This window comes from Dasypus novemcinctus, chromosome 5 (genome assembly GCF_030445035.2).
Source record: "Dasypus novemcinctus isolate mDasNov1 chromosome 5, mDasNov1.1.hap2, whole genome shotgun sequence".
Classification (NCBI taxonomy): Eukaryota; Metazoa; Chordata; class Mammalia; order Cingulata; family Dasypodidae; genus Dasypus; species Dasypus novemcinctus.
In genome coordinates, this window is record NC_080677.1 from 12,424,011 (window position 1) to 12,496,099 (window position 72,089).

General features: G+C 38.3%; 1 protein-coding gene and 1 non-coding gene across 5 annotated transcripts; one reads left to right on the forward strand and one right to left on the reverse strand.

Annotated features, from left to right (window-relative positions):
* Positions 1–782: 782 nt before the first annotated feature.
* LOC101444383 (zinc finger protein 596-like) lies at positions 783–60,178 on the forward strand. Of its 4 annotated transcripts, XM_058296718.2 has the most exons (7): positions 990–1,120; positions 32,759–33,058; positions 45,505–45,590; positions 47,737–47,863; positions 49,609–49,704; positions 50,248–50,330; positions 50,781–60,178. In XM_058296718.2, exons 3-7 carry the CDS (start codon positions 45,579–45,581, stop codon positions 51,648–51,650), a joined length of 1,188 nt encoding a protein of 395 aa, XP_058152701.1. In that variant the 5' UTR covers positions 990–1,120; positions 32,759–33,058; positions 45,505–45,578; the 3' UTR covers positions 51,651–60,178. The 4 variants fall into 4 exon arrangements, with proteins under 4 accessions (XP_004456727.2, XP_004456729.2, XP_058152703.1 ...); XM_004456670.4 differs by lacking the exon at positions 32,759–33,058 and having other exon boundaries at positions 783–1,120; XM_058296720.2 differs by lacking the exon at positions 49,609–49,704 and having other exon boundaries at positions 983–1,120.
* LOC111763722 (U6 spliceosomal RNA) lies at positions 29,544–29,650 on the reverse strand. The gene has a single exon (XR_002796535.1). It is a non-coding gene; the product is annotated as a U6 spliceosomal RNA (small nuclear RNA).
* Positions 60,179–72,089: the final 11,911 nt, after the last annotated feature.

Sequence of the window (72,089 nt, forward strand, 5' to 3'; positions counted from 1 at the left end):
TCTATGTGTTAATGGTTTTTATGATAGAAATTCTGATGGTAAATTTCAATCTGGTTATGTGGTTATCACTCACTATGAACTGATTGAATGAGATAGCCTTCCATAATTTTCTTCTGCCCAAAAGGATGACCTTTATGCTTGGACCTGAGCCTGCTTATTACCTGAAGAAAACTCTGTTAATATCTATATTGATTAACAGACATGTTTTTGGTATAACCCATGATTTTAGCCTGCTCTAGAAACAAAGAGGGTTCCTCACATCTTCTGGTGCTGCAATTAAAAACGGACAAGTAATAATCTCCTTTCTGCTATTTTAGTCCATCTGTGGTTGCCATCATTAAGACAGAGGCTCACAGAACAAGAACTGAGCTTAAATGTTAAAAAAAAAAATTCCCTTGCAGATTTTCATGCAAAATCATAAATTATTAAATTAGTGAGAATATAGACTTAAAATATAGCTCTCTAAATTAACTGAAGAAAGTGGCCTTCCCTGGCCCAAAATTTCACCTTTTGCCCTGATGTTCACTCATAACACTCCCTTCGGAAAACACAAATTCTCCACAATAGGAAATTTGTACTGGCAGACCTGTTTTCTGAGAATAAAATTGGCAGTTGATCACTTACTGTCACTCCATGACATGACCCAATTTGCAAATCCTTTACACATTAGGCTAAAGATTATCTCCAACAAGTAAAGGACACCTTTCCTGACTCGCGTGACAGACACCTCATAATTATAATCTGGAACTGCCTTTACCCTCCATTACAGATAGAATATCCATATTCAGAACAGATTCAGAGCAGAATCCTCGTAAATATGATGAGACAGGCTGCCTTGAAACAAGAAAAGAACGACGGGAAGGCTTGTCAAACTTCGTTTGTGTTGTAGCCTTCCCGAAGAGACCTTCGGAAAAAAGAAAAAAAGAGCTTGGGCACCAGAGGAACGAGCGAGCGACTAAAGCCCTTGGCGGCTTGTGACGTCATCAGCACGGCGCCGGAAGACGGCAGCTGAGAAAACCTAGAGATGGGCGAATGCGGGACGACGTCTGCTTGCTGAGAATTCTGGAGTAGTCCAGACTGCAGGAGGACTCCAAAGCTGAACTGGGGAGAGAAAGATCAGGTAGGAAGCTCCCGTCGGCAGCGGCCGCCCTCCCCCTCCCCGGGGTCCGAGGCCGCGCAGCCCGGGGCCCTCGCAGCGCAGACTTCAGGGAACCACCAAGTGAGCTCGATCCCGCTCGTACAGGCCAGGACCCGAGTCCGCGGGTTCCACGGCGGAACAAGCCACGGAGGAGCGCCGGGAACCAGGCTGGGGCGGGGCGGGAGAGACCGCGCAGGAAGGCTGAGCATCCTAGAACTGAAAAGTGGAAGAAAAATGGGGCACTGAGTGAGGGAGAGAATTTAAAAGAATCGGAGCCGCTGGGAGAAAATTCTGCACAAAAACAAACAGCACATCTAGATGCCCAGAGAAGGAAGAGAGGAAAGGAACCTGGCAGTTATGACCGGTTCTTTGGGGTTTCAGATTCTGTGTGATAAGCACTTACAAGGGACAGGAACTTAGTTAAGCTTCAGTTTGCTGATGCAGGGCTTAATATGACAGACTCCACTGGCCTACTTAATTTATGTGACAGGTCCCTTTATAGTGATCTGGCTCTCAGCCACTGAGAGTCGTGATCAGATTTAAGATGTTGGGCACCTTTTTCAGTTGCCTAAGGTCTGGGGTAATATTTGCAGGTTGTTTTCATGTTGGGTCATAGGTGGTCATGATGGTGTCAGTTTTTCTTTAATTATCATTCTTGCATCATTCCAAACATTGAAAAAAAAATCGTTGGTTCACAAGAGGCTGGTGACACACTTTCAAATATCTTGAGTGAAAACTGCACCAGGGTGTCTATAAGGAGACTGTGAGTGATGACATGCCAAAATGTTCATATCTGAGTATGCTCCCAAGCCCTCGTGCCCCTGATTTAAACCACCCGAAATCAAAGTGATCAAACCAGGGCCCTGAGGAAGGCCTTAGCTGCTTAAGTCACTTGTTTAATTATTTCATGCAATTGTGTCTCCATTTCCCCAGAAGAGTTTACCCCAGTACAACAGATGGTGTTGGTAATGGCAAAAATGCCCCCTTGTTCAGCTAATGAGCAATCCAGTGCAGCAATACTAAACAAGTTTAGCTAATGAATCTAATCACTTGCTGTGCACCTATAGTTGTACGAGTAGATTCAGTAATTTCTCCTATTGTGATTGATAGATTTCTAATCATGTTTTCATTTGTGTTAACACCAAGCCAAGGTAGCAACAATGTACCAAAAGAGACAAATCCAGACCCACAAACTCCCTAGAAAATCCTCTTTTGCCTGAAAATGTAAATGAGGGAAGTATTACAGTGAAAAGTTTCAAACTGATTATAAACTCCTAAGGGTCCAGTGAGGAGTCTAAGTCAACATTGCCCAGATATCTCCAGCTCTGAAGGCAATTTAGTACCCAAGCACATACCTAATGAAAACCTCAACAAATAAAAATATAGCCTGGCAGACAAATGTAACGCCAGCCAAGGTGATATTGTTTATATCATTTGTCTTTAGTCACCAAGGGTCTGTGGTATTGGGAGTACAAAAAAGGAGGTGGCCAAAATTTATTTGTGTTGTGAATCTCTTGCAGAGCCAGGGTCTTAAATCTAAAAGTGGATATGCCTGGTCATGGTAACTTGTAGTTTGTGGACCCATGTGGACTATCAGGGTAAGGTCTGCAAGCTCTGCTGTGATATCTGCCTTGTGCTCTAGAGCAGTTCTGTCTACCGTGAAGTTACAGCTCTAAGACATTTTAGAGCAAGGTAAAGAGGATCTTGGGTCTAATAGTCACAGTTGATAGAAACCAGTGTATAGTTTGATCCAAGGAGACTGAAACCTTTGGAAGAAGAAAGATATTTGGTGTGGGTAGAACAATGAGGCCCTCTGCATTGTTCAGAGATCAGTGTTTGTGGTGGCAAAACCACCATTCTGAGGTTACCTCCCTTTGAAATGTCCTGGGGGAAGCAGGCAGTAGAATTGCCTTTCCAGGCTAGTACAAGGAGAAAGTATAAGAAGATATAGAGGACAGTATGCATTATAAGTACTAGTCAGATAAAGTCTCTGCGAGGATCTGATCTATGTTTTGGGAAGGAGTTGTCTACCTCATAATATTGTCTACCTTACTTCCTGGCTAGCTTGATTTTTAAGTCTCCAGAGTTAGAACAAGTCCAAGGCTGGTGGAGCCCTTTTTAATTTTTAGTTTTAAATAAAGAAAAAAAAAGATATTTAGATTACATAAATGTTACATGAAAAATATAGGGGATTCCCATATGCCCTGCTCCCCACACCGCCCACATTTTACCCACATTAACAACTTCCTTCATTAATATGGTATAGTCATTGCAATTGATGAGCACATTTGGGAGCATTGCCACTAAGTATGGACTATAGTCTACATTGTAGTTTACACTCTCTCCCACACAATTTCTGTAGGTTATGGCAAGATTTATAATGGCCTGCATCTGTCATTGCAGTGTCATTCATGACAATTCCCAAGTTTGGTGCCTTTTTTTAGTTGAAAGATGTTAGCCCATGGTTCAACACTGTTATTTAGTTGCAGAGTCAAAACAAAGGAGCACTTGGTAGGGTCTTTATTTTTTTGCAGTAGAGTTTTTTTTCCTTAATTTTTAAAGAAGGTTTAGATTATGTAAATGTTACATTGAAAACATAGGGGATTCCCATAAACCCCACCACTTCTCTCCCACACTTCCACCATTAACATCGTCTTTCATTAATGTGGTATATTTGTTACAATTGATGAACACATATTGAAACATTGTTAATAAGCATGTTCTGTAGTTTACATTATGTTTCATACTTTGTACCACACAATTTTATAGGTTTTTTTTTCTTTATTTTTAAAGAAGTTTTAGATTATATAAATGTTGCATCAAAAATATAGGGGATTCCCTGAGCCTCCTCTTGACATAGAGGTGCAATGGACACAACCAATCCGATGTCCACATAGAAGAGGTGGCATTGGATTGGGAAAAGTGGACATGGTGGCTGATGGGTATGGGGAAAGGCAGGAAGAGATGAGAGGTGGAGGCGTCTTTGGGACATGGAGCTGCCCTGGATGGTGCTTCAGAGGCAATCACCGGACATTGTAAATCCTCACAGGGCCCACTGGATGGAATGGAGGAGAGTATGGGCCATGATGTGGACCATTGACTATGAGGTGCAGAGGTGCCCAAAGATGTACTTACCAAATCCAATGGATGTGTCATGATGATGGGAACGAGTGTTGCTGGGGGGGGGGGGAGAGGTGGGGTGGGGGGGTGGGGTTGAATGGGACCTCACATATATATTTTTAATGTAATATTATTACAAAATCAATAAAAAAAAAATATAGGGGATTCCCATATGCCCCACCCCTTCATTCTCCCACAATTTCCCCCATTAACAACAGCTTTCATTAGTGTGGTACATTTGTTATAATTGATGAATACATATTGAAGCATTGCTTCTAACCATGGTGTATAGTTTACATTGTGGTATACACTTTGCACCGCACAATTTTATAGGATTTGATAAAATGTATAATGACCTGTATCCATCATTGCAATATCATGCAGAATATTTCAAATGTCCCCAAAATGCCCTGTTAGACCTCTTCTTTCCTCTCCCACCTCTTATAACCTCTGGTGACAACTGTCTTTGTATCAATGTTACAAGTTCTTCCTTTACTAGAATAGTAATAAATCTACTTTAGTCCATAGTTGCATTTCCCCTTATGTTTGTTGATTCTTCAGTCTCGAGAATTTTGGGATGGTACTGTCCACTCTGCTTTTGATTGAGAGGTAGCTTATATGCCATGGGGCTGATGCATGGAAATGTCTTGTTTGCAGTTTTAGATATTTTTTTTTTGGTAGGGCCTTGTCCATCATCATCCTTTTGTTTGTTGTCCTAGGTAAGTCCAGTGAGCTGGAGAATAGGTGTTGACTGCAACTCTCTTGAGATTCAGTCCTCAACCAACATAAATAGCCAGATTTAAGTCTGTGGGACATATAGTTAATGTGTATATTGCCAATTATAAGTTCTAATAAAAGGGGCAGAAGAACCATGTGTAGGAAAATTATAAATAAGTTTAACTCTTATACACTGGGGAGATAGGTTATAATATATTCCAAGTTAAGGCCCACCAATGGGTTACCAATTTCCTGGGGATGTCTGCCCTTCCTAAAGTATCTAGATGTTTCTAGAGCCCTCAGGAGCACTCTTGCTTGAAGACTGTTTACTGTGGCAGTCAGTGAGATCCTTCTGAGATGAGCATATGTGTTACCTCTGGTATAACCTCCTGACTCACTTTGAAATCTCTTAGCCATAAAAACTCATTTGTATTTAATATTCCCCCTTTTGGTCAAGGTCTATGTCCAAATGCATCACTAGTTGGTGCTTGGTAATAATTGGTAGGATCCTCTTTTATGAGGTTCTATAACTGTCTTTCATTGGTGTCATTTCCAGTAGACCCAGTCTCCTGATTCCACTTTCTAATTAATGAAGTGTCTGTCATCTGTGTCAGGAAAGGTGTCCTCTACTGTTGGAGTTACTCTTTAGCATAATGTATGAAGTATTTGGAAATTAGGTCATGTCATGTTGTGACAGTTAGTGATCAGCTATCAGTTTTATTCTCAGAACATAAGTATGGCAGTAATAATTTCATATGGCAAACATATGTTTCCCCAAGGGATTGTTAAAATTATCTGGGCAAAAATAAAATTTTGGGCTGGGGAAGGCCAGTTTCTTCAGATAATTTAGGCAGGAATATTTTAAGTCTGTATTCTGAACTGGTTTAGTATTTGTTGAGTTCTCATGAAAATCTGTGAGGGCATCTTTTTTCTTTAAATATTCAGTCTCAGTTCTTTTGATGTGAGCCTCTGTCTTAATGATTACAACCATAGATTGAGCAAAATGGCAAAAAGGAGATTATTTGTCCATTGCTAATTGCCCACTCTGTTTCTAATTGAGAGGTAGCTTAGATCCCATGGGGCAGGTGGATGGAACTATCTTGCTTGCAGTTGCAGACAATCTCTGTTCCTCGGGATGGGCATTGTCCATTATCATCTCCTTGTTTGTTGTCCTTGGTGAATACAATGAACTGGAGAGTAGGTGTGCAGCTTTGCTGTAGTTCAGGTCTTAACTGGCACATGGACGGACCCAAGATTCAAATCTCTAGGACATGTATATATTAAATATAGTGTAAATTATAGGTTTAAATAAAAGGCAGAAAAGCCATGTGTAGAGAACCTTTAATAAGTCTAACTTTGTTAAACTGTGGAGGATAAATTCCAAAGTAAGGCCTACTGACAGGGTACTGAATTCCTGATCTTTTTACCCTGCTTTTAGTTTCTAGAGCCCTCAGGAACCCCACTATTTGAGGTGTTTACTGTGGCAGTCAATGAAATCCTGCTGAGACCTGCATAAGTATAACCTCTGAAATGACCTCATGACTCACTTTGAAATCTCTTAGCCATAAAACCTCATTTGTATTTACCATTTCCCCCTTTTGGTCAAGGTGTTTTTCCAGATGCATTGCTAGTTGGTGCCTGGTAATAATCCCTTGGTGCCAGGGAGGATCACCCCTGGGAGTCATGTCCCACATCGGCGGGGAAGGTAGTGTGTTACCGCCTCTCTCCACCCCTCCTCCCCTTTCAGCCCCCGCCGCCCTTCCCGCCAGTCCCGCCCATATTGCCAACCTACAATCTGCCCTCTTCCCCAGTAACTGCTTACCTCAGGTCTATCCATCAGCTTCAGCCTGTCCACAGCCGCCCCTTAGCCAACCCTCCCTTCATCATGCCCCTCCCTCTACCCAACCCTATATAGCTAAGTGTACTTCCGTAATAAAGCAGACCTGTTCTTGCGCTCAAGCGGTCTCCATGGTTTTTCCCCAACCGCGCGTCCCCCACGCCTGGAGAACCGGTACTCCCTCTCGGGGCACCCCCCGCCGGCTGATCGGCAGGAGCAAGCCCCCCCGACTCTTGGGCCTGAGCGAGGATGAAACCCTCTCGCCCAGCTACAGTAGTGCATTTATTGGCTTAAGAAAAGCCACATTTCAGCAACAAGGATGTTTCCAGGAGGTAACTCTTTGGCAGTGTATAATACTAGGCTGTTTCATTGTCATAAGAAAATGTTCATAAGTACAAACATCAATATCAAGGGCCTGGTGTAATAGTCTGTCTTCCTTCACTAGCCATTGCCCTTGTACTTGGAGGATTCTTGATGTCCTGTTAGAAAATGTAGCAGAGCTCCCCAAGATGGGACTTCAGTATTCTTTTGGTCATTGTGTGGCTTTCCACTGAATGAGACAAAGCCCCATGAACCCTTGAACATATTCATATCTTTACAGGCATGCCTCAGGTGAACCCCTTTCCATGGATTCCCCCACCACTGAAACTGTGCACCAGTGATCCTCCCTGCCACTGTGGTGACCCTTCTGTGATCCAAAACCTCTCCAAAAATGAGGCCAAAAAATAACCAAATATAACAGATAAGAAAACAAAATAGCTTAATAAAATACCAAAAAATTTTTAAAAATTTGAAATAAAAATACAATTTTCTTCATTCTGTCTTTGATCACTATAAGCTTTGTTACCTTTTTCTTCCATATATTCCCCTAGTGTCTTATTTTTTTCATTTAATCTTCAAAGAAGCTTTAGGATACAAAAAAGTCACATAGAGAATATAGGGGATTCCCATATACCAAACCCCCCCCCCCCCCCCGTTCCCCTCTCTTGCTCTTGCTTATTAATAACAGTTTACATGCAGATGGTACAGGTTACATTTGATATACAAATATTGAAGCATTGCTACTAACCATGGTCAATGGTTTACATTAAGGGTTACATTTTGGATTGTACACTTTTATAGGTTTTGACAAAATTTGAAGTGACCTGTTTCTTTATTGCAAGATTATGCTGAACAATTCAAATGCCCTAAAAATGACCTATGTTCCATCTGTTCTATTCTTCCCTCCCCCTCTCCTCTTGGAACCTATGGTAGCCACTAAGTTTCAATTTCTGAAGAGTAATTCATAGTTACTTGCAGTAATACTGAATGTTTGACATATTGGGGTGTGTGTGTGTGTGTGTGTGTGTGTGTGTGTGTGTGTGTACTGCCTGTGTTCTCAAGGAATTCTTGTCCCTCTAATTGAGAACATAGCAGGACTCACCAGGATGGGAGTTTGATATTTTCTTGTTTATTCTGTGGGTCTCCACCCACTGATGGAACATACTGAGACAAGATAAACACTTACATATTGCATAGAAGTCTGTACCAGTTGTACCCTGTTCCATATATCCCACCTCATGCAAAACTGTACACCAGTAACCCTCCCCTGCCACATTTGCCAAAAGAACATTCCCAACATTGTGTTTTTAACCAGAGACCTGAAAATCCCCAGAGTTCACCTGCTCATTCCCTGACCCTTCCATCCATGGAACTGGGGGGAGGTTTTAACATTTTGTTAAATAGGATCACGGGTTACTGTGAAACAATATTTATTCCCTACTTAACCAGAGTGACAATACAATATTTTAAAGCTAAAGAGGGGAGGTAGCTTGATTGTTAAATATGCATAATTATTTCAAAAGTGAGAATACTTGTTTTCTAAAACAAAGGATGATAAGATCAATATAATGCACAGATTATTTTGATAAGTTACAGAATGTTTGCCTTTTAAGCAAGTCACTCAGATGGTTAAAGAAAACCTTTTATAACATTATTAAAAGCAGAGCAATAATCCAAGAAAACTGTCATTTTAACAGAGAAAACCAAATTCTAGTTTTGTATGAAGATAATGCCTGAGAAGAAAACTCTCAAATATCATATAAACCCATCAGATCTTAGCCAGCCTTGACCATGATGAATAAAATCCCTTTTCTGCAAACTTACAGCTTTGTCTATCCATTCACAATTGTCTGACATTGTGTGACAACCAGTTATTTTACTTTAAGACAAAACAACTTTGCTTTACGTTAACAAAACTCATGTTGTATACCTTACATTTTTAAGTTATGAAAAAGATCTTGGAAACTTTCCTCAAGTTAACATCCTTCAAAACGCAATTCTTTAAATATGAATGTACTCTCACCCCCCATCGCTTTTTTTTGCTTGCTGTCTGCTCTCTGTGTCCATTTGCTGTGCATTCTTCTGTGTCTGTATTTTATTATTTTTAATTTATTTTCCCCTCCCTCTCTTGTGGTTTGCTTGCTGTCTGTTCTCTGTGTCCATTCGCTGCACACTCTTCTGTGTTTTTGTTTGTCTCCCCCTTCTTTGCCTCACCTTGCTGAGTCAGCTCTCTACGGTGCGTGGGCGAGCCTGCCTTCACAAAGAGGCCCTGGGACGCATGAATCCAAGGCCTCCCATATGGTAGACGGGAGCCCAACTGATTAAGCCACAGCTGCTTCCCTGAATGTACTTTTTTTCATCATTTTAAAGCTCTAGTAGATATAATGCTAGGTTATTTCATCAGTAAATCTGTATATATTTAGGAAGAACACACCTAAGTGAATGAAATTATATGCTTATATTGTACTTTTGTTGATAATTCCAAAGACATACCTATTTTTATTTGACTAAATTATTAAATTAGTCCTATTTGCCAAAGGCATTCTGAGTAATGTGAATTTTAATTTTCTTCAAAACGTGTGGATTTAGTTCTATGAATATGCTTTTTTCTTATTGGAAATATTAGATTTTTGTTTCCTTGATTTCTGGAATGTTAGGAGTATTAATTTATATGTAAGTGCTTATTTCTTTTTTCTATTTTTAAAATTCTTTTTAAAAATGCTTAGATTACCTACATGTTACATAAAAGATATAGGGAAGTCCCATATGCTCCACTTCCTACCCTTCCCACATTTTCCCACATTAACAACATCCTTCAACAGTGTGGCACATTTGTTACAATTGATGAACACATTTGGAGCATATGGGTGTGCAGTTATGTCTTTGACTTTAGCTATTTTTTCTTGTAAGAATTTAGGGTTAAGATTTCTCTTTCTGGCGGCAGACTTGGCCCAGTGGTTAGGACGTCCATCTACCACATGGGAGGTCTGCGGTTCAAACCCCAGGCCTCCTTGACCTGTGTGCAGCTGGCCCATGCTCAGTGCTGATGCGTGCAAGGAGTGCCCTGCCACGCAGGGGTGTCCCATGTGTAAGAAAGCCCCATGCTTAAGGAGTACGCCCCGTAAGGAGAGCTGCCTAACACGAAAGAAAGCGCAGCCTGCCCAGGAATGGCGCCGCCCACACGGAGAGCTGACACAACAAGATGACGCAACAACAACAAAAAAGAAACACAGATTCCTGTGCTGCTGACAACAACAGAAGCGGACAAAGAGGAAGATGCAGCAAATAGACACAGAGAACAGACAACCGGGGTGGGGAAGAAGGGGAGAAAAATAAATAAATCTTAAAAAAAAAGATTTCTCCTTCAGGACTGCCTTTGCTGCATCCAATACTTTTTTTGTTAAAGATTTTTTTTTTAAATTTCTGCCCCCCTCCCTGTTATCCCTGTTGTCTGCTCTCTGCATCCATTCACTGCGTGCTCTTCTGTGTCTACTTGTATTCACAGGTTCCTGGCTGCTCTAGGAACTGATCCTGGAACCCTCTGGAGTGGGAGAGAGGTTATTACTCTCTTGTGCCTCCTCGCCTCCCTGTTCTGCTACATCTTCTCATTCTCTCTCCTCTGTGTCTCTTGCTGTGTCATCTAGCTGCGCCAACTCTCCGTGTTGGCTGGCGTTGCTGCGAGGTGGCTTTCCTGTGTGGGGTGGTATTTCCTGCGCGGGCCTACGTTCCCGTGTGGGCTGGCAGGCCACGTGGGCTAGCTCTCCGAGTGGGCCAGCTTGCCCTCACCAAGAATCCTGGGCATCTAACCCTCGGCCTCCCATATGGTAGATGGGAGCCCAGCTGGTTCAGCCACATCTGTTTCCCCAATACTTTTTGATATGTTGTGTTCTCATTTTTCTCATCTCTCGGTATTTACTGATTTTCCTTGAAAGTTCTTCTTTGGCCATCAGATAGTTTAGTAGTATATTATTTAACTTTCATGTGTTTGTGGATTTTCCAATTCTGCTCCTGTTACTGATTTCTGGCTTCCTTCCATTGTGACAGAGAGAATGCTTTGAATAGTTTCAATTTTTTAAAATTCATTGAAACCTGTTTTGTGACCCCAACATGTGATCTCTCCTAGAAAATGATTCATGTGCTCTTGAGAAGAATGAATATCCTAGTCTTTTGGAGTGCAATGTTCTGTATATGTCTGTTAAGCCTAGTTCATTTATCATATTATTAAAGTTTTCTGTTTCCTTATTGGTCTTTTGTCTAGATGTTCTATCTATTGATGATGGTGGTGTATTGCAGTCTTCAACTATTATTGCAGAAGTTTCTATTTTCATTCAGTTTTGCCAGTGTGTCCCTCATGTATTTTGGGGTATTGTGGTTAGGTGCATAATATTTAAGATTGTTATTTCTTCTTGATTAATTGCCCCTGTTATTAATATATAGTGTCAGTCTTTGAATCTTATAACAACTTTTGACTTCAAGTATATTTTGTCCTATACTCATATACCTGACCCCTGAGTATATTTTGGTTATTATTTGCATTGAATATCTTTTTCCAACCTTTTGATTTCAACCTATTTGTCTTTGTGTCTAAATTGAGTCACCTGTAAACAATATATACCTGGATCATGCTTTTTTTGTTTTTAATCCATTCTGGCATTGTGTGTTTTGATTGGTGAGTTTAACTGATGAACATTCAATATTACTCCTGTAAAGGCTGTCCTTATTTCAGCCATTTTTCCTTTTTTTTTTTAATGGCATTTTTTTTTTGTCTCTTCCTTCATTTGACTGATACCTTTCTCATTTCTGTTTCTATTTTTAAAATTCTTTTTTATTCTTACCCTGGGGTTTGTATTGTAACCTACAGATATAGCCTACTAATTTGAAAAGATGCCAACTAAGCCTCAAGAGTACATATATTCTCTGAAACTTCATTTCTTCACACTACTCTAAGCCACTCTCTCCGTCTTTTCCTTTTCAGAACTCCCTTTAGTAATTTTCATATGGCAGTCCTGTTGTTGATAAATTGTTTGTTTATCTGTGAATATTTTAAACTCTTCCTCATTTTTGAATGATAGTTTTACCTGATAAAGAGTTTTTGAATGGATGTTTTACTCTTTTAGTACCTTAAATATAGCCTACCAGTGCCTTCTCACCTCCATGGTTTCTGATGTGCAATTGGCATTTACTGCTTTTGAGGATCCCCTGCTTTTCTCTTGCTGCTTTCAGAATTCTCTTTATCTTTATCTTTGACATTCTAATGAGGATGTGTCTCAGAGTAAGTCAGTTAGGGTATATTCTGTTTGGAGTACTTTGTGATTCTTGGACATTTATTTTATGTCTTTCATAAGATTTGGGGAAATTTTGACCATTATTTTCTCAGATATTCTTTCTGCACCTTTTCCTTTCTCTTCTCCTTCTGGGAAACTCATTAGGTGTATGTTTGTATACTTATTGCTGTCACATCCCTGAGACACTGCTCAACTTTCTCTTTTTTTCTTTGTATTTCCTCTAATAATTATATGACTTTGATTGTCTGTCTTCTAGTGTACTGGTTCTTCTTATTCAAATCTGCTGTTGTATGCCTCTAGTGCATTTTAATTTCTGCTGTTGTGTCTTTCATCCACATTCTTTTTGTTATGCTTTTTATACTTTGAAAATCTTTGTTATACTCATACATTGTCTTCTTCATGTCCTTTATCTCTGTGCATCTTTTCCTTCGTCTCCCTGAATTAATTTAGATCTGTTTGAACTTCTTCAATTAATTTTTACAAGTTCTGTGTCTCCTCTGAGTTTTAATTTGTTGCCTTGACTGAGTTATGTCATACAAATCTTTAATATTATTTGTAATTTTTTACTAATGCCTAAGCATTTGATTATCTTGAGTTTACCCTAAAGGTCAGTTTTTCCCTCTTCTCTGTGGTTTTATTGTTGATTGGCTTTGTTTTAATAAGACTTTTCTTTGACACTTGGTACAACTTATCCAGAACCTTTTGAATATGTTGCTTCTAAGTGATCAGCTTTTCTTAGGTATTCATTTAATTCTTGCCTTGACTATGGATTACAATTTTTAAGATTGGACTTTTGGTGTAATTCTTTTAGGACTCAGTCCTTTAATGAAACTATTTTAAAATATTGTTGTTTCTTAATATACTTTGGTTCTGGGAGCTCCCTTTCTGGAGTACATTTCTGAGAATAATATTTTTGTCTATTTAGCATGTTTCCCACAATGAATACTGAAATTCTAGGTTCCTTTGGTGAGATTTTGTAAGATAGGCATTGCTTCCAGCTTTGTAATTTTTGAACATTTACTATGCCAGAGTGCCAGGGGGTAGAGAATCAAAGTTTCAGGAGTATGAGTATACCATCTTTATCACTTTGCTTTTTACCTTGTACATGGAGCACAGAAACCAGTAGTAGCCAGAAAACTGTGAACTGCACCGTAAGGCTAGAGATTTGAGTTCATAATTTGAATATGAGAAAAGAAATTTACAGACTAATTTCTCTTGTTAATATAGATATAAAAATCTTCAATAGAATATTTGCAAACCAAGCCCAAAGCACATTAAAATAATTATACATCATGATCAAGGGAGTTTATTTCCGGATATGCCAGGGTGGTTCAACACAAGAAAATCAATTAGGGGGAAGCAGATGTGGCTCAAGTTTAGAGCTTCACCTACCATATGGGAGGACCTGGGTTTGATCCCTGGGGCCTCCTGGTGAAAAAGAAGAGAAAGCATGCTGGTGTGACAAGTCAGTGCCTGCATGGTGAGTGAGTGCCCGCATGAGTGCCCGTGCGAGTGCCTGTGTGGTGAGCCAGTGTTCCATGCAAGTGAGTCATGCAGCAAGATGATGATGCATCAAAAGAGAGACAAGGGAGAGTCAAGGTGAAGTGCAGTAGAAACCAGGAACTGAGGTGGCACAATTGACAGGGAATCTCTTTCTCTATCAGAGGTCTCCAGGATCAAATCCCAATGAATCCAAGAGGAGAGAAAATGAGAAAAGCAGGGTGGGGGTGGGGTGGGGGGGGATAATTTTTTAAAAAAGAAAAAGAAAAAATCAATTAGGGTCATAAACCACATTAGTAAATTGAAGAAAAATCACACGATCCTCTCGATGCAGAAAAGACAATTGGCAAAATACAGCATTCTTTCTTGACAAAGACTTCTGAAAGATAAGAATAGAAGGAGGCTTTTTAAACATGGTAAAGTGCATATATGAAAAACCAACAGTGAGTATTGTACTCAATGGTGAGAGACTGAAAGTTTTCCCATTTAGATTGGGAAGAAGACAAGGATGCCCATGGTCACTACTGGCATTCAATATTGTGCTAGAAGTTCTAGCTAGAGCAGTAGGCAAAATAAAGAAATAAAAGGTACGCAAATAGGAAAGGAAGAAGTAAAACCTTTGCTACTCACTGATGATATGATCCTATGTCTAGAACCACCACCCTCAATCCACAAAAAAAGCTAGTAGAACTAATAGACAAGTTCAGCAAATTGGTGGGATACAAGATAAATACGCAAAAATCAGTTGCATTTCTATACAATTCTGAGGAGCAATCTGAGGAAGAAGTCAGAAAAAAATTCCATTTATAATAGTGACTTATAGAATCAAACGTTTAAGAATAAACTTAACCAGGGACATAAAATGTCCTTCTTTCCCCCTTAGCCCTCCAAATAATTGGCTTTTCCATTTCTGCAAAAAAGGCTGTTGGAATTTTGATTGGAATTGCTTTGAAGCTGTAAATCAGTTTGGGTAAAACTGACATCTTAACAATGTTTAGTCTTGTGGCTGAAAGGAATAATTTGTGGACATAAATGTCAATTGAAAGGAAACTAGAGAATGACCTAGGGAATGGATAACAGTATTTTCTGTGGTGGATGAAGATTGTGGGTAATAGTATAAATATGAGGATGTTCTTCTTTTACAAAGTATTAAGAATATGGTGATACATTGGAAAATTCCAACTAATGTAATTTTTGGATGATAGTTGGCAGAGATGTAATATTTTGAAGCAATGGCAAGAAGATATATCAATTCTAGGGGATAACAATAGGGAGTCTCTAGTGGGATATGGGGTTTTTCCTTTTGGAGTAATGAAAATGTTCTAAAATTGACTTAGATGATGACAGCACAACTCTGTGCAGAAAATGTGAGCCACTGAGTGTACACTTTGAATGGATTGTATAAAGCATGGGATTGTATAAAATAGGGAATCCAGTGGTGGAAGATGGACTGTGATTAACAGGACAAATCTGAGAACATTCTTCCATGAATAATAAATCTGTAATGCTAATACAGGGTGTTAATAACCAGGTTATTAACCTGGGAAAAAATACACCAATTTGTCAGATATGGACTATATATAGTAGTAATATTTTGACGATGTTCTTTAATAGTTTGTAAGAAATGTTTCACAACAATGCAAGCTGTTGGTGATGGGATGGTATATGGGATATGCATGTTTGTTTTGTAAGTTCACAACTTTTACTTTACACTCATTATTTATGTTCATGTTTGAATGATATACTTGAATAAAATCTTATTTTTAGAAAAGACAGAGACTGATAGAATAGAAAAAATAGCAGGAGCTATCTATTTACTGTCATAATGGAGTAAAGTTGGAAATTAATAATAGTCAGAAAAGGAAAATTCACAAATATCTGGAGATTAAACAGTACATCCTTAACTAATCAGTGTGTCAAGAAGAAATCAGTAAATATATCAAGATGAATGAGAATGAGAACACAGTTTATAAAACTTATGGGCTACAACAAAGGCAATGCTGAGAGGAAAATTTTTTATTTTTTTATTTTTATGTTTTTAAAGAGTTGTTTTTTTTAAAGATTTATTTATTTATTTCTCTCCCCTCCCTCTCCCACCCCGGTTGTCTGTTCTCTGTGTCTATTTGCTGAATTGTCTTCTTTGTCCGCTTCTGTTGTCAGTGGCACAGGAATCTGTGTTTCTTTTTTGTTGTTGTTGTTGTGTCAGCTCTCCGTGTGTGCGGCACCATTCCTGGGCAGGCTGCACTTTCTTTCGTGCTGGGCGGCTGTCCTTACGGGGCGCACTCCTTACATGTGGGGCTCCCCTATGCGGGGGACACCCCTGTGTGGCAGGGCACTCCTTGTGCGCATCAGCGCTGTGCATGGGCCAGCTGCACACGGGTCAAGGAGGCCCGGGGTTTGAACCGCAGACCTCCCATGTGGTAGACGGACGCCCTAACCACTGGGCCAAGTCCTCAGCCTGAGAGGGAAATTTATAGCCTCACCGTTTATATTAAAAAAGAATAGCTAAAATGAAATGCCTAACTGCACACTTTGAAGAACTAGAAAAAGAACGGCCAGTCAGTTCCAAAGCAAGCGTAAGGAAAGAAATTATAAAGATTAGAGTAGAAATAGTTGAAATGGAGAATAAAAAACAATAGAATCAAAAGAACTAAAAGTTGGTTCTTCAAGATGATCAACAATATCAGTAAAGCCTTAGCTAGATTAACAAAGGAGAAAAGAGGGAAAATGCAAATAAATAAAATCAGAAATGAGAGGGGGACATTCCGCTGACCAGCAGAAATAAGAAATCATAGGAGGATACTATGAACAACTATGCCATCAAACTTGACAAGGTTGATGAAATGGACAAATTCCTAGAAACACATGAACAATCCACACTGACCCTAGAAGAAAAAGAAGACTCAACAAACCAATTAGAAATAAGGAGATTGAAACAGTCATCAAAAACCTCCCCAAAATGAAAACTCCAGGACCAGATAGCTTCACAGGTAAATTCTACCAGTCATTTAAAGTACATTAAAGTAGATTGCTCGAATTCTTCCAAAAATTTGAACAGGAAGGTATGCTATCGAACTGATTCTACAAAGCCAGCATCACCATAATACCTAAGCCAAATAAAGATACCATACAAAAAAGAAAATTACAGGCCAGTTCCTCAAGAATATAGATGCGACAATCCTCAACAAAATACTTGCTAACCAAATTGAAAAACACATAAAAAATTATACATCACAATCACATTTGTTTTATCCTAGGTATGCAAAGTCGTTCAACACAAGAAAATAATACAACACATTAATAAATTGAAGACGAAAAATCACCTGATCCTCTCAATTGATGCAAAACAGGCATTTGACAAAATACAGCATCCTTTCCTAATATAAACACTCCAAAAGGTAGGAGTAGAAGGAGGCTTTCTCAGTTTGATAAAGTGCATATCTGAAAAACCCACAGCTAGCATTGTACTCAATGGTGAACTACTGGAAGCTTTCCTCCTGAGATCAGGAACAAACAAGGATGTACACGGTCTCCACTGCTGTTTAGTATTGTGCTAGAATTTCTAGCTAGAACAATTATGCAAGAAAAAGTCATAAAAGACACCCAAACTTGAAAGGAAGAAATAAAATGTTTGTTATTTGCTGATGATATGATCCTATACTTAGAAAATCCTGAAAAATCTACAGTAAAACTACTATAACTAATAGATGATGAGTTCAACAAAGTGGCAGGATACAAGATTAATATGCAAAAATCAATAGTGTTCTGTACACTACTAATGAGCAATCTGAGAAGGAAGTCAGAAAAAAATTCCATTTATAATAACAACTAAAAGAATAAAATAGGAATAAATTTTACCAAGGACATAATGGGCCTATATTCAGAAAAGTATAAAACATTACTGAAAGAAACCAAAGACAATCTAAATAATTGGAAGGAAATTCTGTGTTCATTGGTAGGAAAACTAAATATCATTTTTTTTTTTTAAAATGTGCTTTATTGTAGAAAATTTAGAAAACAGAAATGCAAAACGCAGAAAATTTATAAGACTTAATGCTACCTACTACCCTGAGAGACTAAATATCAATTCTACCCACCTGATCTACAGATTCAGTGCAATCCCAATAAAAGTTACAGCAGCTCTCAGTGTGAATTCCTGGTCCCAGTTCCTGAGGAAATAGTGTAGCTAATGTGCACATACTGGAAGCATGTTTGTCTGTGTCAGTCTATCTAGTGATAACCTGAAAGATTGAATGGAGACACTTCTCATAGGCTTGCCATTTCAGAACTTGCCCTATATGCAATGGCATTTCCTAGAGATCTTTAACAGAAAACCTTAGAATAACACTCAAATGACAGCTTAGGCTAAGATTTGTCAACTGTGGGACATATAGTGCAGCGTCAGGTATGTAAGGAAACTGTTTCCTAGGGAAAGGGTAAATTCAGATACGTGTAAATGGGCATTCTTAGAGCCTTGCATGTTGTATTCTCAGGACAAGTGCAGAAAAGTGTGTGGAGCACCATCGGCTTGTTCCTTGGGCTGTTCCCTAAGGACAAATGTTAGCTACATTTTTTTTTTTATTTTAAAATATATTTTTAATTTAAAAATATATTTAAATTACATAAATGTTACATAAAAACCTAGGGGATTCCTAAATGCCCCACTTCCTACACCTCCCACATTTTCCCACATTAACGATATCCTTTATTAATGTGGTACGTTCATTACAATTGATGAAAACATTTTGGTACATTGCCACTAAGCATTGATTATAGTTTATGTTGTAGTTTATACTCTCTCCCACACAATTTTGTAGGTTATGGCAAGGTATCTATCCTGTATCTGTCATTGCAATGTCATTCAGGACAATTCCAAAGTACCGAAAATGCCCCATATTACACCTGTTTTTCCCTCTCCCTACCCTCGGAGCTTCCAGTGGCCACTGCCTCCACATCAATGATATAATTTCTTCCATTGCTAGAATCATATTAAATCTATAGTACAATACCAGTAAATCTACTTTCGTCCATAGTTCATTCCCCAATCCTGAGGACATCTGATTTTGATGGTGAATTTACTGTAATGGTCAGTTTCTCTCTCTTGCCTAGAGATTTACTGTTGAGTGGCTGTGTGTTACCACTGTTCCTTGATTCTTGGTTCAGCTTGTGGGTCTTTAGGATTGCCCCTGATTAAATGTTCAAACCAGCGCTGTGGGCCCAGTAGTGGGGTGAAAGCTAGTTTCCAAGGCTTTTGGTGAGGGGAGCAGTAAAAGCACCTGAATGCCTCTTTTATTTTCCTTTTCCTTTTCCTTTTGTGCACTTTTCTGGTGTGCCAGCAGATGGCACAGTTGAGCAGCCCTCTCTACTCAGACCCCATATCCTAGGGAGGAATCCATTCCCTGGAACAGTACCTGGGTGTGTGAAGCTTCTGGCCGGTGCAGATGCAGGGTCCCTGAGGATGGACTGTTCTTCAGAGGGAAGCCTCACAAATGAAGATTTCTTAGAAGGTTCTCTCCTCCCGTGACTGGCCACGCCCTACCTTTTCCCACAGAGGAAATATGTTTCCACTCTACTTACTCCTGCATCATCAGCAATGATTCCAGGGTGGTGTCTAGTCTTTCTCTGGTGTGCTAAACTCTAGAACAGTTTTCCGGAGAATTTCTACTTGTCTTTTACCTAATTTTTTTGGGAGAGAAGTGAGCCCTCTGCCTCACTAATCCTCCATCTTCCTGGAAGTCATCAAAAGTACATTTTTATACTTGTACTATTAACCATATCCCATTATTTAAGTTAGGGTTTACTCTTTATGTTGTACAGTTCCATAGACTTTATTCTAGTACCATATATATAACTTACAATTTCTTTATTTAACCACACCAAATTGAATTATACTTCACTGCTATTAATTACATTCACAATGATGGGCTACCATCAACACCATTCATTATTTAAAAAAAAATCTCTCATCCAAAATAGAAAATCTGTGCATTTTTAGTATTAACTCCTTATTCCCTACACTATGCTGGTAACCTATATTCTAGATTTTGACTCTGAGTTTGTTATTCTAATTATTTCATATCAGTGAGATCATACAATATTTGTCCTTTTGTATCTGGCTTGTATCACTCAACTTGATGCCTTCAAGTTTCATCCACATTGTCATATGTATCAGAACTTCATTCTTGTGGCTGAATAATATTTATTCCATTGTGCACATATGACATTTTGTTTATCCATCCATTCATTTATGAATGCTCCCATCTTTTCACAATTGTGAATAATGCTGCTATGAACAACAGTGTGCTAGTATCTGTTCAAGTCCCTGCTTTCATATGTTTTGGGTGTAAAGCTAGAAGTAAGATTGACATTTCATGTGGTAAAACTGTAATTTCTGAGGAACCACCAAACTGTATTCCTCAGCTGCACTTTTTTATATTCCCAACAGTGATGAATGAGTGTTCCTACTTTGCCACATCCTCTCCAGCACTTGTAATTTTCCATTTTAAATAGTATTCATTCTTATAGGTGTGAAATGATATTTCATTGTGATTTCGATTTGTATTTCCCTTATAGCTAATGATGTTGAGCATCTTTTCATGTTTTTTTTTAGCCATTTGTTTATCTTCTTTGGAGAAATGTCTATTTAAATATTTTCCACATTTTTAAATTGGTTTTTGCCTTTTTCTTGTAGAGTTGAAGGACTGCTCTGGATATTAAACCCTAATAGGATATGTGGTTTTCAAATATTTCTTCTCATAATATAGGTTGTCATTTTATTTTAATGGTAAAGTCCTTTGCTGTGAAAAGTTTATTATTTTGATGTGGTCTCATTCATCTATTTGTTTCTTCTGCTAAAGTCTAATAACCATTGCCTTAGACAAATTCCTTAGGATGCTTTGTACATTTCTTTCAGGAGTTTTGTAGTTCTGGCTCTTATATATAGGTCTTCAATCTTTGGTTTGGTTTTCAAATATAATGTAAGTAGGGATTTACTTTCATTCTTTTGCAAATTGAGATCCAGATTTCCAAGTACCATTTGTTGAAAGAGACTCTTCTTTCCCAGTTCAGCAGTCTGTAATCTTTAGATTCAAAATCAGTTGGCCATAAAGATGAGGGTTATTTTTGAACTCTGTTTGATTCCATTGCGTCTGGCCTTGTTCTAGTATCATGGTGTTTTGATTACTGTAGCTTTGTAATAAAATTTTTTTTAAGATTTTATTTTCTTTCTTTCCCTACTCATTTGTGCTTGCTGTCAGCTTTCTGTGTCTGTTCATTGTGTGCTCTCTGTGTCAGCTCGTCTTCTGTTGTTTTTTTTAGGAGCCACAGGAACTGAAGCCGGAACCTCCCATGTGGTAGAAGGCACCCAATCTCTTTAGCCACATCCACTTCCTGCTTGTTGTGTCTCTCATTGTGTTTCCTTGTTGTTTCTCCTCATTGCGTTATCTCATTGCATCATCTTGTTGTGTCAGTTTGCCGCACCAGCCCATTATGTCAGCTTGCTGTCCTGTTCATCATCTTTAGGAGGCACTGAGAACTGAATCGGTGGTAGGTAGGCACCCAACTGCTTGAGCCTCACTCACTTCCCTGTAATAAGTTTTAAGATGAAGTGTGAGCCCTCCATCTTTGATATTCTTTTTGCAATATTTTGTAGTTTTCTGTGTACCAGTCTTTTAAATCCTGGTTTGATTTATTCCTAGATATTTGATTCTTTTAGTTGCTATTGTACGTGGAATTTTGTTCTTGGGTTCATCTTCCATTTGTTAATTGCTGGTGTATAGAAACTACTGATTTTTGGGTATAGATATTGCACCACAACACTTTGCTGAATAAATTTTTTAGTTCAAGAGTTTTCTTGTGAAATTTTCAGGTTTGTATATAGGATTAAGTCATATGCAAATATGGAAAGTTTTATTCATCATTTTCAATTTGGAAGGTAATTTATTTCATTTTCCTGCCTAATTGCTCTGGCAAGAACTTCCAGTACAATGTCAAATGACAAGTGGTGCCAGTGGGCATCCTTGTATACTGTTCCTGATCTTAGGGTGGAAGTTTTTCTGTTTTTTACTATTTAGTTGGCTGTTAGCTGTGAGTTTTTCATATATGCCTTTTATTATATTTAGGAAAATTTCTTCTCTTCATTGTTCTAATTGTTTTTATCAAAAAAGGGTGTAGGGCTTTCTAAATGACTTTTCTGCATCAGTTGAGATTATCATGTTAAGATTTGCTTTGGGGAAGTGGATGTGGCTCAACTGATAGAGTGTCCGTTTACTACATGGGAAGTCCAGGGTTCAAACCCAGGGCATCCTGGCCTGTGTGGTGAGCTGGCCCACGTGCAGTGCTGTTGTGTGTAAGGAGTGCTATGCCAGGCAGGGATGCCCCTTGCGTAGGGATGCCCCCCACACAAGGAATGCACCCCGCAAGGAGAGCTGCCCTGTGTGAAAAAGCCCCGCCTGTCCAGGAGTGGTGTTGCACACACACAGAGCTGATGCCGCAAGATGCCGCAACAGAAAGAGACACAGATTCCTGGTGCCGCTGAGAATGCAAGTGGACCCAGAAGTGCGCACAGAGAGCAGACAAGGGGGGGTGGGGCGGGGGCGGGGAAGGGGAGAGAAATAAATAAATCTTTAAAAAAAAAGATTTGCTTTGTTTCTTTCATTTGGTTAATGTTTAATACATTCATTTTCTTATGTTGAATGGCCTTTTAAATCTTGGATAAATACCACTTTGTCATGTTGTATAATTATTTTGATGTGCTGTTGGATTCAGCGTGCTTGTATTTTGTTGAGAATTTTTGCATCTATGTTCATAAAATATATTGATTAATAATTTTCTTTCCTTGTGGGATCTTTATCTGGCTTTGGTAGGAGAGTGATATTCGCCTCATAGAATACAGTTGAATTTTCCCTTCTCTTCCATTTTTTAGATGAGTTTGAGCAGGAAGGATGTTAGTTCTTCTTTTAATGTTTGGTAAAATTTTCCTGTGAAGTCATATGGCCCTGGGCTTTTCTTGTGGGGAGATTTTTTTTTTTTTAAAGATTTATCTTATTTATTTCTCTCCCCTTCCACCCCTCTCCGGTTGTCTGTTCTCTGTGCCCATTTGCTGCTGCTTCTATTGTCAGCCACACGGGAATCTGTGTTTCTTTTTTGTTGCATCATCTTGTGTCAGCTCTCCGTGTGTGTGGCACCATTCCTGGGCAGGCTGCACTTTCTCTCGTGCTGGACGGCTCTCCTTACGGGGCACACTCCTTGCGTGTGGGGCTCCCTTACGTGAGGGACACCCCTGCGTGGCACGCGGCACTCCTTGCGTGCATCAGCACTGTGCATGGCCCAGCTGCACATGGGTCAAGGAGGCCCGGGGTTTGAACTGCAGACCTCCCATGTGGTAGGTGGACGCCCTAACCACTGGGCCAAATCTGCTTCCCTGTGGGGAGATTTTTGATTACGGATTCAATCTTACTACTACTTATTGATTCTTGAGATCTCCTATTTCTTCTTGGGTCAGTGTACAGAGTTTGTGTATGTCTAAGAATTCGTCCATTTCGTCTAGGAGATCTAATTTTTGGGGAAACAGTCATTCATGGTATCCTCTTATGGTCATTTTTATTTCAGTATGGAAGTTAGTAATGTCTCCTTTTCATTTCTGATTTTAGTCATTTGTGTCCTCTCTCTTTTTTTTTTTTTACATCTTTTGCTTTTGTTGATTCTCTTTATTGATTTTTATTCTCTATTTCATTTATCTCCACTCTAATTTTCTGTCCTTCTGCTCACGTTGGGTTTAGTTCCCTCTTCTTTTTCTCATTCTTCCAGTGTTGAAGTTAGTTCTCTGATTTATGGTCTTTATTCTCCTTTAATATAAACATTTAGAGCTATGAATTTCCCTATCAATACCTGGTTTTATTGCATCCCATCAGGTTTGGAATGTTATATTTTCATTTTCATTCACCTCAAAATATTTCCTAATTTCCCTTGTAATTTCCTCTTATTTAACTCATTGGTTGTTTAAGAGTACATTGTTTAATTTCCTTGTATTTATGAATTTTCTCTTTCTCTCTCTTTTACTGATTTTTATCTTCATTGTTTTCAGAGAATTTGCATTATGTAATTTCAGTATTTTTGAGTTTACTAACACTTGTTTTGTGACCTAACATATGGCATATCCTGGAGAATGATCACATACACTCAGTGTGTATCTGACATTGATACCTTTGATTGTGAAATTAAGCGATTTCTCTTTAAGGATAATTTTGCTCATGACTGATGAGTATTTTTGCACATGTCCTGGAGGGGTTCAATTTTATTTTAATATATATAAATTTCTTCCCTGCACAAAATTTTGTTGTTGAGGTAGGAATGTCTTAAGTGGTAACCTTCTGAGTAGCAGGGTGAGTTGACATTCAACTGTTTTTAACTATTTGGGCTACCTTTTATACTAAACTTTAAAAACCAGGGTCTATTACATTTGGCTCTTTTGCCCCCTTTCTTCGAACCTATAGGTAGTACTAGAGCTGATAGTTTTAAGCCCAAGAGACTTAAATCTTTGGGCTTTCCATACGCCAGTCGGGCCCTCAATCTCAACAGAGTTACAACACCTAATTTCTAGTTCATTGAATTTACCCAAGACAACTAACAAGGAGATGATGACTGACAACGACCATCCCATGGAACAGAGAGTCTGCAACTGCAAGCAAGAGAGTCCCATTCATCTCTCCCATGGAATCTAAGCCCCCTCTCAATTAGAGGTGGAGTGGGCATCACCATCCCAGAATCCTCAGGTTTGGGGAATGAACGGTGGACTAAAGTAGACTCACTGTTATTCTACTGTAGACTTTATTTTTATTCTAGCATGGAAGAACTTTTATCATTGATGTGGAGGCAGTGGCTACAGGAGTTTCTGAGGAGAGGGAGCGGGGGGGAAATAGGTGTAATATGGGGTCCTTTTAAGAACATTGGAATTGTCCTGAATGATGTAGCAATGACAGATATAGGCCATTATATATCTTGTCATAACTTACAAAATTTGCAGGGGAGAGTTTAAATTATAACGTAAAATATAATCCATACTTAGTGGTAATGCTCAAATATGTGTGCATCAATTGTAACAAATGTACCACACTAATAAGCGATGTCGTTAATGTGGGAAAGTGTGGGTAGGGTATGGAGCAAATGGGAACCCCCTACATTTTTTTGTGTAACATTTATGTAATCTAAGTATCTTTAAAAAAAGAAAATAAGTGTCTAAAACAAATGAACAAACAAAAAAAGCCAGGGTCTAAAGTAATAAACCCAAAAAGATAATTTTGATATTCAAAGTTTTTAGGAAAAATATCAGACATATGTTGGAGTTTGTTAGTTTGTTGTAGGAACAGTTTCACCTCATAAATGGAATGCTTAGTTTCATTGACCTCTTGTGTGTCTTAAAATTTGTCTTATTATGTTCTCTCATATGTATGTCTCTTACATAACATATACTATGAATGAAACTATCACCCCAGATAAGTCCTCCTTAATCAGGAATCTGCTTGAGTCTACTCCCAGTTTGATCCTTGGATATGAGAACCACATCATTACATGTAAAATTAGATTTTTCTGCCTTCAGAGTGAATATCCTACATAAACTATCAGATGTAGTTTTTTAAGTTATCCAAGGCAGTCACTTGAGCTTCATATATATTGTTAGTTTAAAGTCATTTATGTTTTTTAAACTTTATTTTTAGAGAAGTTTTAGATTTATATTTACAGAAAAATTGCATCAAAGTATACAGTGGCGAGTAGATAGAGCTCAAGTGGTTGAGTGCCTGCTTCCCATTACAAGGTCCTGGATTCAATCCCTGGTACCTCCTAAAAAAAAGGGTACAGAATTCCCATCTAAGCCTCCCCACCACACGCATAGTTTCTCCTATTGTCATATTAAATTAGTGTGGTACAGTTGGTACAGTTGATGAACCATTATTGAAGGCATTGCTACTAACCAAAGTCTATAGTTTACTTTATTGCTTATACTTTGTGCTGTACAGTTCCATAGTTCTGAACAAAGGCATGATGTCATGTGTTCATCATTGCAGGATTACACAGAAGAATCTCATCACCCCAAATATACCCTGTTCTACCTATTAATCCCCCCTCCCTTTTGAACCCCTGGCAACTACTGTCTTTATATCAGTGTTACAAGTTCTTCCATCAACACAAGTTAACAACCACAATAAACACTAACCTACTTTGGCTTGTGGCCACCCTCCCCCATGATCGTTCATTCCCTAATCCTAAGGGACCTGGGATGGTATCTGTTCTGACAACCCCAGGCTAAGAGGGGCCCGGATACCATGGGGCAGATGGAAGGCATTATCCTGTCGACAGCTGCAAACACTCCCTGTTTTTTGGATAGCATGGTACCTGTGCATCATCATCATTCTATTGTTTGTCCAGGGCAAACATGCGGAACTGGAGAGCAGGTCCTCTTCTCTGCCGGGAATCAGGGTTCATTCATCATTTGAACAGTACAGAGATTTAAGATTCTGAGAAATATACTTAACAGGCACATTGAAAATTATAGGTTCAGATGAAAACAGTAAAGAGTCATGATAAGGATATTATAATGATATCACCATGTTACATTGGGGACATTATATCATTTATTCTCAAATAGTGTTCACCAAAGAGGTATTGATTTCATGACCCTGTGTGTGCCTTGCCTCTGTTGTCCAGATGTCCGTAGAGTCTGTGGCTACATTCTTGTTTGAGAACTAAGGATGGGGAGCAGACACAAGGAGGTAGAGTCTGGAAGATACGTTACTAGAAGATAGGAGTATAGAGATATGTGAGCCAATGCATAATCTGTGCAGAATTTATAATTTGGTTGATTATAACACTTTGGGAATGGATGGAGGGGTTGGTGGTGCAGCAATGTGAGTGTAATTAATACTGCTGAAATGTAAATGTGAATGTGATTGAAAGGGGAAATTTTGACCATTCCATGAGCCTAGAAGGAAAGCTAGAGGATATAATGGGTGACTGTATAACTCAGTGAAAACTGGGATGGCTGAGGATTGTAGTTAAAAATACAAATATAGGAATGTTCTTTCAGGTTGTGTACCAAAGATACATCACTAACACAGGGTGTTGGTAGTGGGATGATATAAGGGTAAAAATGCACCTTAAACATACTTCTGTGGGGTATGAATGTACTCATGTTGTCTACTGATTTTTTTTTTCATTTATTTAAATATATCACTCATACATAAATATACATAAACAGTAAATGTATAATAGTTGTGAACTTACAAAACAAACATATATAACATCAAACAAACATATATAACATCTCACCCTACCACCAATAACTTGCATTGTTTTTAAACCTTTTTGACTAATGATTAAAGAGCATTGTCAAAATATTACTACTAAACAAAATATTTTTCCCCTAACCAATCCAATTACTATTATCTTTATATCATTTATATATGAACATACTTAAGCAATTAAGTATATAGTAAAAGTTGTGAACTTAAAAAGCAAACATACATAACATCATACAGGGGTCCCATACATCAAACCTCCACCATTACCTTGCATTGTCATGAGACATTTGTTATAAACTCGTCAAAATCTTCCTACTAATCATAGTTCTTTTCTTATATTTGGTGTGTTTTCCCCCCAACCCATCCTATTATTTTTTAAATATATTTTTTTATGACAGAAGTTGTAAACTTATAAAACAATCATGCACATGTGCAGAATTCCCAAACAACACCCCTCCATCAACACACCACAATGTGGTATGTCATTTGCTACAGATAAAATAATATCATCTGATTATTGCCATGTCCATAGTGTGCATTTGGCTCACATTTTCCATACTGCCTCAGTATCAACACAGTACCTATCTTTTGCATAGATACAAGATTATATTATTACTACCAACCACAGTCTATAGGTCACTCCAGCTGTATTTTTCCCATGTTCTCCACATTCCCAACACCCTGCAGTAGTGATATACATTTGTTCTAGCTAACAAAGGACACTCTTGTATCTGTACCATCAACCACAATTCTCACCCACCTCTCGGTTTACTGTGCTATCCATTTCCTAGATTATTCTTAAGCATTCTGTCAATTGGCATTTACATAACTAGACTACCATTTTCAGTCACATCCCCATTTATAAACTAGCTGTTACTCATCATGTGTTACCATCCACTCTATACATTTCCTCAATTTTACAGTAAAGCTAATTAAAACTTCTACATACATTAAAAACCAGTAGTCCACTCAGTCCTTCTCTTATCTCCTTTAAGAATCCACCACCTACCACCAGGTCTTGAAGATATTTTCCAATAATTTCTTATAGAAGTTTTATGGTTCTTGCTTTTATTTTTAGTTTTTTGACCCATTTTGAGTTAGTTTTTGAATAAGGTGTGAGATAGGGGTCCTCTTTCCTTCTTTCAGCTGTGGATGTCCAATTCTTTCAGCACCATTTGTTGAATGGACTGTTCTGCCTGAGCTATGTGAGTTTGACAGGCTAGTCAACAATCACTTAACCATACCTGTAAGGGTCTATTTCTGAACCATAAATTTGGTTCCATTGGTCTATTGTGTCTGTCTTTAGGCCAGTAGCAGGTTGTTTTTACCACTATAGGTAGGTATTATGATTTAAAGTCTGGAGATGAGGGTTCACTTTTCCTTTTTATGATGTTTCTGGCTATTCAGGACTCCTTACCCTTCCAAAGAAATTTAATGATCGTATTTTCAATTTTTTCTTTAATGCTGGTGGAATTTTTATCAGGATTGCATTAAATCTGTATATCAGTTTGAGTAGAATTGACATCTCAATGATATTTAGTCTTGCAATCCATGAGCATGGAATGTTCTTCCAGTTATTTAGGGCTTTTTTGATTTGTTTTAACACTGAGTTGCAGTTTTCTGAATATAAGCGCTTTACATCATTGGTTGAGTTTATTCCTATTTGAGTTTTATCTGTCATATTTTATTTTCACCACTCTTGACACATTTAGTTACTTTTATTGATATAATCTTCATTTCTAGACTCTCTTCCAGGCCCCTCTCTCCTGTCTTTTCTTTTCAGGCTCTAGCATATCCTGTGGTATTTCCTGAAAATCTGGTCTCTTGCTTAGAAATTCTCTGTTTCTGTTTATCTGTGAATATTCTAATTTTGCCCTCATTTTTGAAAGACAGTCTTGCTGCATATAAGATTCTTGGCTGGAAGTTTTTCTCTTGTAGTATCTTAAATGTATCAGACCACTGTCTTCTTGCCTCCATGGTTTCTGGTGAGAAATCAGCCTTAATCTTATTGAATATCCCTTATATGTTATGCATTGCTTTTCTCTTGCTGCTCTCAAAAGTCTCTCTTTGTCCTTGGCCTTTGACATTCTGATGAGTATGTGTCTTGGAATTGGTCTATTTGGATTTTTTCAGATGGGAGTATGTTGTACTTCTTGGACAGGGATATCTAGGTCCTTCAATATTATTTCTTTAAATAATCCTTTTGCCCCTTTTCCCTTCTCTTCTCCTTCTGGGATACTCATGACACGTATGTTTGCCTGTCCTTTGCTGTCATTTTGTTCCCTGAGACTGTGTTCAATTTTTTCCATTCTTTTCATCATCTCTTCTTTAAAAATATGGAATGCTTCACGAATTTGCGTGTCATCCTTGCTCAGGGGCCATGCTAATTTTCTCTGTATTGTTCCACTTTTAGTATATGTGCTGCTGAAGCGAGCACTGTCAACTGATTTTTTTTTTTTTTAAAGATTTATTTATTTATTTAATTCCCCCCCTCCCCTGGTTGTCTTTTCTTGGTGTCTATTTGCTGCGTCTTGTTTCTTTGTCCGCTTCTGTTGTCATCAGCGGCACAGGAAGTGTGGGCGGCGCCATTCCTGGGCAGGCTGCACTTTCTTTTCACGCTGGGCGGCTCTCCTCACGGGCACACTTCTTGTGCGTGGGGCTCCCCACGCGGGGGACACCCTTGCGTGGCACGGCACTCCTTGAACGCATCAGCACTGCGCATGGCCAGCTCCACATGGGTCAAGGAGGCCCGGGGTTTGAACCGCGGACCTCCCATATGGTAGACGGACGCCTTAACCACTGGGCCAAAGTCCGTTTCCTCAACTGATTTTTGATAAGCCTTCCAAGTCCACTTTCCTGAGACAGAACAGTCTCTTCAACAAATGGTGTTGTGAGAACTGGATATCCACAACCAAAAGAATGAAAGAGGACCCCTGTGTCATCCCTATACAAGTGTCAACTCAAAATTAATCAAGGACTTAAACATAAAAACCAGGACCATAAAAATCCTGGAAGACAATGTAGGGAAACATCTTCAAGATCTTGTGTTGGGGTGGGAGGGTCTCCTAAACCTTACACCCAAAGCTTAAGCAACAAAAGAAAATAAATAGATAAATGTGACCACCTCAAAATTAAACAGTATTGCACCTCAAGGGACATTGTGAAGAAGTAAAAAGGTAGTCTGTTCAATGGAAGAAAGTATTTGGAAACTACATCTCCTAAGGTTTTAATATCCACGATATATAAAGAGATCCTACAACTCAACAATAAAAAGACAAATGACCCAATTAAAAAATAAACAAAAGACTAGAATAGACCTTTTTCTAAAGAAGAAATACAAATGGTAAATGAACACATGAAAAAATATTCAACATCACTAGCTATTTGGGAAATGAAATCAAAGCAACAAGGAGACATCATTTCACATCTCCTAGAAAGGACACTATTAAAAAAAAACAGAACTACAAGTATTGGACAGGATTTGGAGAGATGGGAATGCTTATATACTGTTGCTGGGAATGTAGAGTGGTACAGCTACTGTGGCAGTCTGTTTGGCGGTTCCTAAGGAAGTTGGATATAGATTTGCCAGGTGACCTGCAATACCACTACTAGGTATATAACAGGGAAAACTGAGAGCACTGACGTGAACAGACTTCTGCACACTGATGTTCATAGCAGCCTTATTCACAGTTGCCAAAGGATAGAACAACTCAAATGTCTATCAACTGACAAATGGATAAACCAAACTGATATATACACATGATGGAATGTTGTTCAGCTATAGGAAGAATGAAGTCATAAAGAATGAAGTCACAAAGAATAGGACAACATGGATAAACCTGGAGGACCTTAGGTTGAGTGAATCAAGCCAGACTCAAAAGAACAAATATGAGTTTGCTGTTATGAACTAAAATATAATGAGCAAATTCATTGAGTTAATAGCTTGACTATACGTCACCAAAAAATAGAATGTGCTTAGAGAATGGAAAACTCAGGTTTTATCTGTGCAGAATTTGTAGAAAGATTGTGAAAGTTCAGAAATGGTGGAAGCACATCATAGGGTTGGTAAATAGCAGCATCAATATATGGGTGTGATTGTTGTTGAAAGGGAAAGACTAAGGGCATGTATGTCACTAGAAGGAGAGCTAAAAAATGAAAAATGGGACTCTACAGCATCATGAACCCTCTTGTGAAGACTGAGTATGGCTAATAGTGCACTTATAAGAATGTTTTTCTCAGAAACAGAATACCTGTACATTAATGTTAAAGAGGTTAATATCGGGGTGATATTTGGGCAAAAATACAAACAAAATAAACTATGGACCATAGTGTATAGTAATATATTAATTATCTTCCATTAATAGTTAAAAGGAAGTATGTTAAGTGAAAGGAACTATACAAAAAGTACTGCATATCATTTGACTCCATCTATATGAAATGTAAATGCAAATTACAGAGATGGAAATAGATTAGCAGGTATGTATGGCACGGGAAAGATAAAGAAATTGAGAAGTAACTACTTAGGTTTAGAGTTGTTTTTTTTTTAGTTTGTGCGTTTTTGTTTCTTTTTTGGGAAGAAATGAAAATGCTCTAATATTAATTGAAGTGATGAATGCACAACTCTGTGGTTATTCTAAATGCCATTTATTGTTCACTAGATGAATTGTATGGTATAGGAATGTATTTCAATAAAATTGATTTAAAAAATTTTAAAAAGGTATTTTCATCACTTGTAAAAAATCTACTACACTGAAGCACAATGTTAAATAGGGTTGTGTTTGAGAATTCCATAGTTTATGCAGGACTGTTTCCTAAACTCTCAACTTTTCTAATAAAAAATAATATGATAAATTTATTTAAAAATGTTAAATGGACAAAAAATGAGGGAGAGTTAAGACATTCCCAGATAAATAAAGGCTGAGGAAGTTTGTCTTGCTCTACAAGAAATGCTAAAGAAAGTTCTTCAGGTGGAATGTAAAGGACTGTATATAGTAGATTGACCTTGCATGAAGAAATAAAGATCTCCAGTAATGTAAACAATATGGGAAAATATAAATGACCTCAGTATTGTTTTTATTGAGATTTTCTTCCACTTTTTCATACTATAGTACCTAATATGTAAATGCATGAAAAGTAAAGGTAAGTAAATGGTTTTGGACTAATAGTATATAAATAGGTAGTTCCTGATAATATCTTTGTAATGGTGAAGGTTGGAGGGTATAGGAACATAGTGTGTGTGAGATACTGAAGTTAAGTTTATATAAAAACAAATGAGATTGTTATAGATTTAGGATGTTTAATTTATATCCCATTGTAACCAGATACAGGAAAAATATGTACAAAAAGAAATGAGAAGGTTTTTTAAAGCGTTCATTATATAAATGGGCAAAGGACTTGAATAGACATTTATTGAAGGAGGATGTACAGATGGCCAATGAGCACATGAAAAGATGTTCAATATCATTGGATATGGGGAAATGTAAATCAAAGTCACCGTGAGATACTACTTCACACCCACTAGAATGCTTTTTTTTTTTTTTTTAAGGAAAGTGACAGGGAAGTGAATGCGGCTTATTCAGCTGGGCTCCTGTCTACCATTTGGGAGGCCCTGGGTTCGCATCTCAGGGCCTCCTCGTGAAGGCAAGCTGGCTGGCGCCCGCGCAGAACTGATGGCCCATACGTGTGGAGAGCTGGTGCAGCAAGATGACCCAACAAAGGGAGACAAGCAGACACAGAAGAGCGCACAGCAAATGGACACAGACCAGACAGCAAACAAGCAGCAAGGCAGAGGGAAATAAATAAAATAAATCTTAAAAAAAAAAGAAATAGAGAATGACAAGTGCTGGTGAGGTTACAGAGAAATGGGAATCTTAATACAGTTTTGTATGGAATGTGACATGATGCCGCTGCATATAAAACATTTTAGCTGTTGCAAAAAAGTTGGATATGGAAATACTATTTGCCATAGCAATCCCAAATCTAGTCATATACCAAAAGAATTGAAAACAGGGACCCAGACATATTTATATCCAACATTAATAGCAGCATTGTTCACCGTGACTAGGGTTGAAGGCAATCCAAAGATCCATAGCAAATGAATGGATAAACAATGTGGTGTGTACACACAGTGGAATATTGTTCTGTTAGAGAGGAGTGAGGTCATGATGCAAGTACAAAGACATAGAGGAACAGATATTCTAGGATTTCATTTGTATGAAGTAGCTGGAGGGTGCCAGTTCATTGAAACTGAAAGAGTACAGGCTGCAGGGGAAAGAGAGAAGGGAGAGGAGGGAGTTAATGCTTGATGGTGCAGGGTTTTTCTATGAGGTGATGGGAAAGATTTGGTGATGGATGGTGGTGGGGGAAACAGCATCGTGAGTATGCTTAATCCCAAGAAGTTGTATGTTTTAGAGTGGTTGAGATATGAAAGTTCATCTTGCATATATGTGTCACAATTAAAAACAAAAGAGGGACAGAGAGAGGAGAGAGACAATAATGACTAAAGATAATACATGATCATGGACTGGATCTAACAATGGGGAGAAAATGCCCAAAAGGACATTATTGGGACACAGGAAAAAATTGGAGTTTATTTTTATTTTTTTTAAATTGGAGTTTAGATTGTAAGCTTTATAACTATGAAATTTCTTGAACCAGGTAACTGCATTTAAGGTGATTAGAGGAGTGAATATTCATGTCAGTGAATTCACATGGGAATATTAAGTGTTCAAGGAGGATGATGTATGTTTTATTCTCTCAAATGTTTAGAAAATAGAAGGATGGGGAGAGGGGGAGGGAAGGGAGAAGGAGACGGGAGAGAGAAAGTGATACAGCAGATGTGATAGAACATTAAAAATTGTTGGATCTGGTTACCTGGGTAGATGGTTGGTTAGAGGTTTCTGTATGAAGTTTGAATTATTTCTGCAGCAGTCCTCTAAGTTTGAAATTATTTAGAAGGCAAAAGTTTAAAAAAGTACTTTTGAACTCTTATTTACACCTGCTGTCCTCTCATCTCATTTTCAATGCAAGTTGAGACCAGAGTCCATTCATTAACATTCCTCCTCACCCTATTCCATTTCCACCCTTTACCAGCTGGGGTTTAGTCCAGTTAATTCTTGGGCATCATCCTTGGGAACAATGCTAATATTCTTATCAGTATAAAAATTTCCTGAGATTTTATCAGTCTTCATCTTCTTTCAACCTCAGCAGAATTTGATTATTTCCTTCTTATAAAGCCCTCTTTTTCCCCAGTTTTTACTGCTGTCACGGGTAGGTTCCCAAAAAGCAGATTTTGACATGATGTATTTTGCACAAGATACTCATTTTGAAGTACTCTTGGGATCAACATTCAAAGAAGAGAGAAAGCAGTGTTAGAGGGACCAGTCAAGCTTCAATTTCAGCCAGCCACAGGAGGAGCTGTGGCTCTAGCATGGCCCTCCATTGAGCCAGAGTGGTCTATTCTGTACACCCCAACCTCCGTTAGTCATCGATGTTGGCCACACTGGGGATGATGTGACTGTATGGCATGCGGATCTCTGCAACTGAGGCAATCCCCTAATGTGCGAAACAGATGAAAGCTCCCTGTTAACAGCACTCCAAGAATGTGGGTAAGAAGTTCTCCTAAGAGTGACCTAGGAGTTGCATCTCCATGCCCATCCAGTTCAGCTCCTGTCCCACTTGCATTTGTGGAGCAGCTCCCCCAGGATTTTGGCCTCTCTTTCTCTAGAATTTTAAGAAGAAGCTTATTGATACCTTACAGCCACCACCCCTGCAGGTGATCATGGGACCACACACATACTCATCATCTCCCTCTTCATCCATTTTAGGTTTCCCTCCCTCCAGCTTTCACCTCTGCTAGTTTCACGGGCTTCTAGTGGCAGATCATCAGCTCAGGGGAGGTCTGATGTGCTGGTCACAGTGCCCTTATAAGGCAGAGATTGCTCTTCTTGTCAGTTTACTAACACAATCCGGCAGGGAAGTGGGCACAAGCAAATAATGTGGGTGCCAAATATTTTCTCCCTGGCCTCTCATGTAACAGCACTCCCATTTCCTCCTGATGATCAAGATTAGTGACTCCTGCCACGATGGGTCCCTCTTCTGGCCTATCAGGCCCATAACAAAAACTGAACATGTGCCCAGGTGGCAACCAGAGTAAATAGTTCAATGGCACAATTCTTGGGCCATTTTAGAAGCAGTTTGTCAACTTTGTCAGAAAATTCAGTGTAGATTTTGAGTGGAATTTCATTATATTAATTTGATAACTCACATATTAGCAATATATTAAATCATGTTTGAAGAAGTGTGTAAATTTCTAAATTTATTGCTCACATATGGGATGTGAGGGAAACACTAAATGCACCTCTCTGCCCCATTCTCTAGAGTGGTGAATACTGGGGTAGGGAAAAAGCAAAATGTATTTGAAAATTAAACTTTCTGTTTTTGCTGGAGAAGCACAAGCAGATCACAAGGTTTGGGTGTATCTCATCACATAAGACACTCTTGGGGGAAAATACGGACATAATAGATTATGAGATAAGTTTGACTATGTGAAAAAGAGAAATGGGAATAGCTTTAAGATTATTTTGGAGAAGTTTTATCATAAATCTTAGATTTAAAAAATGAATAAATTATAATGCCAGAAAAATCAGTGTACAAGCAAGAAATTTGTACCCAACCAAATTAGGAATAAATCATATTAACATGGTGATTCAAACAATGAATTAACTAAAATTGTTGTATAATTATTTTCAAATTATTGGAGTTGTCAGATTCACTGTGGGAGTGCCAAAAGAGGTTATGTTGAATATTCATTAGGAAATATAAAATTGAAAAATGGATGCACATGACCAAATCTTGGAGATATGTAGAATAAATTAAAATATTTAGGAATGTTTTCATGTGGGAAACATGGCTGTAATTGTGGGGAAATAGGATATAGGCTCCTGTTTGACACCTAGGATTGGCTGTATTATTCATACTTTAAATTATGAGTACTTTATTTTGAACTGAAATCCAAAGCAGGGGAAGGACTTTGGGATCCTGGGAACTTAACTCCAAGCCCAGGGAATCTGAATTATTATAGTGTAGTGAAAATCCCTGGGCTAATCTTTCTTTTTAAAATGTCTTATTTTCTCTTTTCATCAGAGCTTCATTTGAATATGAGTCAAATGAGGCAGTGGCAGTATTCTCTTTGTTAGTCCCAGGTTTTATGAAAGATTACATGGAAGGTTGACGTAAATTGTGGTCCAGTGCTGGCAGTTCTTCAACGGATGTACGAATCCCCAGGAATCTTGTTAAAATGCAGATCCTGATTCCATAGGTCTGGGATGGGGCCTTTGATTCTGCTTTTCTGCCACGTTCCCAGACATACTAATGCTGCAGATTTTCCTGCCACACACTGAGTACCAAGGCCCTGTTTTGGGTGTCAGGTTCCTTAGAAAAGTTGTTCTCAAACTTTGAAGCCTGTTGGAATCAAATCTGGGCTTTTGGAACTCTGAACACCCAGGCTACACCCAGGAACTGTTAAATCAGGATCTCTGATGATAAGACCCAGGCATTAGTTTGTTAAAGCTGCCAAAAGATTTCAGTGTGCAGAGGCTACTGAACTCCATTCCCTTAGAGTATGTGATGCAATATGGAGAAAAATCTACCTTAACTATGCAAATAGCTATAAATACATAAATTACATATTTTTTAATAAAAGGAAAATTATTTCCTTATATATCAATATAAGCTTACGTAATAATGTTTTTCTAGTGATATTTGCTACCATATCAGTGTTTAAAAATCCGCTAAAATTAGGGAATTTATGAAAGTGAAATCCTTGAACTGCACTCAAATATAAATTCAAATTCTTAGTAAGAAAACAGAGCTATGTGGTATACTGTGGTAGGTACTTAAATTTTAATTCTCCCTCCTGCAAAAACAGTAATAAAATGGGCTTCCTGTTTTATTGTAGGAGAGTTAGGTACATCTCTAACATGTCCTGGAGAGTGCAGTGTTGCTTCTGCCCTACCACTTACATTCTTCATCCTCCATCTCATCAAGCTGTTCATTTTGCCACATTTATGTCCATCAGAAAACTTCATATTTCTTCATCTTCCCTTCATTCTTTTTTTTTTTTTACACTTTTGGATGGAATTATGCTTATTAATATGTATAGCAGTTTGATATGGTTATGAATTCCAAAATAGATATTGGATTATGTTTGCAATATGGTCGGTTCCTGGGTGTGATTAAGTTATGATTTGGGCTTTGATTGGGCCATGTCATTAGGGCGTTGAGTCTTCATCCCTTGATGGGTGGGGACTCACAGATATAAGGACGGAGTTGGGATTTCTGATGTTGGAGTTTGATGCTAGTACCTTAAGCTGGAGTCGCAGGAAGTCCACACACACAGGAAAGAGAAGCAAGCCCTGGGAAGAGAGCCAAGAGAAGAACACAGAGGAATAGAGACAGCTTCTTAGACACAGCAGAAACCCCAGGGAGAGAGACAGAGCTGTTCACCTGATAATCTACAGCTAACCTTGTGGAGAGAGGCGAAGTCTAGAGAGGCTCACAGTCTACAGTTGACCTTGTGGAGAAAACAGAGGAGCTGAGCCCAGAGGAACCCCGGAAGCCTGAACCCTCACAGCTGTTGGCAGCCATCTTGCTCCAACACGTGAAAATAGACTTTGGTGAGGGAAGTAACTTTATGACCTGGTATCTTTAAGCTCCTTCCCCAAATAAATACCCTTATAAAAACCCATCAATTTCTGGTATTTTGCATCAGCACCCCTTTGGCTGACTAATACAATATGTATCAATAAAATTGATTAAAAACTATGAGATATCAAAAAAAAGCCTGATTAAATGTTGATATATAATAGGAGGTGTGATTTTTTTTTTTTGTGGATCCCAGAAAAAATCCAGTGGGTGTGGGACCCTTTGACTGGATTGGATTCAATTGGGGAGGGGGGGGGGCTTTTTAAAAATATATACTAAACTTTATTTTTAAAGAGGCTTTAGATTACAGAAAAGTTATATTGAAATTATAAGGGATTCCCTTGTAACCCCCTCCCTCTCCCACATCACCCCCTGTTTTTTAAAAATATAGGATATACTTTATTATGATGTATCTGTAAAATCCACTCTTTAAAAAAATGACTTACTTGTGGTAAAGACTAACCTACCTACAATGATAATTTAAAAAATAAAACCATCAGTGTGACATTTATCAGTACTTCACACATCTAACAAATACCAAAGGAGGCAACTACTATTGTTATAATGTCTTTAAATGGAAAAATTAAGCACAAATCAGAATTAAGAGAAACTTCAGAATGTTCACATTTATATACATATTTGGCTGAAGTTCAAAGATTCCACATATAATAAAACCACAACTTTGAATAACAATATTAAAAACATTTAAGCCTACAGAAGCAAGGAAAACAGTGAATAATAGCAGTATATTTCTCGGAAAGAAAGCAATCACTTATTTCTTTAATTATAAAACAAAAGTCAATGAGTCAGTATTTTAACACTGACCAAGTTATTTTCTATTCAAGAATTTGTTTTTCAAGTTGTATCTTTTAAATGTATCCATTTATTTGGATTAAATTTATATATTAAAAACATGCTCAGAATTGTAATCTTAAATATAAACCATAACTTACCAAGGCATAGTCCAAATACTATACAATAATGCTACCGTTTAGAGTTATATGCTCCATCTGAAAGACTTATAAACAGGAGTTTTGCCCTCTTTCTCCAGAATAAATGTCCCTATGTCTAAAACTTTAAATGATAATTTAAAAAGACCAATTCAAATAATTCATGCTGTGCATTGTCCTTCATTAGGCTTTGATAAACTCTTCTCCAAATCTCTCATCCTTATTTTTTCCCTTTAGGCTGCAGCACACCCTGTCTCTCTTGCAAAATTGATCCTTTGGTAATATATTCTATCAGTTTTTGTGAGGACTTTGAACTCACACTCATTTTTGAAGGACACCTTTGCCCAATACAGGATTCTTGGCTAGCAGTTATTCTCTTTCAGTACCTTAAATACATCATACCACTTTCTTCTCTCCTCCATGGTTTCTGATGAGAGGTTGGCACTTAATCTTACTGAGTTTCTCTTGTATGTGATGCTTTGCTTTTGCTGCTTTTAGAATCCTTTCTTTATCTCTGACATTTGTCATTCTGAATAGTAGATGTCTTGGGGTAGATCTATTCAGATTTATTCTGTTTGGGGTATGTTGTCCTTCTTGGATATTGATATTTATGTCCTTCATAAGGGTTGGGAAGTTCTTAGTCATTATTTCCTCAAATATTCTTTCTGCCCCTTTTCCATTCTCTTCTCCTTCTGGGACACCAATAATACAAATGTTTATGTGTTTTTCATTTTCAGTCAATTCCCTGAAACTCCATTTCATTTTTTCCATTTTCTTTCTGTTCTCCTGTCTTTTGCAGTTCAGATGTTCTATCCTCAAATTTACTAATTTTGTCTTCAAGCAATTCAAAGCTACGCTTACATGTACATTTTATCTCATCCATTGTGTCTTTCATTCCCATAAGCTCTGTTACTTTTCTTTGCAGGCTTTCAAATTGTTCTTTATGATCTCCCAGTGTCTTCTTAATATCCTTTATTTCTTTAGTCATATTTTCTTTAAATTCTTTGAAGTGTTAGGAGAGTTGTGTGATTATCACTGATTAATTGTATTAAATCCTGTATCTCTTTAGGATATTTGGTTCGTTCTTCTGTCTGGGCCATCTCTTCCCATTTCCTACTATGGCTTGTAATTTTTTGCTGATGTCTTGACATCTGAATGTGGTATATTTACTCTGATGGCTAATTTCTCTCTCTTGCCTATTGTTTTTTTTCTACAGCTCTTCTTTGATATTTGGCTCAACTTATTCTCAGTCATTAAAATTGTCCAGCTTAGGGAAACGGACTTTGGCCCAGTGGTTAGGGCGTCCGACTACCATATGGGAGGTCTGCGGTTCAAACCCCGGGCCTCCTTGACCCATGTGGAGCTGGCCCATGCGCAGTGCTGATGCGCGCAGGAGTGCCCTGCCACGCAGGGGTGTCCCCCGCGTGGGGGAGCCCCATGCGCAAGGAGTGCGCCCGTGAGGAAAGCCGCCCAGCGTGAAAAGAACGAGCAGCCTGCCCAGGAATGGCGCTGCCCACACTTCCCGTGCCGCTGACGACAACAGAAGCGGACAAAGAAACAAGATTCAGCAAATAGACACCAAGAACAGATAACCAGGGGAGGGGGGGAAATTAAATAAATAAATCTTTAAAAAAAAAAAAAAAGGGGAAACGGACTTTGGCCCAGTGGTTAGGGCGTCCGTCTACCACATGGGAGGTCCGCGGTTCAAACCCCGGGCCTCCTGACCCGTGTGGAGCTGGCCCACGTGCAGTGCTGATGCGCGCAAGGAGTGCCCTGCCATGCAGGGGTGTCCCCCATGTAGGGGAGCCCCACGCGCAAGAAGCCCCACAGGCACCCGTAAGGAGAGCCGCCCAGCGCGAAGGAGGGAGCAGCCTGCCGAGGAATGGCGCCGCCCACACTTCCCGTGCCGCTGACGACAACAGAAGCGGACAAAGAAACAAGACGCAGCAAAAAGACACAGAAAACAGACAACCGGGGGAGGGGAGGGAAATTAAATAAATAAAAATAAATCTTTAAAAAAAAAAAAATTGTCCAGCTTAAGTTTTCAAAATTGGACCAAGGACTCACTAATGGGGTGCAGATTTTCTCCCACGCGTTGCATACAGCGTGCGAGAGGTTTTTGTCCATGCAGTTTCTAGACGGGCCAGCAGACAGCTCCAGATGGGAGATTCATAGCGGGCTCTGTTGGCTGAATTCAGTAAAGAAAAGAATCCAGACCTCCCCTCCCTTTTCCCTTGAAACAGCTGGCAGGGAGGAAGATGTCTGCTCCCCTCTCAGTCGGCTACAGTGAGATGGTTTTACCCCAGCTTACTATCGTCATCATCCCTTCATTTTAATATTTTAATTAGAGAAGGTGTAGTTTTGCAGAAAAATCGTGTAAAAAACACAGCATTCCCATATACTTCCCTATGGTTGACACATTGTTGGTACATTTGTTACAATTGAAAGAAAATAAATAAAAATAAGAAAAAATACAAAACCATTTTTAATGGAAATAATAAAAATAATTTATCTAAAAAAAGAAAAAATATTAAAATAGTGCCATTAATATAGTACATTAGGTATGGTTTCCCCTCATACTCCCCTATTATTAACACCTTGTATGATTGTTGTACATTTGTTATAATTCATGAAAGAACATTCTTATACTTGTACTATTAACCATAGTCCATCATTCACAACAGGCTTCACTGTGTTATACAGTCTGATATTTTAGCTTCTAACTTTCATTCTATTAACATCCATGACCCAAAACTTCCCCTTTCAATCAGTTTCACAAACATAATTCAGTGCTGTTAATTACACTGACAATAATGTGCTGCTATCACTACCATCCATTTCCAAACCTGTACAATCAATTTAGACAGAAATTCTGTACAAATTAAGCATGCACTCCTAATTTTCTACCCTCAATCTATGCCCTGGTAACCTGTATTCTAGATTCCAACTCTATGAATTTGCTTATTGCAATTGGTTAATATCAGTGAGATCATATTGTATTTTTCCTTTTTTGTCTGGCTTATTTCACACAACATAATGTCCTCAAAGTTAGTCCATGTTCTTGCATGCATCAGGACTTCATTCCTTTTTATAGCTGAATAGTATTTCACGGTATATACATATAAATATACACATCATATTTTATGTGTCCATTCATTGTTTGATGGACACTTGGATTGCTTCAGTCTTTGGGGATTGTGAATATTGTCGCTCTGAACATTTCATGTACAAATATCTGTTCAAGTCCTTGATGTCCATTTATTTTCAATCTTATCTTTCCTCCAGGGAATTCTGGGTCTTTGTCCATTTCAATCTAGCATATCTGATTCTCTGTCATATCTCATAAATACTGAGTATTTCCTGTTCCAGAGAATGAGCTGGAAAATATTTATTGAATTAACTAATCAGCCTTTCAAGTTATCATTTCCAATAGCTTTATCTCTTTGTTTTCCAACATTTTAATTAAGGATTTTAACTTTTTCATTATCTTATAAATTCAGGCAAGGTAAACAGGATGTACCCCAAAAATGAAACCCTAAATAGGTTCAGTGTCTTTGCAAAATCAGGGTTTGTTCCCTGGAATGTATCATGCATTATATTTATTAAATATTTTCCCAATACAAAGGAAATACAATAGAGGTTGAATTTTCACAGAAAAAGAAACTTATCAGTTCACAACTTCGGGAGAAGAGCAAAGTGTTGCTTGTCTGTCTGTGGAACTTGCCTCAGAAGTGAGTTTACCCCAATGTCTGCTCTTATTTTGGGAGTTCTCCACACAATGAGATGTGAGCTGACATTATCTCCTTACCCATTTTATAAGTATTATCAATTTCTATACATTGTTTCTATCAAAATAGTATCTTAAAGTAATTAAATTTTATTAGTATGTGACTTTTTACTTTTCCTGTTACTTCAGCTCTCTTGCTAATTGAGGCCAACAATTTTCAAAAAGCAACAATTAATGGGTTTATCCTTACCTCCTGCTCACTCCTTAATGCACTGTGATATGGTTTACATCTTCTTCACTTAAATACACTATGTTGAGAGGCTGGTTACCTCCATCTCAATGAATCCACTGATGCCTCTTCATCCTACAAGATTTAACAAAATTCCCTGATTTCTTCCTTCTAGAACCCGTCTCTGACCTGGTCTCCTATGTCACAACAGCTCTTGGATTTTTCTGGCCACACTTCCTACATATTTGCAAATGAGTTCTGAAACTGTTAATGATGGAACTTCTCAGAACTCAGTTCCAGCCATTCCGTTTCTTCCACCTTTCTCTCTAGGCATTATCTTCCATTCCTTTGCCCTCATTTATCATCTTTACATTTATAGCTCTTAAACTTTCTAGTCCAAATCTCACACCCAAGTTCCAGATTGGAAGGTAAAACTTACACTGAGATTCTTAGAGTTTTCTCATCAATACCTTAGGTGGACATCTTTTGAATATCTTGCTTTTCTTTCATAATCCAAACCTGATTGAATGAACTTGCCTGTCACCCAGTGACTCAGTAAGAAAACTGGAGCAATTCTTCATATGAAATCTTGGCTTTTCTGAGAGATTTTCCATCTCCAATATGCAATATATCTGAATTATGTACACAAAATGACCTTGAATGTTTTCCGTTAAATTCAAGGAATTTAAAGGGCCAGACCCTGGTTTCTTTGCTAGTATGACTTCATACCCCTTGGATAGGTCTAACTCAGAGTTTACCTCCTACATAAACATATTTGTGAAAAAAAGAGATTATCACATGTCAAGTATATTGTAGGGTAACTAGGCTGAAAATACATAGGACTATAAAATAAAACCATTAAAATGGAGTAACTGATTACCTAAAATATTTGCTCTAAAGTAATAAAGACTGCAAGTTTTATAATTGTTACTGTAAGCACTGCTTATTGTGCTTTGGTGCCACAAAGGAGAAACATGTCTCTCAGTGGAAGATGATCTATCGTGAGTGCACAGGCAAGGAACTGAGGGAATCTTCCCCAAAACAGTTCAGAGTGAGAATGAGAGCACAGGTTTATATAGGCACGAAAGAAAAGGGGGTAGTTGTGAAGAAAAACAGGCTTAAAAAAAAAAAAAAAAAACAAAAACGAGAAATAAGTGATGCTTCCGAGTCTTGTGAAGAAAGTATGTTCAGTTCTCAGTCCTGCATCATCTCAAGCACATTAAACTTGACCTGAGTTTCAGCGGCTAATAAACTTGTTTAGATAGTGCATATGCAAGGTCTTAATGACTCCTTTCTCAGCTGACTGCTCAAGAATTTCAAGCTTTTTCTTCCCTCGGAGGAAAGCTACAGATTTCCTGGGTCATAAGGTGCTCCTGAAACCGTTCTGTCTGGTGTTGCTTTGAGATGTTATCTTGCTCCTGTAAGCAGAACTGAGGTCTGATTAATATCCTTTAGGGAACTTAGTGCACAGAGTACAATTTTAAAATTAGATTAACAGAAAACCAGCTCAATTAGAGCATTGGAATTTCAGAGCTGCTTAAGTGAAAAAAATTTTAGTAAGTACATTTTCCAGCTCCCATAATTTCAGAAGTATGAATTAAAAATGAAAAAAAGATTCAATATTTATTAGAAACAAATGTACCTAAAGTTAAAATGCATTGTTTGATTTTGCTAAAGAAATAATTTATATCTATATTGATATAAATCTATATCTCAAGAAATGTATGAAGTCTTTTCTAATTTTAACTATTTTTAAAAGATGGTTTATTAATTGGAAAATCAATAATAAAATTAGATCATTTATTCTGGGACCTCTAATATTTTGAATCTTATAGGGTTTTACAGTTCTTAAAACTTCAGCTAGATCTGACATGAAGAAACCTATAGTGGATGGTCTTTTCCTTATTTGGTAGTAAAATAAACATACTCTAGAACAATGAAAATATTTTCCTTGAATTTTTTTTTCAGGCCAAATGTTTCTACTTATATAGAATCATACTGATGCCTACATCCTGAGAGAATATTGGTAGATTCAAGTCCTCTTAGAAATAATGATTAGTAGGAATCTTCTTGTTGTAGATGATTTTGAGTACTGCTCAGCACAGCCCAAATCCATAAAACTGAGGCCTCCTGGAAAAGACAAGAGGTTGATTTTGAGACTTTTAGAAGGAATTGAATGACACAATCTTTTCCTTAATTGCATCTACATGATTTACCTAACTCAAGGTAAATGATTGTGTTAAAGAAGGCATGCCTGGCTTAGATTTATCTTGACTGTCATCTGAGTTAATCAAGGTATGTCTTTTGGATTATAGGTTGATGAGGTTATTAACTGCAAATAAAGAGAGTTCACCATCAAAATGGTGCTTTTTTGAGAGAAGGTCTGAATTCCAGAGGGTGGTGAAAGCCTCCTCCTTAAGCCTTTGATTCCTTACAATTTCAGTTTATTTGGTTTCCGGTGAGTAAGGGAGAGAGTTTTAAGCAGGAAGAAGAGTCCTCATTTATTTTGTAAATACCTTCTGTTAGCCTAATTTTAAAATTATACTCTTTGTTGGAGCACACCTCATGATCTTGTTGATTGTGCTGCTGTAACTACCAGGTGACGGATTTGGGATTCATGACAGTTGTGTTGGGAAATTATGGCCAAACTTGAACCTGAAGGTTTCTTTCTCCATTCCCAGCTTTGTTCACCTACTGCTTGTCTGGTTGTGAGTGAAAATCCAGAGGAAGACAATTGTCATCTGACCTATTGGCAATGCAACCACAGGTGAGTAGGGAATTCTTCTTTAACTGAAATTACACATCTGTTGCTAGCAAATGATCAAGTTCCTCCTATTGGCATGGAAATTCTAAGTGCATTCAGGAGATATTCATGGATGTGAGCTTCAGTTAAGTTTATCCAGGACTCAATAGTCACGGTAAATTAGGGACTCATCAATAAGTAATTTTATACCAAAATCACAACTGTTTCTCCTGGTTTCCATTAAGACTGTATTCTCTAGGTTTTCTTTATCTCATCCAACCCTTGACCTAATTTAAGAAATTATGCACTTATGGATCATGTTAATGCCTGAAATTGCCTTAAGCATGTGGTGAACATAGGTGATAGATTTGAATAGGAAAGGAGTCTACAGTTAATAGGAAGGTTGAGGTTTCACTCGATGCTTACAGTCAATCCTGTGTTACAGGTGCTGGTGTGTAGAGCTGTACATTGTTGAGAGTAGTACAAGGGGAGTTTAGGCAGTAAAAGAAAATGAGAAATCACTTATTTTCCCCAATTTGAAATTTCTTAAATTTTTTTTTTAGGACACTTTTTTTTTTTAATTTTAAATTTTTGTCTTTTTTTAATAAAAGATACATAGATCACAAAAAATGTTAATTTAAAAACATAAGAGGTTCCCATATACCCCACCTCCCACCCCACCACACTCCTTCCACATCAACAACCTCTTTCATCATTGTGGCACATTCATTGCATTTGGTAAATATATTTTGGAGCACTGCTACACCGCATAGATTATAGTTTACACTCTGCCCCATAACCTTCAGTGGGTTATGGCAGTATATATAATATCTTGCATCTGTCCATGCAGTATCATTCAGGACAACTCCAAGTCCTGAAAATGCCCCCACATCACATCTCTTCTTCCTTCTCCCTGCCCTCAGCAACTCCCGTGGCCACTGTCTCCACATCAATGATACAATTTCTTTCATTGCTAGAGTCAAAATAGTTCTATAGTAGAATACCAGTAAGTCCACTCTAATCCATATTTTATTTAAACTTTTGATAGAATGTATTTGCTTATTTTGAAAAAATTTAAAAAAATGAAATTCTCCTTAGGATAGGTGTTCCCAATTACCCAATTTAATTTTTGTAAATCATATTTATTCAAATTTATAAGTGGATGTAATGTATAAGATGTATTGTTTCTTCAGTTTTAGCTGTGCATTTAGGAGGAGTATAATAGGTAGAATAAAATTTATGATCTTGTGAAAATGTGTGTATAATTGGAGAGACCAGAAGCAATGAAGAGTCTTGTTTTACTCTTGAACACACAGATGAGATGAAGATATGAAGGGCAATGGTAACTGGTGTCTGTATGTCCCCCCAAAATTTGAGAATGGGATATCTCCCACTACATGAGTGGTCAGACTAGGGCCATCGTTCAGTACAGTAGTCTCAGGGTCCTTGGCCTGTGATCCTGAATCATCTGTACATAAACATTATAATGCAAACCTGAGATACCTAGAGGTAAGAGAGAAAGCACGCACTGATCTTGAGTTTTGTATGAAACTTGTTCAGTTCTGCAGAATTTTGTATATTTCTTCAATGTTCTCTACCATTTTTATGAATAGTAGACCTGTAGATTGAATTTACATAGAAAGTACTTTACACACTACCTCACTCGATCCGTCAAAATGCATAATGCATAACATACTATTTTATGATTTTCTAAATGAGAGAAAATGAGGTCATCCAGCTAGGGAATAACCTAACCATAGTCCTTGTTGAAAAATAACTTTTGGATTGCTTGCTTTACGGTAAGTCTGGAAATTTACTTGAAATGGGTGCAAAAGTGTATTTTAGTTATGAATGCTTGTGTGCAAGTTTTATAATAAGCTTTGTAAAGTACCAATGAAAAGTTTCTTAAGAAATTTCCAGGTATATATCACACCACATGTCACATAGTATTCCTTTACAATGGACTTTTATGTATTCAGAGTGTATATTTGCGTGTGCATCTAAAAAGTAGATGGCAGTTCAGGACTGAGAATGGTCTGACTGGAACTCTAAACACATTTTGAGCTTTATATATATATACTGTCTGGGTCCTCAGTTCTATTTTTTAAGCGTCTCACTGAGGAAGTGGGTATGGATAACCCAGTGTGACCCAAATTTCTGTGATGTTTAGGAGTTTGTGACTTTAAAGGATGTAGCTGTAGACTTCACCCAGGAAGAGTGGGCCCTGCTAGACACATCCCAGAGAAAGCTATTCAGAGAAGTATTGCTGGAGAATATCAATAATCTGGTCTCAGTGGGTGAGTCTCTCAAAATTAATCTTATCATCAATATCTATCAAACAATCTGACTACTATCTACCTATATATCTATCATATATCATATATTTATTCAACTATCTAGATCAGTTTCTCCATTTTGTTGTATAATCTTTTTATACTTTTTATATTGTATTTTTATATTTTATACTTTAAAACATTTATATTATTTTATATCTATAGCACATACAATGGCCTAAATGAAATTTTTCTTTTTTTTAAAATCAGTTTTTTTTTTTAAAGATTTATTTATTTATTATTTAATTTCCCCCCCTCCCCTGGTTGTCTGTTCTTGGTGTCTATTTGCTGCGTCTTGTTTCTTTGTCTGCTTTTGTTTCTTTGTCCGCTTCTGTTGTCGTCAGCGGCACAGGAAGTGTGGGCGGCGCCATTCCTGGGCAGGCTGCACTTTCTTTTCACGCTGGGCAGCTTTCCTCACGGGCGCACTCCTTGCGCGTGGGGGCTCCCCCACGCGGGGGACACCCTTGCGTGGCACGGCACTCCTTTCGCGCATCAGCGCTGCGCATGGCCAGCTCCACACAGGTCAAGGAGGCCCGGGGTTTGAACCGCGGACCTCCCATATGGTAGACGGACGCCCTAACCACTGGGCCAAAGTCCGTTTCCCTAAAATCAGTTTTATTGATACATATTAATAAAACATATAATTCATCCAAAGTGTACAGTCCAATGGTATTTGGTATAAGAAATTTGTTTCTTTATCTTTTATTTTCATCTACATTTTTTAAAAAGATTTATTTATTATTTTATTTCTCTTCCCTTTCCCCCCCACCCCGGTTGTCTGTTCTCTGTGTCTATTTGCTGCATCTTTGTCCACTTCTGTTGTTGTCAGCGGCACGGGAATCTGTGTTTCTTTTTGTTGTGTCATCTTGTTGTGTCAGCTCTCCGTGTGTGCAGCGTCATTCCTGGGCAGGCTGCACTTTCTTTCATGCTGGGTGGCTCTCCTTAGGGGGCGCACTCCTTGCGCTTGGGGCTCCTCTACGCGGGGACACCCCTGCGTGGCAGGGCACTCCTTGCACGCATCAGTGCTGCGCATGGGCCAGCTCCACACAGGTCAAGGAGGCCCAGGGTTTGAACCGCAGACCTCCCATGTGGTAGGCAGATGCCCTAACCACTGGGCCAAGTCTGCCACCTCATCTACATTTTGAACCCAATAGAATGTAATCTTCTTGACCACAGCTTCTATTTTTTCTTAAAATTCATATCACTCATGGCAGTTCTGGGAATGCAGTGAATAATTTTTGGATGGATAACTAAAGAGAATATCCAAAGTGACTAAATTTTTTGATATAATTATTCTGCTCTCAGGAGTATGTGGAGCCTTCAGACCGCAATAGTAAAAATATCAGGTATATCTCTTTTAACATAGAGTTTGGTTGTTCTGGTGGAGTTTATATTTATTGGATTATTTTTGGAAATAATTATCAACTGTGGAAAGATAAAATTACTCCTTATTTAGAGTATATATGATTCTCTCCTTGATCTTGAACATGAGCAGCAATAACTAGAGGTCTCACTGTATTTGGCAGAAGTTTAATAGTTACCCCATTGTTGGTGAAAATAGTTCATGTTCCATGTGTTGAAAGTACTTTTCCCTCACTGACCTTCAGTGCTTACCTTTTCTTCTTTGGTAGTCTGCCATGGTATGATGATAGTACCTTGTTATCAATATTTAATTCAAAATCCAGGTATCTTTTTTTTCCTACAAACAGGCTATCAGGTCTGCAAATCAGATGTGCTTTCCCAGTTAGCACAAGGAGAGGAACTGTGGGGAGAAGGAATAGAATTTCACCAAAACCAGAGTCCAGGTGAGCTCTTAGAGCCTGTGCTCCAGTAGAAGAGGGGCATGGTCAGTTAGTAAAAGGTACTTGGAAATAGGAACTTCTGGTTTCCTTAGATGAGCTATACTTTCTGAAATGTAGGGAAGATACTGGGAAAGTTTTCTACATATTTGTCATTGTCCTATTTAATTCTATGTATTTCTCAAACTTTTTTCATATATCTTTGATTTGGGGAAAGCAGTATTCATTTGCTATCAGAATTAAACTTTCACATAATGAACCTTGTCCTGGTCTTATGCTTGGAGGGTTTTCCCTCTGTTTACCTCCCAGACTTCTCAATTTCTTTTCATACTTCTCATATTTCAATCTTGAAAAGCTTTCCTGATTGTAATGTCTTATAATATTTTCTTCTGCCTAGAGTATTCATTAATTTGATTTTTCTTTCCCAGCTAAGTGTCAGTGTTTGAAACATATTGACAAGGCTATTTAGGACTTTCCAACCTTTTTCATTCCCATAATGCTATTTTAAAAATTTATTGTGGTTTTTTTTTTTTTTTTCAACTTTGACAGGTAGAGAAAACACCTTTGATAAACAGCCAATGATATTTATGCAATCTGTCTTCCGGAAAGACGCATCTAATATCCTGTCATTGGTAAGTTTCATGGATGTGAACCTAGCCATCCAAATAGATACCTGAGGATGGAATAATTTAGGAATTCAGTAGAGTCGCCTAACTGTAATTAATGTTGGGATTAAATACTAATCCAGCAAAACTCTGTGATAATTTGAATTTAGAGGAAAATTAACCTGAACCCAAAACTCTAAACTGAGTTCCTATAAAGGGATAATTGCATAAATACCCTTCATATACGTGATCTTTGAAATACCATGAAAATAGATCAGACAGTGCTATAGTTGGGATGCAACAGCAGAGAAAATTTCTGTGTGTGAAGGAGAATAGCATATATATTTGAGTAACCTTAGAAAGATGTTAATTGGAGACTGTTATGGAAGGATTAATTTAGAATTCATATATAGGTAAATGAAGAAATTCATGTATATGAACAAATGTTTTACAGTCTCTCATCTAATTTTCCCACAGCAGGGCTCTCACCCTCAAAAGAATTCCTTTAAATGTAAATATTGGCAAGAAGATTCCACTCAAAGATCCTCAGTGACTGAAGATGCATTAACTCACATGACAGAACAACCATATTTCAACAAACAACTTGAAAATTTCCCCAGTGACCTGTCATCTTTTAGTGTACATAAACAAATTCACACTAGAAGTAAACCATATGAATGCCATCAAAGTGCTAAAGCTTTTATTAAAAGCTCTGTCCTTAGGCAGTATAATGGAACTCACATTGAAGAGAAACTCTATGGATGCCATCTGTGTGGGAAAACATTCAGTCAATATTATAATTTTAGACGACATGAGAGAAGTCACACTCGAGAGAGATCCCATCAGTGTCATCTATGTGGGAAAGCCTTCAGTCAATATGCTGATCTTACCAAACATGAGAGAACTCACACTGGAGAAAAGCCCTATGTATGTCAGCAATGTGGAAAAGCCTTCATTCAGTCTTCTAATCTTAGAAAACATGAGAGAATCCACACTGAAGAGAAACCCCATCAATGTCATATATGTGGGAAAGCCTTCAGTGATTATGGTACTCTTAGAAACCATGAAAGAATTCACACTGGAGAGAAACCATATAAGTGTCATCTATGTGGGAAAGCCTTCAATCGGTGTTCTAATCTTAGACGACATGAGAGAAGTCACACTCGAGAGAGATCCCATCAGTGTCATCTATGTGGGAAAGCCTTCTGTCAATATGCTGATCTTACCAAACACGAGAGAACTCACACTGGAGAAAAGCCCTATGTATGTCAGCAATGTGGAAAAGCTTTCATTCAGTCTTCTAATCTTAGAAAACATGAGAGAGCTCACACTGGAGAGAAACTGTAAGAATATCTATACAGGAAAACCCTAATTTTTCTAAACATAGATAGTATGAGAGTATTCAAAATGAAGGGAAACTCTGTGAATGTCATCTTTGTGGGAAAGCCACAGTCAATATTCTGGCATTTAATGAAATGAGAGAACTCACAATTTAAGTATTTATATGGAAGCATCTTTAGCCATAGATTAAACTTTAAGCTCACCGAAGAAGTCCTATACTACAGAAACACTAGATTCATAATCAGTGTGCATCTCCTTTATCATTCATACTGCCTATATTAGCCAAAGGGGTACTGATACAAAATACCAGAAATTGGTTGATTTTCATAAAGGGTATTTATTTGGGGTAGGAGTTTACAGATACCAGGCCATAAAGCATAAGTTACTTCCCTCACCAAAGTCTATTTGGAACAAGATGGCTGTCGACGTCTGCCAGGGTTCAGGCTTCCTGGTTTCCTACTTTCCTGGGGCTTGCTTTTCTCTGGGTTCAAGGTTCCTTCCTTCCTGGGACTGGATTCTCTTTCCTCTGCGTGCTAACTTCCTGGGGCTCCAGCTTAAGTCTTCAGCATCAAACTGCAACATCAAAACTCCAACATCAGAAAATCTGTTCTTTGCCATGCCTTTATCTCTGAGTCCCCACCCCTTGGTGTCCTCACGCCCTAATCATAACTCAGTCATGCCCAGGTACAGATCAGATTATAAGCATAATCCAATATTTCTTTTTGGAATTCACCAATTATATTAAACTGCTACACTACCTATTTAATCTTTAATTCATCCTGGAGAGAATCCATATGAAGCTCATCTATGTAGCAAGGCAGCTAGTACATAGTCTGATGATATACCACATGAGAGTACTCAAAATATAATGTAATGGAAGTGAAGAAACTCATTCACCACTCTGATAAGCAAACCAGAGAAATCCCATGTGAGAGAAATTCTCTCTACTCAATGTGGGTGTGCCTTAGTTTATAATTTATCCTTTAAGTAAAATGAGGGAACTCTACTGGATTGAAACACTAGGTCTGTAGTCACTATGCACTATCATTTATCCAAATACAAGCCTTGGTGTGCAAAACTTTAAGAATAATAAAAATATGAAATAAAAGGGGAAAGTCTTTACTAAGAGGATGAAACCCCTTGGGGGAGCTCCAGAAAATTCATGCTAGACAATGTATTCAATAAAAAATCTTGGGGAACCGTTTATTATGAGACTGGGACATTTGTGGGGATCAGCGATTGTGACTCTTGCAAGGGATAGGGTTTGAGGAGTTAGAGAAAATGATTGTGTATCTGAGGGTTGAGTTGTGAAGGTCAGTTGTGTAAATGCTAAGGTTTGGGATAGAATGTGTGAAGTCTGATTTGGAAGCGTAGCCTAATTTAATATGATTCTATGGTTGCTTCTAATGAGTCAGTGATGACTTGGGTCAGTTATTAAGTATGTGAAGGATAAGAACAAATAAATTTTGTTTCTGATCTTCGAGGAAACATTAATTTATCTCTGTGACTAGAATTTTTTTTTTAATTTTCATTTCATTTCAAGATACTTAGATTATACAAATGTCACATAAAAAATATAGGGGATTTTCATATACCCCACTCCCCACACCTCCCAAATTTTCGTACATTGACAACATCCTTCATTACTTGGATACATTCATTGCAATTGGTGAACAAGGAGGGTCCCAAGAGGCAATTCTTAGGCACCCTATAATACTAGGCTAAGTTTCAGTTTTGAGAGTGAAGGCTCATGTGCACAGTCATCAATATCAAGGGCCTGTCAATGGACCATCCTTCACTAGTCAGTGCCCCTGTAGTTGGGGCATTCTTGCTCATCCATTAGAGAATGTGGCAGAGTTCCCTGGGATGGGAATTTGATATTCTTTTGGTTATTTTGTGAATCTCCACCCACTGTGACAATGCCCCATGAGCATTTCAACACATTTATATGCTTTATATGTATATCCAGGTGAGCTTCCTTCCATGTGTCCCCCATCACTGACACCCCACATCAGTGATCCTTCACTGCCACAGTTGTAACCCTTCTGTGATTCAAAGCTTCTTCAAAATGAAGGCAATGAAATAGCCAAATACAATTAATAAAAAATGAACTAATGATAGTTTTAAAAATTCTAAAAGTACAAAAAAATTGGGATAATAAAAAATGAAAAATACTAAAAAAAATTTTTTTTGACATTTTGCCTTTCATCACTGTAAGATCTGTTGTCCTATATGTATGGTGACATCTTCTTCCATTTATTACCCATTGTCTTTTTTTTTTTTTTTCATTTTGTCCTCAAAGAAGTTTTAGATTCCAGAAATGTCATGTATCAAATATAGGGGACTCCCATATTCCCAACGTCCTCCCCCTTCTCTCCCTTCCCCTATTAATAACATTTTATATGTGGATGGTACATTTGTTACAACTGATGTACAAATATTGAAACATAGCTACAAACTGTGGTAAATGGTTTACATTATGGTTTACATTTTGGACCATACACTTATATAAACTTTGATGCAATTTTATTTTGTGTTTTTGTAAAAATATACTTTTTCCCAAATATTTTTTCCAATATACATATATATGTACTACGCTCATAGCTTCCTCCATTATTAGCATCTTAGTTTAGTGGAACATTTTTTGCAATTGATGAATGAATATTGAAGCATTGTTACCAACCAAGTCTGTAATTAACATTATACTTCAGACTTTTTGCTCTACAGTTCCATAGGCCATGAAAAATGCATAATGTCATGTGTCTGCCATGTTAGAAATCTCATAGTCCCAAATATGCTCTGCATTCCATGGAGTTACCCTTACCCCTCCCTTCTGGATCCCTGGCAACTGCTCTTTTTATAATGTTACCAGTTCTTCTATTAACACAAAATAACTACAATAACAATAAAATCTACTTTGGCCCATGGTTATACTCCACCATTATGTTTTTTCATTCCTAGTTCTTGAGGAATTTGGGATGATACCTGCTCTACTTTAGGCTGAGAGGAGACTTAGATATTATAGGGCAGATGGAAGGAATTGTTTTGGTTGCAGTTGTATATACACCTTGTTTTTTTTGTGTGTGTGACAGTAGTTCATCATTTTGTTGTTGTCCAGGGCAAGCTCAAAGAACTGGAGAATAAGAGTTGGCTGCTGCTCTGCTGGGACTCAGGGCTTAACTGGCATATAAACAATCCAAAGATTTAATTCTCTGAGATATATTTAACAGGTGTTTTTAGAATTATAGGTTCAAATGAAAGTTATAGAAGAATCATGAGGTGGGGAATTATAAATGGGTATAACTCTGTTATATTGGGGAAATGGATTATCATATATTCTCAGATAGGTCGCACTGAAGGGGTGTTGATATCATGCAGCTATGTGTCTTCCCTCTGGTGTCCAGACATCCTTAGAGCCCTTGGGAGCACTCTTATTTGAGGCTTTGTTTATTTTGGCAGTTAGTGAAATCTGTTTGAGACCTGCATAAGCGTAACTTCTAGAATAACCTGATTCACTTTGAAATCTCTTAGGTTGAAACATCCTTATATACATGGGATAAAATCCATTTCATATTGGTGTATAATTCCTTTGATTTTGTGTTGTTGGATTCTATTTGCAAGTATTTTGGTGAGGAATTTTGCATCTAAGTTCATTAGAGAGATTGGTCTGTAATTTTTATCTCGTAGCAACTTTATGTGGTTTTGTATTAGGGTAAATGTCGGCATCATAGAATGAGGTAATGTTTCTTCCTCTTCAATTTTTTGGAGGAGTTTGAGCAGGATTTTAATTCTTTTCAGAATTACTGGTAGAATTCACCTATGAATTCTTGGGCTTCTCTTGGTTGGGAGGTAGAATTCACCATTAGTCTTGGGCTTCTCTTGGTTGGGAGGTTTTTGATGATTGATTCAATCTTGTTACTTGTGATTGATCGATTGAGGGCTTCTGTTTCTTTTTTTGTCAGTATAGGTTGCTCATGTGTTTCTAGAAATTTACCTATTTCATGTAAGTTGTCCTACTTGTTGGCATACAGATTTTCATCATTTCCTCTTATGATACTATTTATTTCTGTGGGGTTAGTGGTGGTGTCCCCTGTCATTTCTGATTTTATTTTTTGGATCATCTCTTTTTTTCTTTGTTAGTCTAGATAAAGGTTTGTCAATTTTATTAATCTTCTCTAAAAACCACTTGTCATTTTGTTATTTCTCTCTTTTGTTTTTCACTCTCAATTTAACTTAGTTCTACTCTAATTTTTGTTGTTTCTTTCCTTCTATTTTGAGATTACTTTGCTGTTCTTTTTCTTATTTCTCCAGATGCACAGGTAGGTCTTTTTGTTTATCTCTCTCTTCTTCTAATGTTGGTATGTATGGCTATAAATTTCCCTCTCAGTATTGCATTCATTACATCCCATTAATTATGATATATTGTTCTCATTTTCATTAGGTTCTAGATTTTCACTGATTTCTCATGCAGTTTCCTTATTGATCCACTGATTGCTTAAGAATGTGTTTTAACTTTTATGTATTTATGAATTTTCTTGTTTTCCAACCTTGATTTTCAGCTTCATTCTATTGTGTTCAGAGATAGTATTTTATATAATTTCAGTCTTTCTAAAATCATTGAAACTTGGTTTATGACATAACATGTGGTCTATCCTGGAGAATGATCCGTGAGCACTTGAGATGAACATATATCCTGCTGTCTTGGAGGTTCAATGTATGCATCCATTAGTCTAGTTCCTCTAATATATTATTCAAGATTGTTTTTTTCTTTATTGATCCTGTGTTTAGATGTTCTGTCTATTTCTGAGAGTGGTATATTGAAGCCCCCCACTATCATCATAGAGGCATCTTTTTCTCTCCTTTGTTTTACTATTGTTTGCCTCATGTATTTTTGGACACTCTGGTTACATGCATAAATGTTGATTGTTATTTCTTCTTGGTAAATTGCCACTTTCATTTTTTAGAGCTCCTTCTTTGTCTCTTGCAACAGTTTTTCATTTAAAGTCTATTTTGTCTGATATTAATATAGCTACACCAGCCCCTTTTTAGTGACTGTTTGCATGGAAAATCATTTTCCAGCCTTTTACTTGCAACCTATTTGTGTCTTGGGTCTAAGGTGAATCTCTTCTAGACTACATATAGATGTGTCCTTTAAAAATCCATTCTGTCCATCTTTGTCTCTTAATTAGGAGTTTAATCCATTCTCATTCAATGTTATTACTGTAAATATAGTACTTCAGCTATTTTTTAGGTTTATATGCCTTATATTTTATTTTTGTTTCTCTTTTTTTTACCCTTTTAATTACCTTTACTAGTATTCTTCCTTTCTGCACTCTCCTCCAAACCTCTCTCTCTTGTCTTTTCCTTTCAACTTGCAGAACGCTCTTTAGTATTTCCTGAAGTGCAGGGCTCTTGTTGACAAATTCTCTAAATTTCTGTTTATTTGTGAATATTTTTATGTCCCTTATTTTTGAAGAGTAGTTTTGCTGGATATAGAGTTCTTGGCTGGCAGTTTTTTTTCTTTTAGTACTTTATGTCATACACTGCTTTCTTACCTCCTTGGTTTCAGATGAGAAATCACATAATCTTATCAAGCAACACTTTAAAAAATTATTTATTTGTTTGTTTATTTATTTTAATGTTACATTAAAAAAATATGAAGTCACCATATAGCCCCCACCCCCTTCACCCCACTCCTCCCACATCAACAACCTCTTTTATCATTGTGGCACATTCATTGCATTTGGTAAATACATTTTGGAGTACTGCTGCACCACATGGATAGTGGTTTACGTTGTAGTTTACACTCTCCCCCAGTCCACCCAGTGGGCCATAGCATGACCTACAATGCCCAGCAACTGTCTCTGCAGTACCACCCAGGACAACTCCAAGTCCTGAAAATGCCCCATCATATCTCTTCTTCCCTCTCACTACCCTCAGCAGCTACCATGGCCACTTTCTCCACATTAATGCTACATTTTCTTCCATTACTAATCACAATAGTTCCAGAATAGAATATCAGTAAGTCCACTCTAATCCATACTCTATTCCTCCACCCTGTGGACCCTGGGATGGTTATGTCCACTCCTCCTCTATATCGAGAGGGGGTCAAGCAACACTTATATGTGATGCGTCTCATTTTTCTTGCTGCTTTCATGATTTTCTTTTTGTATTTGTCATTTGACTATCTGATAAGTATGTGTCTTAGAGTAGGTCTGGTAGGATTTATTCTATTTGGAGTACATTGTGATTGTGCTTCCTGAACCTGTAGATCCATGTCCCTCATAAGAATTGGGAAATTTTCAGCCATTGTATCCTCAAATACTCCTTCTCCCGCCTTTCTTTCCCTTCTCTTTTCCCTCTGGGATACCCATAATGTATATGTTCATGTGTTTTGTGCCATTATTCAATTCTCTGAGTCCCTGCTGATTTTTTCCCTTTTCTTGCCTATCTTTTTTATTGTGTGACTTTGGATGTGGTATCTTCCACTTCACTAATTCATTCCTCTGCCTGTCCAAATCTGCTATTGTGTTATTCTTGTGTATTTTTAATTTCTTCCATTATGCTTTTCATTACCAAAAGATCTTTTATTTTTTATGTATACTTACAGTTTCTTCTGTATGTTCCTCCAGTGTCTTTTAATATCCTTTATATCTTCCCTCATCTCATTGAATTGATTTAGGATATTTGTTTGGGCATCTGTTGGTTAGTTGTTCCTCATTCTGGGTTTCCTTCTGTTTTTTAGATTGTTCATTTGGGCCATAGACATTTGTTTATCTTGATGAGTTTATTCTCTCTCTTGCTTAGGGTTTGATATTTGTTTGGCTTTGTGTTAAGGGTCTTTGACACTTGCTTCCTCTTATTCTAAGTCTTTAGAATTACAGACAAAAAAGAATAAAGAGAGAGAGTAAAACATGTATAAATAAAAATAAAGAAAAATGTGCAAAAATGTATTTTAAAAACTTGGAAAAAGGAAAGAAAAAGAAAGTCAAGAAAACAGGAAAAGATGAAAAGGAAGAGGAAATGAGAAAAAAGAATGCATAAAAAAGGAGTGCCTCCCTCTCAGGTTACAGTCTTCCAGCTAGGCTCCTCCCTATTGGCTGCCCCTGCCCTCTAATCAGTCAGCCCATGTCCTCTCTTTCTGTGAGTATCCAGATGAGGGAGGGTAGGAGAGAGCAAAAAGGGAAAAAAACCAACAGAGCCTCCCTCAGGCCACCTCAGAAAGGCTACTCTCTTTGACCACCCAGGCCTGTAAGTCACTCCATGTCCTGCCTCTTCTCAGGTATCAGAATGGGGAAAGGGAGAAAAACAACTGGGCCTCCCTCCCAGACCCCCAGCAGCCAGCTAGTTTCCTTCTTGGTGAGTGCCAATTCCCAGGAATCACCCCGCAGCTCACCTCTCTGCAGCTACATGGGTAAAAAAAGGGAGAAAAGGAAAGAAAGATAAAACAATCGGGCTCTCAGGCCACTGGTGTTTGATTTCTTGGTTTGGTTTCTTCTCATTGGCTGCCTGTGCCCACCAACAATCACCCCGTGGCTTGTCTCACCACAGGTACCCAGGTGAGGAAAGGGAGAAGGAAAAAGAACAGGCTTCCCTCAAGATTCTGTTTTCTGGCTAGGTTCCTACCCTTCTCATGCCAGTCCAGGCACCCCTACACTGCCCTCATCACCCCACAGCTGCTCTTGCCTGGGGTCTGAGTAGGCAACTGGCCATTGGCTGGATTGTGCATCTGCCTTCTCCCTTGGCTACCCATGCCTGCCAGCCATTCAGCCCATTGCTGGGCACTCCCCTACTGGCCTAACCACCCCACAGCTTGCTGCCCTACTCAGTACTGCCCTGGTCACCCCACAGCCATCTGCTCACCCACTGTCTGTGCACCTAGTCCCTGGCCAGCTTGCCCTGCAACTCCCCTCTCCTTCAGTACTTGGCTGGGCACTTTGATGCCAGCCTGATTGTTCCATAGTTCACCACTCTCCCTGTGCCCAGCTGGGCACCCTTCTCCAGCCACCGTCTCCAATCACCACCCTGGCCCTGTGGCTTCCCCTATGTCCCACAAGCCTGCCTGCCTTCTGCAGGTTCTGGAGGAGGGAAGCCTGCTGTTCCCTACTCCCCCATCTTGGATGTCCTAGAATATTCATCAATGGGTGAGTGTGTCTTCTATTTACCAGTTCACTGAGTGAAGCAAAGGCCCAGATAGTTCCCATTGCCCCTCACTAGTGGCCCAGTGCAAGAATCAAGTCTTTTTTTTTTTTTTTAATAAACATGTAATAGATTTCAAAATCTATAAGACCCATGTATAGTGCCATTCTCAGGGACCAATTTGTGGAAATCTAGTCCTAGACATTAATATTGGAAAAATTTTGATCCAGAGCATGCATGTATGGAAACTTCTTAAGAAATTTCAAGCATAATTTAAAAAGACTGCTGAATGTTTTCCTACTAAAATTGAGGCTACTAGAAGTATATATGTTCTCAACACCAGACTTCATATTTTATATAATGTTTTTATTTATTAAATATTTATTTCTTCCTCATTGTGCTTGCTCTCTGCTCTCTGTGTCCATTTATTGTGTGCTTGTCTTCTTTTTAGGAGTCATCAGGAACCATACCTGGGACCTTTCATATGGGAGGGAGGCCCCTGCTGGCTTGAGCCACCTCTGCTCCCCTTTATGTAATATTGCAAAATGAATGCAGGAAGAATCAACTTAAATAGACACCAAGTAAAGGATGTCTTCTCTCATCCCTTCCATTATATATAGATATGATGGTGGACTTAGTGTAACACTAAGAGTAGAAAGAAAAAGCTGAAAACTTGGGAAAAAAAGAATCTGCATTCATTTGCAGATGACATGATTCAGAAACAGTGGGGTAAGAAGGCAGTATCATGCCATATATATAAAGTGCTGAAGAGAAAATATCAACCAAGAATTCTATTTCTGGCAAAACTGTCTTTCAAAAATGAGGTGAGATTGATACATTTCCAGATAAGCCAAAGCTGACAGAGTTTGTCACCAAAAGATTGGCTCCAGAAGAGATGCTAAAGAGAGTTCTGTAGGTTGAAAGGAAAGGATATTAGATGTGTTAGCCAAAGGGATGCTGATGCAAACTACCAGAAATCTGTTGGTTTTTATAAAGGGTATTGGGGTAGAAGCTCACAATCACAAGGCCATAAAGGGTAAGTTACTTCCCAAAGTCTGCTGTCATGTGTTGGAGCAAGATGGCTGCTGATATCTGCAAGGGTTCGTTCTTCCTCTTCTTTTAAGGCTGCATGGTCCCAGCTTCTGATCTCAGCTGTAGGTGGGCATAAGGCTCATCTCTCTTCCCAGGGCTTGTCTCTTTCTGGGCTCAGCTGCTCTGCTCTCTCCACAAGGCCAACTGTAAACTATCATGTGAACAACTTGGCTCTCTCCCTGGGGCGCCAGCATAAAAAACTAAACTTTCTGTGTTCGCCTTCTCCATGTATTTACTTTCCTGTCTTTGAGCATCTGTTCTTATTGCCCAGAAAGGGGAGGGAGGAGGGACTTAAACTGAGTCACTCTAATGACATGGTCAGATAATAGCCCTAATCTTTATTTAATACAGTAAAAGTGAAACTTCTGAATCTAATACAATCTAATATGCCCAGAGGAACATACCAGTTTACAAACACAATTGAATATTTTTGGAGTTAATAAACAATGCCAAACTGCCATTAAAGAGACATGAAGAAATAAGGATCATCAGTAAGGGCAATGATACAGGTAAACATAAATACCAGTACTATTGTGTATATTTTTATGTTTATTTTACTTTTTAAATTTGTCTTCCCCCCCAAGATGGTTCTCTCTGTCTTCTCATTGTTGCTTTCCTCCAGGAGGCACCAGGAACTGAACCCAGGACCCCCCACATGGGAGGCAAGTGCCCAGTGGCCTGAGCCACATTTACTCCCTGTGGGCTACAGCATCTCTGGCTTGTGGCATCTGTTTATTTAGGCATCTGATCTTTGCAGCGGGTGTGGTATCTAGCCTGTTACGGTGGACATGGCGTCTAGCTCATTGCAACAGGTGCAACATCTGCTTGTCTTCTTTAAAAGGCACCAGGACCTGAACCTGGAACCTCCAACATAGTAGGCCAGTGCCCAACTGGTTGAGCCACATCCACCTCCCTTCAATTGTATATATTGCTTTTAATTCCACTTTTTACTTATTACCATCTCCAAAAGGCAAATATGTAAAATGTAATGAGAATTCAGTGGTTTGGACTCAATGTATATACATGCAATTATGAAAAGAACTACATAAAAATGGGGGGAGGGATAGAGGGGTATAGGAACATAGTTTGTGTATACCATTGAAGTTAATTTTGTATTTAAGCAAACAAGATTGTTACAGATTTCCAATGTTAAATTTAAGCCCCATAGTAACCACAAGGAAAATATCAGAATATGCAAGCTCATAGCAACAAAAACTAGGATAGAGGTTGCCCAGGGTGGGGAGCAAGGGGAATGAGGGGTCAATGAAAAATGGGTACAGGATTTCTGTTTGGGGAGATGGGAAAGTTTTAGGAATGGGACTTTGTGAGTGTATTGCAACTTAGTGAATGTGAATATCCTTGGGAGTAGTTGAAAGGGAAAGTTTATGTTATGTATTTATTCCAACACAAAAAAGGAAGAGCTACTAAAGAGACTGACAATTAAGTGCAATATGTGATCCTGAACAGGTTCTAACAAGGAGGAAAAGAAGGCTTACAGTGAAATTATTAGGAATAGGTTGTAAGCTTTCCTTCAACGTTACATTTCTTGAACTTGACAACTGCCCTTAAGGTGCTTACCTAAATGAATATCCTAGTTGTTAGGAAATGTACATGGCAATATTAAGGGGTCAAGGAGCACAATGTATCCAACCTATACTGAAGTGTTCAGAAAATGGATTGATAAATAGACATACTGACAGATGGAGTGATAGATTGATGGATGGGTAGAATGATATGGCAAAATGTGGCAAAATTTTAAAATTGGTGAAAAGGCTTATCTTGGCAAGTAGGCATATGTTGGAGTTCTTTGTAAGGGAATTGTATTGTTTTTGTAATTGTTCTGTAAGTTTGAAAACATTTCAAATTTATTTTTAATTTATTGAGCATTTGTTCTCTAGATATAATTTTAAGTGCTTCCCATGCATTATTTCATATAATTCTTACAATGCTGTGAGGTAATAATATTGCTCCCATTTTACATTTAGGAAACTGGAACACTGAAACATTTAGTACCTTCCCAAGTTTACATGTTAATAAGGGACTAATATGGGACTTGAATTTGAGTAGTGTTTTAGTTTGCCAGACTACCAAAAGTAGATACCATAAAATGGATTGGTTTGTGACAATGAGATTTGATTAGTTTACAGGCTTACAGTTTTGAGGCTGAGAAAAATGTCCAAATCAAGGGACCATCAGGTGACACTTTCTCCCTGAAGACTGTCTGCTAGCGATCCTGGACTTCTGTGTCACATGGCAAGGCACAAGGCGGCATCTGCTGGTCTCTCACTTCTCTTCCAGGCTTTCTTGCTTTAGCTTTTTGTTTCCATGACTTTCCTTATCTGCCTGAATTTTATTCTCTTATAAAGCATTCCAGTAAGAGGATTAAGAGCCACTCTGAGCCATGCCTGAACTGATGTCCTACTTTCAATAGGTTTATACCCACAGGATTGGATTAGCTTTAAGAACATGATTTTCTGGAGTACATACAGTTTCTTCGTGTGTGTGTAAATGTCTTTATTTTGACTTTATATTTGAGGCATATGTTTTCACTAGTTACAAACTTCAAGCATGGCAGTTATTTTCTTTCAACATTATGGAGTTGTATTTTCTTATGTCCTATGTTTCAGTTGGAAAGTCTTTCTAATAATATTTTTGATCCTTTGGATAGGATGCTTTTTTTTTTTTTTGCCCCCTGGCTGGTTTTAATTTATTTTTTAATATATTTTTAAATTTTATTATTATTTTTCTATCTAGTTGCGTCGTTGTCTTTTTGGTGTGTCGCTTCATTGCATGGGAGGCTGCACATCTCTGTGCCACATGGGGACCTGTGCCTCACTATGCAGGTCTGGGACTCCTTTTTCCTTTTTTTATCAGGAGGTCCTGGGGATCAAACCCAGGTCCTCCAGATGGCAAATGGGAGCTCACTTGCTTGAGCTACAGCCACTCCCTTTTTTATTTTTCAAAAGATACTTAGATTACATAAATGTTACATAAAAATGTAGAGGATTCCCATATGGCCCACTCCCTAGTCCTCCCACATTTTCCCACATTAACATTCTTGTTCTTTATTAATAAAAAAAAGATGAAAAAACCACACTTGTATAAAACAATTTTCACTCATACATGTTAAAATTCTGTGACATGATATACAAGTTTTTTTGTGAATAAGGAAATAAGCACATTCAAAAATTATTGTCTATAGAAAATATTGCATTAATTGATCTTGTCAGTAGTTAATAGCCAAGCCAAATTCCAGTTAGTCCTACCATTCACAAATGTAAATTTCTAGAACATAATTGGATCATTATTTCTTAAACTTTCTCTAACTGTGTGAAGCTTTGTAAATCCCAGAAAAGATCACATTCTTTGAACTAATCCATTCCTGAGGGTGTGGGACCGTTTGCATTAGATTGGGTTAAGGGATCTTTGATTAGATGCATCAGTGAGGCATGCCCCAGGTTAGGTCTCTGTCTTTTGTTGAAGTTTTATATAAGCAGAAACACACAGAGAAAGACAGCTGTCATTTTTACCGTGCCTTGTGAAAGAGATCTCCAGGATCAGCTACAGCTGAGAGAGAGACAGAAAGAAAACCTGATAGGCTGACATAGAGGCTGGGGGCTGGCATCTGCAGAGAAGCCAAAACTGAAGAGAGGAGGCCCAGGAAGAGATGAGTCACGTGTCTGATTGCCCACAGCTGATCTCAGGGAGAAAGTGGGCTTGGAGAATAAAGGAGATATTGGCCACATTTTGCTTTGCCATATGACAGGATACCAGGATCTGCCAGCGGCTGAATTTTGGTGATAAAGCATCTCTGATGATGCCTTGATTTGAAATTTTCACAGCCTCAGAAACTTTAAGATTTTCCCCCCAAAAATACTGATTGTAAAAGCCAATCCATTTCTGGTATTTTGCTCCCAGCAGCCTTAGCAAACTAAAATACTTTCTAATCTTGGTACCTATTAGAACTGCTTTTATAAAAATTTTATTGATACATATTAATAAAGCATACAATTCCTTCAAGGTATACAGTCAATGGTGTTTGCTATAATCACATAGTTGTGCATCATCACTTCAATCATTTTTAGAACATTTTCATTATTTCAATATTAATAATAAAAAGACAAGAAAATTCCTCATCTCTCAATCTCTCTCTGCTTCTCCCACTGTACATAGCTGCTATTTCTGATTATTCTATCCAAAGTATATAATCAATGACTCTTAGTATAATCACAATGTTTTACATTCATCATCTTAAAAATTCTAGAACAATTTCATTACGCCAAAAAGCAAGACTCCAAATCCCTTAAGCATTCCTTCTCCAGATCTATGTAACAACTGATCTTTCATCTTTATGAATTGATTTATATTCACATTTTATATAAATGGAATCATACAATATATAGTACCCTGTATCTGGTCTCCTTCACTTATATAATGTTTTTTTTTTGGTCTGATATTAGCATTGTGTAATATTAACTTATATTTGTTCAGCTTCAAGGAAAAATGGTCATATATACATTTCTACCCGTATTCATATTTCACACAATATATTTATATTTCATATAATATATTTAGTTCATAATAGGGAAATCACACAGTATTTGTCCTTTTGTGTCTGGCTTGCTTCACTCAACATAATGTCCTCCAGGTTCATCCATGTTGTCATATGTTTCAAGACTTCATTTCTTCTTACAGCTGAATAATATTCCATCATGTGTGTACTCCACAATTTGTTTATCCAAAACAAATGGACACCTGGGTTGTTTGCAACTTTTGGCTATCATGAATAATGCTGCTATGAACATCAGTGTGCAGATATCTATTTGTGTCACTGCTCTCAGTTCTTTTGGGTGTATACCTAGCAATGGTATTGCTGGGTTCCTTTGTTAGGAACTGCCAAACAGTCCTCCACAGTGGCTGTACCATTCTACATTCCCATCAACAGTGAATAAGCTAGAACTGCTTTTTAAGGAAGCCTCTGTTCATCTATCTATCTTGAAATTTATTATTCTACATACAAATATTTTAATGACTTTCGGGGTGATATAAGTGGCATTTATTTAATCACTGGTATGGATTCCTCCCAAATACTTGATGACTTTACCATAGTGATATATTTTGTTTGCACATGTCTACTGATAATAAGAGAGAGATTGGGAGTGAAGCTACACATATTACCAGAGTATCAGCAATTGCTCCTAAAGATACTTCCAATGAGACCTTGGACAGAAATGATGAATATGTTATTGGCAAATGGAAAAAAGGAGATCCTTGTTTTAAAGTGACAGAGAACTTATTAAAATTGAGTCCTGGATGGAAGGCATAATTTAAAAAAACAATGAAGCTGGGTATTTAACTGAGGAGATTTTGAAGCTAAATTTGAAATGTGCAGCCTGGCTTCTCCATGCAGCTTATATTAAAATTCAAGAGGAAAGGGATAAGCTGAGAACTGACTCCTGAGCAAAAAGAATCCAGAAATGGATGGTTTGTAAAAATCTGAGCTTCCAGAAAATAAGCCTCCAGAAAAGAGTGCTCCATTTGAGGATTTAACTGAACACAGAACCAGTCAACAATTTCCTCGCAAGTCAGAATTAAAGGTGCGATTATCTAGGAAGGATCTGTGGAAAGTCATACCATCTAATAGTTTGGACCCCTGTGTCCTATATACAAAATGGCAGGTTTTCAGGTTTTCTTTTTCAAGAGCTGTATGAATGGGACCACTGTCAGTCTAGGCTAAAAGGGACAGATTGAAGGAAAAATCACTTAAATGGCAGAACCATGGAAGCTGAGGTCTCTACCAAAGACATCTTTTTTTTTTTTTTTTAATTTTTTAATTTTTTATTGACTTTGTAATAATATTACATTAAAAATATATATGTGAGGTCCCATTCAACCCCACCCCCCCACCCCCCCTCTCCCCCCCCCCAACAACACTCGTTCCCATCATCATGACACATCCATTGGATTTGGTAAGTACATCTTTGGGCACCTCTGCACCTCATATACATTGGTTCACATCATGGCCCATACTCTCCTCTATTCCATCAAGTAGGCCCTGTGAGGATTTACAATGTCCGGTGATTACCTCTGAAGCACCATCCAGGGCAGCTCCATGTCCCGAAGACGCCTCCACCTCTCATCTCTTCCTGCCTTTCCCCATACCCTTTGTCCATTATGTCCACTTTTCCCAATCCAATGCCACCTCTTCTATGTGGACACTGGATTGGTTGTGTCCATTGCACCTTTATGTCAAGAGGAGGCTCAGATTCCACCTGGATGCTGGATGCAATCCTCCCATTTTCAGTTGTAATCACTCTAGGCTCCATGGTGTGGTGGTTGTCCTTCTTCACCTCCATCTTAGCTGAGTGTGGTAAGTCCAATAAATCAGATTGTAGGTGCTGGAGTCTGTTGAGGCTCAGGATCTGGCTATCACATTGTCAGTCCAGAGATTCAAATCCCCTAAATATATCCAAAGACATCTTAAGCCAAGAGACATCTTAAGCCAACCCATGTGTATGGAGAGGGCAGGCCTTCTGCCCTGTTGTTCTAGAAGTGTTACCACCCCAGTGTTCTCAGAGTTTGGAGCCTGTGCCCCTGGAATTGCCGAGAGTCTGACCACCACCCCAGTGTTCTCACAGGGTGCAGTCAATTCCCCAGGCATTATGGAGAGTCTGATCACTCTTCTACTGCTTGAGGAGCGTGAAACCTGTGCCCTGGTGTTCCAGGAGAGCCTGGCCATGGTACCAATGCTTGAGGAGGGTGGAACCTTCGCCCCAGCGTTTGAAGAGAGCATGGCTACTGTGAAAGCTTTGGAAGGCGTGGGGCTGCTGCTCCATCAGGCCCAGAGGACAAAACATTATTCCATAGATGATTCTCAGACCTTGAAATCTAATGTAGTATACCCTGGGATTTTGGAATTGTTAGGGACCTGTGGCCCTGTTTACCTTCTAATTTCTCTCTATGGGAATGGGAATGTTTATCCTATCCCTGCCCATCCAGATAAAGTGTTCTCTAGGTTTCACAGGTCCACAACTGGAGGGGAATTGTGCCTCAGGATAAACCACACCCATACCTGATTTTTCAAAAAGATTTATTTTATTTCTCTCCCCTTTCATCCCCCATTGTCTGCTCTGTGTCCATTCACTGTGTGTTCTTCTGCATCCGCTTGCATTATCCAGTGTCACTGGGAAACTGCATCTCTTTTTTGTTGTGTCATCTTGCTACATCAGCTCTCTGTGTGTGAGGCATCACTCCTCGGTGGGCTGCCTTTTTTTTCATGCAGTGTGGCTCTCCTTGCAGGGTGTACTCCTTGCACATGAGGCACCCCTACTTGGGGGTGCCCTGTGTGACATGGCACTCCTTGTGTGCAGCAGCACTGCTTGTTGGCCAGCTTAACACATGGGTCAGGAGGCCTTGGGGATCAAACCCTGGACCCTCCATATGATAGGCAAATGCTCTATCAGTTGAGCCATGTCCACTTCCCCCATAACTGATTTTGATGAGACTTTGTACTCTCTGTGAGGCTCTGCCTTCCTCTTCCTCCTAAGTGTCCATGGTTCCAGCTCCTTCCATTCTCAGCTGTAGGCTAGCATAAAGCTTGTCTCTCTCCCTGGGGCTCATTTCCTTCTGGGCTTTCTTAACTGTTCAGGACTCTGGTCTCTTTAGCTGCGAACTATCAGGTAAATGGCTCAGCTCTCTCCCTGGGGCTCCAGTGTCCAAAACTAAAACTCTCTGTGTTCTCCTTCTCTGTGTGTTTACTTCTGTGTGAGAGTCTGTTTTATCCCCACCAAAGCAGTGGGGACTCAACCCTGAACACCCTAATGATGTAGTCATATAAAAGCCTTAATCTTGATTTAATAAAGTAAAAGTGAAACCTCTGAATCTAATACAATCTAATATGCCCAGAGGAACAGACTCATTTACAAACACAATCCAGTATCTATTTTTGGAATTCATAAACAGTACCAAACTGTCACATTGATAATGACTGCTTTCCTCAAACCAGAATCTTTTAGGATCTTCACTACTTTGATGTTTTTAAATTGCCAGAGAGATGAAAGTATTTTTTTTTTTAAAGATTTATTTATTTTTTATTTATTTAATTCCCCTGCCCTCCCCCGGTTGTCTGTTTTCTGTGTCTTTTTGCTGCGTCTTGTTTCTTTGTCCGCTTCTGTTGTCGTCAGCGGCACGGGAAGTGTGGGCGGCGCCATTCCTCGGCAGGCTGCTCCCTCCTTCGCGCTGGGCGGCTCTCCTTATGGGTGCACTCCTTGCGCGTGGGGCTCCCCTACGCGGGGGACACCACTGTGTAGCACGGCACTCCTTGCGTGCATCAGCACTGTGCATGGGCCAGCTCCACACGGGTCAAGGAGGCCCGGGGCTTGAACCGCGGACCTCCCATGTGGTAGACGGAGGCCCTAACCACTGGGCCAAAGTCCGTTTCCCAAGTATTTTTTATTTTATGGAATATGTTTGGCTTTTACAATCAGAAAATGTGTGCTCTTCAACTGTTGAAAATTTTCTTATATTTCTTTGATAAACTTTTCCCTTCAGTATTTTGTTGTTGTTTCTTATAGGTGGAACTCCTGGAATAATCCTCTTGCTTTTTCTCATTGTTTTTATTCTTTTAAACTTTTTATTCCATTTTCTGAGAGACTTTTTAGCTTTATCTTTCAATCCTTGTTTTGATTTTTAAGTTTTACCTATCTTATTTTTAAAATTTCCCAGATCTCTTCTTGCTCCCTGAGTTCTTTTTTCATAGCAGTCTTTACTTATTTTATAGATGCGGCTTTCCTAATGTCCCTGAGGAAATTATATATATGTGTTTGTATTAGTCAGCCAAAGGGGTGCTGATGAAAAATACCAGAAATCTGCTGGCTTTTAAAGGGTATTTATTTGGGGTGGGAGCTTACAGATACTAGGCCATAAAGCATGAGTTACTTCTCTCACCAACATCTATTTTTACATGTTGGAGAAAGATGGCTGCCAATGTCTGCAAGGGTTCAGACTTCCTGGGTTCCTCTCTTCCTGGGTCTTGCTTCTCTCCAGGCTCAGGGTTCCTCTCTGCCTAGGGCTTGTCTCTCTTTCCTCTGTGTGCTTACTTCCTGGGGCTCCAGCTTAAGACTTCAGCATCAAACTCCAGCATCAAAAACCTAGCCTCAGGGAAGTGGATGTGGCTCAAGTGATAGAGCCTCTGCCTACCATATGGGAGGGCCTGGGTTCTGTCCCCGGGGCCTCCTGGTGAAAAAGAAGAAGAGAAAGTGTGACTGTGTGGCAAGTCAGTGCCCATGTGAGTGCCACATGGTGAGCCAGTGCCTCACGCAAGTGAGTCATGCAGCAAGATGATGATTCATCAAAAGAGAGAGTCAAAAGGGGAGAGTCAAGGTGAAGTGCAGCAGAAACCATGAACTGAGGAGCAACTGACAGGGAAACTCTCTCCCCATCAGAGATCTCCAGGATTGAATCCCAGTTAATCCTAGATGAGAAGAAAAGACAACACAGACAGCAAAAACAGCAGGGTGGGAGGAGGGAAAAGGGGGAAAATAAATAAATGAATCTTTTAAAAAAAACAATGTAGCCTCAAAAAGCTCCAACCCTGTCCTTTGCCATGCCTTTTATCTACTGACATGGCCCAATCAAAGCCCTAATCATAATTTAATCATGCCCAGGTACAGACCAGTTTGCAAACATGATCCAGTATCTATTTTTGGAATTCATAACTGTATCAAACTGCTACATTGTTTCAGAAATTTCTTCTATTCCCTGCATTATGTTTGGTTTTTTTTTGTTGTCTCTCTTATTTGTTTTTAACTCATTCATATTTCTTTTTCTCAAAAAGGACCTTAGCACATAGGTCTGTTTCATACACAAATGCAATTTTTAAACTTTTCATCCCTGCGTGTTTAAATGATATCAATGTCATGACTGATAGAAGGAGAGAAAAATAAAGAGAAATGAAAAGTGCTAGGGAGGATCTGGCTAAAGCAAGGTTTGTGTAGTGGAATCCTATGGTTATGAGGGTCTTCACAATTCCCTCATTTATCTAGTTATTATTTGTTCACATTCATAAATGTGAAACTCACCTATAAGTTAAATAGCTAATAAACATATTGTTAAAGAAATTCAGTGGATGAAATAAGAAAAATAAAAAGGGTCTAGTGGTATCACTAACACTAAGACTCATTCAAGTAATGCTAAAAACTAAACAACTATAAAACGATTCATAATGACTGGAAGATTTAACGGGTGGAGGGTGAAGGGGAATGAGTAGTTAATGCCTGAAGGTTAGAGATTTTCTGCTTGGGTTCTGGAAAAGTTTTGGTAATGTGCTGAAGTAGCACAGCATTGTGAATGTAATCAATACCACTGAATCTAAGGCTAAAGTCATTAAAATAGGAAATTTTATGTTTCCTAGATGTTACTACCACAATAGAGGAAAAATGAATACTCTATAGGAGTAGCACTGCAAAACCAAACCAAACCAAAACAAAACAAAACAAAAAGGTAACTGACTGTGTAAAGCAAAACTAACAACGTATTATGAAACAATTTAATGTAGAAATCAAAACAAAAGTTAATTTTTTAAAGTAACATTAGTAATGTCTTATCAAGTAATGTAACGTAGAACTAAAATGTATAGCATATGTACAAAGACTGGGAAAGGGGAATGGAAGAATGTTATTGTAATATTCTTATATGTTTGAAATCTATGAAGATAGAGTGTCATGAATTAAAGAAATATATTTTAAATCATAAAGAAACCAATTAAGTGCAAAGAATTACATAAAGTCAACAAAAGAAATACAATGGAAACAAAAATACTGAATCAAAAGTAAGACAGGAAGAAAAGAAAAGGAGAGGGAGACCAGACAGAACAAATAGAAAACAGACTGCAAAATAGTACAACTAAAACCAACTACTCCAATGATCACATTAAAGGTAAATGGACGAATCTTGGGAAATGAATGGAAATGTTGAGAGCACATCATGCTGTTTGTGAATAGCAAAACTACTATATGGGTATGACAGTGAATGAAAGGGAAAGAATAAGAAATTTATATTATTAAAAGGAAAGCTATAAAATGTAACATGGGACTGTATAGCATAGTGTAACCTCATGTAAGTACAAATATGGATGATATTGCATATATAACTGTTTTTTTACAAAATATAAATACAAACATACTAAAAAAAAGGAAACAGAATAGCAGCTCTGTA

Coding starts and splice junctions, on each gene's coding strand:
- LOC101444383 (XM_004456670.4), top strand. Junction 49,705..50,247: donor TCACCAAAACCAGAGTCCAG/GTGAGCTCTTAG, acceptor CAACTTTGACAG/GTAGAGAAAACACCTTTGAT. Junction 50,331..50,780: donor CATCTAATATCCTGTCATTG/GTAAGTTTCATG, acceptor ATTTTCCCACAG/CAGGGCTCTCACCCTCAAAA.